This window comes from Peromyscus eremicus, chromosome 3 (assembly GCF_949786415.1).
Source record: "Peromyscus eremicus chromosome 3, PerEre_H2_v1, whole genome shotgun sequence".
In the NCBI taxonomy this organism is placed as follows: Eukaryota; Metazoa; Chordata; class Mammalia; order Rodentia; family Cricetidae; genus Peromyscus; species Peromyscus eremicus.
Genome location: NC_081418.1, coordinates 139,901,411 through 139,973,499, shown reverse-complemented (window position 1 = coordinate 139,973,499; position 72,089 = coordinate 139,901,411). Strand labels below are relative to the sequence as shown.

Genomic DNA, 72,089 nt, shown 5'->3' with positions numbered 1-72,089 from the left:
TCTGATGCTTGTACACATTATATTTCGTGCCTAACTTAAGTCATGCAAAGATAGTAATATATTTCTAGAACAGTATAATCTAGAGACATGAACACTAAATTCTCATAAATATACATTAAAGGATGATAATCCCTTTTGTCATGAATTAAATAATCATGTAAAATAATTATTCAACAGTTTTGATAATTGGCTTAAGTTCCTTACTGGTGAGCTATGATGCATCAGAAATGAATTCTGTCTTCTAGAATAGAGGTTATGTTTAGTGTTTTTGAAGAAATTTATGGGGAGAGAATTTGATTTTGGTTCACATGCTTTATGTGGACACATAAACTGTGGGTCAGAGGTTGATACTGTGCTTGAGTGGGTTTGAGCGTGCATTTTGTTTTCTATGGACTAGCATCTGGGGTGCATAGCTACATTTTATACATGGATGTTCAAAACTATGCAAACATGTAAATTAATTTTTATATTGCTTCTAGATAATAATCTTTCTTCAGCACACCCTTGTGGTCATTGTCAAAAGAGTGGATATCATATTCCCACAATTGTTATTACATTGGTGTAGAGAAAAAAACTTGGAATGACAGTTTAGTGTCCTGCACTTCCAAAAACTCTACTCTACTTTACATAGATAGTGAAGAAGAGCAGGTAAGAACTGACATGTGTCAATCATTGCTTGACATTTCTTTGTGTCAATGTGATATTTGTAGACCTCATTTATATTCTTGTTTCGATTGCTTGTTTTCTGTTTTTTTGAGACAGGGTTTCTCTGTGTAGTCTTGGCTGTCCTAGAATTCATTTATAGACCAGGCTGGCCTCAAAGTCACAGAGATTTGCCTTCCTCTGACTCCTGGGTACTAGGATTAAAGGCATGGCCACCTGCTCCTTCCTCTTCTTATATTTATAATCTTATATAAGAATATACTTACATACTTGCATTCTCATGTTTCATTTTATTATAACTGCATAATATTTTGTTGTTTTATTTTACAATAAATTGTGTATGGGTAGTAAATATTTATTTCTGGTTATTTTTGTATTTTTTGTTTTGAAAACCATTCAAATACAAGTGCTTTTAGTCTGACATAAACTTTGCCACTCAGATTTACTGTAAACAAACAAATCCATACATGTACTAATGGTTCAGATTGATCAGAAAGTGACTAGGAGGAGGTCTTTATAGTTAGATCACTAGGAAGATGTTTTCATTTCTTCCATGCCCCTCCCTGTGCACACTCTCATCAGGTCTTCCTGCCCAAATCAATTTTCCTGACTTTTGCTTTCATAAATTAATTTTGCCAATGAGCAACATATGAGTGGAGTCAGCCTGCATGCATTTTTAGGTTGCTACCTTTGCTTCTATAGTAGTGTTTGAGGCAGTTCATCCATGTTATTGCACTGATATCTGAAGCTTTCTATCACTACATTATTACGTGAATGCATTGTGAAAACTGTGTCCCTGGGTGGAAGCAGTGACAGTCATGCTCTCAGGTACAGACTTTTCCTACATAGAACATTTATATGTACTCATGAGACTCCAATGCAAAGCCCTGCCCTGGTGTCCTTTATTGAGAAAAAACTCACTCCCTGTGGCTAACCAGGCTTACCAGTTCTTCTAAGAAGTCACTGGCCTGTGATAACAGATAGCATAGTCTAGCACTTTTAGTCTTGCCCATTGTTGCTGTTGAGACTTCCTTCTACACAGAGGAGGCATGAATCTATTGTAGACTGGGTGCTCAGAGAAACCATGTAAGGTCATTTCCTTCTGTCATATGAGGGGCAAGGAATGCCCTGCCTCTCTATCATCCCTCATCTTCAGGTCCAAACTCTTTCAACTTTTTCTTTCTAGCCTTCACTATTTATTGCTGTGCCTTCCATTATTATTTTCCAAGTTTATCCTTGTTTACCACAGTAACCAAGAGAAACATTAATACTATCTCATTGTAACCCATCAGAATGCTGACAGACAACAGCAAGGACTTAGTTAAAGAATAATGCAGTACCAGAAAACAAAATGTTTATGTGCTTTGTAACATTTCTTCAATCACAACCCATTAATTTTCTTCTATAACCAAATTCTAAGGAATGGTAGAAAAATAGATTAATTTAGGCACAGCATCCAGAGATTTCTTGCATAGTAAGTATCTTTTATGTTGTTAGCATGAATGACTATTAAATTACATAAATCAATTGTCAAATTCCCCCATTAAGAGAATAATGAAACTTCTAACTGTAAACATTCAAAAGTTAACTCTAGATCAAAATTAAACACATATGTGAATGTTTTGGCAATGTAAGAAGTGTTCTCAACTTTAATACTGTGATTTGTATTAGACAACAAATGTACCATGACAAAATACACCAACACGTTTAAAAAATCTTGAGAGTCTTCATACTGATGAAAATTCTGTTTCTCTGGTAGGTTTTTCTGTAATCGCTCTCACTGGTCCCATGGACTAGAGTATTTAGGAAGAGCAGAGATCAACTCTGGGTTTGGAAAAAAGACTCAACTTTCAAACCAAAGTAAGTTTTCATGAATGACATAATAAACAAGAAAAAAACATACAAATAAGCTCTCAGAAGAGTGTTATTAGTAAATGAAGTTGAATTATGAACAGGCAGAATGATGCTGACCTTTGTGACCTGCTCATGTGATACTGAAGAAAGGGCTACTTGGCTTTCATAATAATCAGTGCTTACCACACTGTTAGTGAAAATGCCAGTGCCACTTTGCATGGGATCCTTCTTTTGCACTTACTTATGGGATTCATTCATTTAGTAGATTATTCACATAAAGTATATCTGAATTTTGTGTTTCCACCATTGCAGGATAACAGAGCCTGTTGAACATAACTGTGTCTTGCTATCAGCTTCTGGCCTCACAACAGATGACTGCGCAGCTTTACATACATACCTTTGTAAGGGTAAACTCACCAACTAAAACACCTACACTTGGAGTCTGCCAGGTAATGTAGCATTTAATAACCTGGAAATAGATTTATGGTTGTGTATATCTTAAAGTGAATTATCTGTTATGGTTATTAATTCCTTTCAGAAACAATTACCAAAGTACAGTATACACAAAATAATTGCAATTCCACCTCAGTTCCTCCCTGGGAAACTCCCATGAGTTTTTTAGGCTAACTTATAACCCAAGGGTGAGGAGTTACTGGCTAGAGTGTGAGCAACTCCCAAGCAGGCACACTGCAAAGTCTTCACCCATCGTGGGTGATGACTTCTCCACAGCTACATGGATACAGCACCCCACAACTCACTTTCCACAGCCTACATATTGTATCACCTCCTGAAACTGAAGACCATAGGTAATTAGGACATAATTGCATATAAATGACAGGAAACTCAGGTGAGAAACAATAACCTTCTCCAACCCATCCCTTTCCATGAGGAAATATTAATGTCATAAGCCCAGTTGTGCCAGGCTCTTAGACACGTGAAAGTAGACACAGCTAATCTCACAAAGGTGGCATCTGTTTTGCCTGGAGGACAATATGGAATTATGATTACTTTTTGGATCCTGTGCCACTGTAGTACAGCCACAATATATATGACAACAATGGATACTTATTCCCAGCAGTGTAACTGGTTGAGTCTCTGTCGATAACTATACAGATAATTTTCCTATCACTGTAGCCAAAGAAGTAATCTATGGTCATAAGCAAAAGCATTTAAAAACAGTTTTATAAGCAAACCACACCCATTTGACAAACCATACAAGTAGCTACCTATGGTATGATATATTGTGTCCTCCAATATAATGTGTAGCCTAATAAAACTTATCTGAGGTCCAGAACAGAGCAGCCACTAGATTAGACATAGAGACCAGACAGTGATGGCACACACCCTTAATCCTAGGATTCTGAAGGCAGAGATCCGGATCTCTGTGAGTTCAAGGCCACAATGGAAACAGAGCCAGGCATGGTGGCACATACCTTTAATCCCAGCACTTGAGATCTCATGTCTTGCTTGGGAAAGACACATGCCTTTAATCCCAGGAAGTGATGGCAGGAAGCAGAAAGGTATATAAGGCATGAGGACCAGGAACTAGAGGCTTTTAAGCTTTTAGGCTTTTTAGCAGCAGTTCAGCTGAGATCCATTCGGATGAGAACTCAGGCTTCCAGTTTGAGGAAACAGGATCAGCTGAGAAGTTGGTGAGAGGTGAGGTTAGCTCTGGCTTGTTCTACTTCTCTGATCTTTCAGTGTTCACCCCAATACCTGGCTCCTGGGTTTGTTTTTTGTTAATAAGACCTCTTAAGATTTATGTTACAGCTACCTCATTGGGATTAATTATTTCCCAGCCATTGTTTTTATACCTTCTTCCAGTACACAACATGGATTGTCTCCTGAGGAACACCTTAAAACCAATTTTAAACATAGTTTGTAACATCTATATCACCCATGCCACTATTGAACCAAAGGGCACACCTTGCCTGTCATGATGATGACATTAACGCAGAGGTTCCATAGTTAGACAGGATCACTAGTGACAGATGGCTCAGCTGTTAAAAGCTAGGCTCACAACCAAAAATATAAGAGTTCAGCTCCCAATTGTCTTCATATTGCCTTCCAGGACCACATGCTATCCAGAATGGATGAAGTTTCCAGGAACCTCATCTTGTTTTTAATTTGCCCCACCACTACAGCATGTGGGGTCTGCAGAAATATGAGATTATCATCTAGTTCTTATATGTAGCCAATATCTGTCACAATAACCTGTATAATGTATCAATCCTCACAGGGCTCCCTGGCCAATAACACTAAGGGAGGTAATGCTGCTTCACTGGAATTATCATTCCAGAACCCTATGTTTCTAAGCAGCCCTGTGCACCATCTCTCCAGTTTAAACTTATTAACTGGTGTTTTTATTTTCATAGGCATAGGTTGTTGTAGTATTTTTCTCAACTGTCTTGTCAAGCATCATTTGAATTTGACCCAACCACGAGACTCTCAAGAATTTCTACTGTCTGGGCCTTGTTCTTGTGCAGATTAATTTTCTGTCCTTGATCCTCTACATGTGTGAATAGTTTCATAAAGACATTTTTCTAAATCTTTAAAATACTCAACCACTGATCTCCATTCTAAAGCAGGACCAAATGGGCTTGGGATCCAGAATTGATGGAGAAACAAAGACAAAAAAGAACTTTCTAAAATTCGAACTTAGCACGAAAATATACTATCTCTTAGAGCAATTTTGCATTTAAAAATGGAGTAATGTTGGGTATAGCAACATGGATGGAAGTGTTATGGTATTTAGTTCTCAGTAATCCAGTGCCATTGTCCTTGAGTCATCTGGCTTCATTTTTCACACTCAGGCAAAATTTATCAAAAGTGATATGAAGGATGCTTCTTGACAACATCTTCATCCCCAACATATTTTTCTGCTTGAGAAGAAGAAATAAAGTATACTGGGGGTGCAGGAAACAACTTCCTTTCCATCTGAACCATTCTACACCATAGTTATACACTGCTGTCCATTGTCTCTAATTCTAGTGACATAAGAATCCAAGGCACACCTGGACCTGGCATCCACCCTGAAGCAATGATCTGATCATTATAGAAGACCAATAAATCCACAATTGGACCTGGGGACTCTGGTTACCTACACAATCCTTACCTGTAGGCAACCTTGGGCATGCCATTAAAGAAATAGCTAAGCTTTTTTAATAGCTTCCCAGCAAACAAAATCTTCCTTCACAGCAATAGCTGTAGTGGGGGCTATATGTACTCATTGTCCTTTAAGAAATAGTTGTTCAGGGGGCTGGAGAGATGATTCAGTGGTTAAGAGTACTGGCTGCTCTCCCAGAGGTCCTGAGTTCAGTTCCCAGCAACCACATGGTGGCTCACAACCACTTGTAATGAGACCTGGTGCCCTCTTCTGACCTGCAAGCATGCATGTAGGCAGAACACTGTATACATAATAAATAAATAAATCTTCAAAAAAAAAGAAATAGTTGTTCAGGCTTTGAAGCCCATTAGGTCCACAAGCATAACATTGGTTTTCTGTTGAGTTTATCCATAAGGACTCAAGCTCAACCAAAACCTTGTTACATCAGCTTTTAAGTGACCTGGAAATATCCTTTTCTCTCCTATCCACTGTGACCCTCATCTTTTTATCCATTTTCCTTGCCAAATCAGAAGCAAATGTAGAGGTATCTCTTGCAGATCCTTTTCCCTTTCTAATGGCCACTACAGCAAGGAAACATGTCATTCCATTCCTCAAAGGGAAAGATGACCATTTTGGAATTGTCTTCACAGATACCCTACTCTTGGATAGTTCAACCTCAGCTTTGTTTTATTATCCACACAGTGGGATATTCTACCACTCATTTAGGTTCTGTTGGGTCTCTGTTTGGGCACCAATTTGCTGCATTAATTTTCTTCCAGAGACACACATAAATGTCTATTAATTTCAGAGTTCACATGAAGAGACCAAAGAAACATCTCAAAGAGGCCAGATGAGAATGTTAGATCCCCTGGAGTTGGAGTTATAGGCTACTTATTGCCATGGCCTGACATGGATACTGGAAATGAACCCAGGTCCTTTGCAAAAAAAAAAAAAAAAAGTGTTCTTAAGCACTAAGCCATCTCTTCAGCCCCAGATACTTTCATTAATACTCAATGTTGTTAGGTCTATTTTACAATTGTGTGCTTTCCACCAGTGTATTTAGAATACTTTGAAAGTTGATTTGTTTAAATGAACTCTATGTCTCTCCCTTTCTGTTATGACAATCGTGTTTAGAAAAATAGTTTGATTGGAAAAATATTTTAAATAATAAATAAGAATTAAAATGAATGTTAAAAATGACTTGCCTGGGTGAAGCATCTTATTATTCAGAAGATGGGTATGTGTTTTAGTAATTTAATGATGATTAAGGGACTATAGTTTATTTAAAATATGGGTAATTTAAGGTTTCATATTCTTTTAAATGAAATATGTCTTATAATGTCTTTTCTTATTTTGATATCCAAATAGGAACTAAATATTCAAAATTAATTTCACAAAATATATAACTTATGTCTAAACGCAATCATTAAGTTCTATAATAAAAAGTCACAAGATTGTAGTGACCTTTAAAATATAAACATTTATTTCTCGCTTAATCTTCATGGCCTGCTTGATTTCAGATGAATCAAGCTTGATCTTGAATACATTTGGCTCCAGTCTACAAATTCAGCTGAAATCATATGTATATCTATCTTCAGAACCTGGCACACAATCTTTATCTCAGAGATAAAAGTAAAATTCCATTTTTTGAGGGGGTCACATACCATGTATTTCAAAAGCCCTACATGTTTACCAGGGTTGTTAAGCAATATATGCTTGGAGAATGTAAAGGTTAATTGAGGTAGGGAGGCCCAGGCACTGGGTGAGTGATATCTATTTCCTGTTTGAGATCTTAGACTGAGTAAGTAGAGTGAGGGAGGGGAAGACCTTCTTGCATTTATCACTCTCTGCTCCTTGATAGTGGGTGTTATATGACCAACTGCCTCACACTACTACTGCCTTGACTTCCCCAGAGAATGAACTATACCTGAAATATGTGTTAAAAATACACCTTTTCTCCATTAAGTTGATTTTGTCAGAATGTTTTATCACAGTAGCAGGAGAAGGAACTAAGACAGAAGAGTAAGCAGTGGAGTATAAAATACCTTTTCAGTGGAGCCAGGCCATTTGTTAACCCTCATAGTGTTTTATTACTTACATAACTCAGTTAAGCATGTGTTTTTAACCTGCAAAATGTGACAGGCAAGGCATCTTATTCATAGGATTATTTGAAGATTATTGAAGCACACTTGTAAAATCTCTTAAGAGACATGTATTGGCCCATACATATTCACTAAATCTTCAGTACTTAACGCATCACCATGGAACTTCTATTTGTGATCTTTGCATAAGACTCATCAAATATTCAACCAATTTAATTTCTAAGAAGACTCAAGTCCTAAAAAACAGTTTCTCCTTTTAACTTATCAGATATTTATTATTTCATAAAACTCAGACATCAATAATTCATCCTATATCAAATAAATGAAAATTCTGAAGAAGTAACTTCTAAAATTTTGTATCTTTCATATGTGGACAGTAAATGTTTTAGCTACTGAGTTCTATTTGTAAGATTAATATTAAAATTTTTATTCTTTGTAGCTTGAGTTTTCCTGCCTGGCCCATAGTCAGGACAAATCTCTCTCACCTGCCAGTCCCACAGCCCTCAGACCCAACCAAGTAAACACAGAGACTTATATTGCTTATAAACTGTATGGCCGTGGCAGGCTTCTTGCTAACTGTTCTTACAGCTTAAATTAATCCATTTCCATAAATCTATACCTTGCCACATGGCTCGTGGCTTACCAGCATCTTCACATGCTGTTTGTCATGGTGGCGGCTGGCAGTGTCTCTCTGACTCAGCCTTCCACTTCCCAGCTTTATTCTCCTCCTTGTCCCACCTATACTTCCTGCCTAGCCAATGGCCAATCAGTGTTTTATTTGTTGACTAATTAGCAACACATTTGCCATACAGAACATCCCACAGCACTTCCCCCTTTTTTTTTCAAAAGGAAGGTTTTAACCTTAACAAAGTAAAATTACATATAATTTGGGAATTTGGGCATAGCTTCTCTTACTACTTCCTGCTGGAGGGGGGCGCTGTATCTTATGGGGACACAAAGAAAATTTTAGGATCATGGAATAGTCCATGAGAGTGTATCGTCTGAGCCAGTTGCCTTCAAACCATTCTGAATGTTGGATCATCTGGGCCATGGTGTCATTGGAGACCTTTCAGGGGGTCTTGGCTGGTCAAACCTGATGTATCTTAATCTGGAACAAATCCATAGCCTTTGGCTTTCTGTGGGAACAAAAGCAGAGTATCCTTTCCAAAGTAACATATCCTTATATCCAAATTTTGAAGTCAAGGTATCTTTAAAATATACATTTTGGCATAACTCAACAGCTTTTACAATCAAATGTTTTTCTGCAGTTAAAAATCCCAAAGACAACACAATCCAAATTCTCTGTGTAACATCCATTTTTACATGGCTTATTTTTTATACTACCTTTACTGTCACTTTAAAGACTTTATTTTTAAAAACTATTTATTTTTTTATATAACTGTATATATTCCTTTTTCTTTCTCTTTCAAGCCTACGTATTTTTTACACACATTGTAAACTATTACATCTGAATCTGTTTTATTGTGAATCTATTGCTTTAAGCTGCAGCAGCTGTGGCTGCTGGCTCTGCCCACCTCAGCTTCCCATCATGGCAGTTGTACCATTTACCGCCACCTCTGGGAGCTATGGTGGGTCTATGCTTTTATCCAAGCAGCGTGTATCCCAGAAACCTTTTTGTTGTTGTTGTTGTTTTGTACTAGCAAAGTCTAAATCCACCATGCAACTTAATGTGCCACTTTACAGAGGCCTCATTCCCGCCATACTGCAAGTCAATCGCGCACACCAGGAACCCACCAGTAGCTCAAACAAGCAGCTGCTGCTCATTTGAGAGAGACAATTGGGAAGCTGTTTTTAGCTCCGTTTTAGAATCTTTTCTCTCAGTTTTTAGGTGGAAACTCTTGCCACCACGTTGGACGCCATTTGTAGCTTGAGTTTTCCTGCCTGGCCCATAGTCAGGACAAATCTCTCTCACCTGCCAGTCCCACAGCCCTCAGACCCAACCAAGTAAACACAGAGACTTATATTGCTTATAAACTGTATAGCCGTGGCAGGCTTCTTGCTAACTGTTCTTACAGCTTAAATTAATCCATTTCCATAAATCTATACCTTGCCACATGGCTCGTGGCTTACCAGCATCTTCACATGCTGTTTGTCATGGTGGCGGCTGGCAGTGTCTCTCTGACTCAGCCTTCCACTTCCCAGCTTTATTCTCCTCCTTGTCCCGCCTATACTTCCTGCCTAGCCAATGGCCAATCAGTGTTTTATTTGTTGACTAATTAGCAACACATTTGCCATACAGAACATCCCACAGCAATTCTTAGTACTCAAAACCTTCAATATCCCCCCTCATGTATTCTTTCATGCACACATACATAAAAGCAATTGTATATGGAATTAAAGAAAATTGGATTGCAAAGCCCATGTTATAGCAGTATAACTTTTAGCCCCTTCTGATTTGGGGCCACAAAAAAATGCCCACTCTTGTGGAAGATGAAAAGACTGAAAGACTTTTCTTTCCAAAGTTTCTAACTCATTCTCTCTCTCTCTCTCTCTCTCTCTCTCTCTCTCTCTCTCTCTCTCTCTCTCTCTTTCTCTCTCTCTCCTTAGACTGGGTAATCTATAAGAGAAGAGGATGGTAATCGTTCATGATTCTGTATTATGAGAGTCCAGAGACAAGGCATTGGCATCAACTTTGGATGAGAGTATCATACTGCGCTGAAGTCATGACAAAGGGAAGAGCAAAGCATGTGCTCCCCAAAGAAGCAGTGAGAACCCACTTCCATGAGAAAGGCAGCAGTGTTGTAGAATTAAAGTGTCTTCCCAGTAAGAAATCACTCTGCACTCATAGAGACTGAGAGGACTGGGGAGCCAGACCAGAGCCCTTACAGATTTCTAAAAGCCCTGCCAGGGACCAGGACTTACTTTTAGTTTAGGTTTACTGGAACTGGCCAAAGCTGAGCAAGCAGTTCTTGGGAAGACCACAACTCAGGGGCAACCAAACAGCAGGTGCTCCACAGCCTTCTGCTGGCTCAGCAGGAGCTGTTCCCACCTCCCAGCCTTCGGCTAGCTAAAGATAGCTCTCTGTACCCTGCAGCTGGAAGGTCCCTAACCACTACAGCCTCCAGCCAATCAGCCCCCTGACTAATCTTTCCTCCACCAATCAGCACCAGGTGAATCCCCCCTCCCTGGAATCCCCCTAACTCTGCTTAAAGAGAGCTTTCAACCTTCCTTCAGGGTCACTATTTGCCACCCCAACATGTTGGATATAATAAATGTTCTTGCTGATTGCGTACATGACTGATGGTCTTTCTTGGGGGCTTCTCTCAGATGCTAACATATTTTTTCATGCACAATAAGTTCATTTTGCATAAAAGAAAAAGCTTGCCATAAATGAAAAATTCAGTAGAAAACAATCCTTTTGTTTATAAATTAGGGCTCAAAAGTAGAAGTTGCTTCTTAGTGAACCCTCAGTAGAAAGAGAATTGTGTAAGAAAACATTCTTGTCATGAAATCTCTAACAGAAATTCTGTAATGAAGTATTAACCAAGAAATTTTATTGGCTGGATGGCCAGTTTCTGATGGCTTGCAATTTTTTTTTCTTTTTCAGTCCCTTATGACATTAACATAAAAGATACTTAAACATGCTTTAGAGTTACTGTCTATAAATATGGTGGCATGATGGCTAATCTTTCAGTCTCCCTATTTCATTGAGAAGTTCTAAGTAGGTAATTGGCACCTTGCCTTTCTGATTTCTCTCTCCCGCATTAGCCAGTCTGAATCCATTTCAACAACACTGAACACAGTGATTATCTCATCTGCCAGAAGTGACAGTTCAGGACTGTTTGTTGCATTATAATCAGAGAACCCTGGCCTTACTGCTGCCATTTGATTCTTTAAGGTCATTTCGACCTCCCTTTGGGGTCACTATTTGCCACCCCAACATGATGGAAATAATAAATGTTCTTGCTGATTGCATATGTGACTGATGCTTATTCTTGGGAGCTTCTCTCAGACCCTAACATATGGTGCATTGGCTGGGAAACCCCCTCCAAGATCCCTGACACCTTGAGTGTTGGAAACCTGGCCAGCCGGTAAGTGTAAATGTGAGTACTTTTTGTCTTGGTCTCTCATTGTTCTGATTGTCTGACTGTTCTGTATTTCTGTTCCTTGTTCTGTGTTTCTTTCTCTAGGAAGCTCGAGCTAACTGAATCTGGAGGCCAAGGTTTGCCTGGTGGATGCCCTAGAGGCACCTCTGCCATGTTGGCTGGGAGACATCCTGGACTCACTTGAGAGGGATGACTGGTTGCCTTTGATTGAACTGGGACTGAGGATCCCTTTGGTTAAATGGGAAAACAGGTTGCTTCTATTACAAAATGGAACTCCCCAGGGAGACATACCCTTTTCTGGTTTCTTTTTTTGTGCACTGTACCGGTAAACTGTGGTATTGTGGTCTCTGTTACCCCCTTATGTTTTTTGTCTGCTTACTATATAACACTTGAGTCACTTCCTGTATTTTCTAAGCTGCAATGGCCATGTCCTGACAGCTAGCAAGCAGCAGCATACTGGGGCAGGACTTCAGACATCGGATAAAGAAACTGGGGTTGATTGCTGCAGCTGGGGAAGCTGGCAATCGTTTTTGCAGGATACTGACTGCCAGGCAGGCACTCTGTGCCCACAGGCTGTCCATGTAGCTGCTGCAGTCCCCCCTCCCTTCCTTCCTTCCTGAGCCCAATTATTCTCTGAGGACCAAGGTCCTTGGTGTTGGTTACTTCCCCTTAACCTCTTTCTGTCCTGACATTGCCTAAGAAAAATTGTGCTTTTGTCTACACAGAAAAATATGTGGTTTTTGTTCATTCGGATCCAGTGAATTATAAATATTTGTTATCAGTTAGAAAGGTTGGTTACAAATTATCATTGGTTAGGGTAAGAAAAAAAACTATTGCTAGTCTTAGATGTTTCATGTTGTGTTGATGTGAAGTTAGAGTTATTTTTGTTATGGTATATGTATGTCTTTATTCTTTTTTAAAATAGTATAGCCATACAATATTCTAGACTACTGAAGAAAACCATAAGAAGGACTTTGATAAAAGTTTTCATGTTGTCTGGGAAATAGGAGAGAAGGCAGGAAACTGGAATAATGAAGAAAAGAAAAAGGAAAGCAGAATTTGTCTAAAGTAAGAATGTCTGGCTGAGCCAGATGAGCAGAGATAGGAACCTGAGGGTGTATAGTAAGTTGTAGAAGGTCAGAGGGGGTATAAGATTTGACCATGCTATGTTAATTCTGGTTAGTTTTCTTCATTTAAAAAAAAAAGCTGATGATTCTTCACTTAAAAAAATAAAAAATGTGTGTATTGGGAATGGGGTTGTACTCTTGGGAAAACTAAAGGAGGAGAGCAGGCCACAGCCTTTGGCACCCTGTGCCCTGTTCTTCCTTCTCCAGGTGATTTGGAGGATGAGTTCTTTTCTGCCCCATCACCTTACCCCCAGGCACCCCAGAATGAAAGAGCTGGGAGGGTACTGGGGCAGGGATGGAGGAGACCACCCACTCCACACACACACACACACACACACACACACACACACACACACATATGCACACTTGTTCTCGGAGGGAGGAGCCACCAGCTGGGGCTGACACCATGGTCCTTCAATTGCATGCTGTGGGCCCACCTGATGCTGAGATAAGGAAGCATCTAGTCCATTAGCCCTTTGCCACTAGCAACCTTTATAATTGGCAATTACAAAATCCTAAGTTTTCTGAGAAGCCTGCAAGACTCATTGACCTGTTGGATTCTGTCCTTTTCACGTGATTGTTTCTAGCTGCTCTAGGTCCTTTTTACTATTGAGGAGAGGGAGCAGATCATAGTGGAGGCCCAAAAATTGGTTCTGGGCCCAGATGGAAGATAAATCACCAATGCAGACCTCATAAATGTTGGTTTTCCTATGCCATAACCCAACTGAGATTTCAACAAGGAGGAAGGTAAGGAAAAGCTGAAAATCTACCACCAGACTCTAAGCAGGGGGGGGGGCTCTGGGCTGCTGTGAGGTGGCCCACAAATTTGTCCAAAGTTAGTCAAGTATATCAGGGGCCTGAAGAGACACCAGGAGCATTTCTAGGGAGGTTGATAGAAGCTTATAAGACCTATATACCCTTAGATCCAGAAGCACTGGAGAATTGGTCTGAAATCAGTCTGGCTTTTGTCAACCAGTCAGGGCTAGATATCCACCATAAGTTGCAAGACTAGAAGGTTTTGAAAGTAAGAGCTTGGCTGAATTCATTGCAATTGCTGAGAAAGTATTCAATAATAGAGAGACCTCAAAAGATAGACAGACTAAGGGGCTCATGAAGGCTTTAGAAAGACAGATGCAGGGGCTCACCAAAGTCCTTCTATCTGCATCAAGAACCCCAGAGGTTAGAAGACAGGTATTGGCTACTGGATGCTCACTATGCAGAAAGAAAGGCCTGAAGCAGTGAATGTGCAATAGGCCTCATTTTCAGAAAGACCAATGTGACTACTGTAAGTAGTTGGGTCAATGGAAGAATGAATGCCCTGGATGACAGGGCTCAAAAGTGAAGGTATTGGAACTGGAAGAAATTAATGATTGAAGGGTATAGGGATTGGAACCCCTCCCTGAGCCTTGTGTAAGCCTTGGGTGGAGGGGAAACCCATAGATTTTCTAGAGGATACAGGAGCACAACATTCCATTCTAAAACAACCCTTAGGCAAAAATGTCTCAAAAACCACCCTGGGTACAAGGGGCTACAGGAATGAACTGGTACTCATGGACTACTCGAAGATCAGTAGACAAGTAGACATAGGAAAGATCCAGGTAACCCACTCTTTTATGGTCATCCCTGAATGCCTATACCCACTATTGGGAATAGACTTATTAACTAAGATTAAGGCCCACATCTATATTGACCAGACTGAGATACCAATGACTGATCAGGAGGGAGGGGCATTATACATGTTTATCATGTTGCTCATGAACAAATATAAATTGTTTGTGCCCCCCAAGCAAGAAGACAATAGAGACCAACTTCAAAATTGGCTCCAAGAAATTCCCTAGGCCTGGGCAGAAACTGGGGAATCTGGGCTAGCAGCACACTAGTCCCCCATACCAATACAGCTGAAACCAGGGCAACACTGATGCCTATCAGACAGTACCTAATGCACCATATGTTAAGGTCCAAGACAAGCCCCTAAGAAAGACCATCAGTCACGTATGCAATCAACAAGAGCATTTATTACTTCCAACATGTTGGGGTGGCAAATAGCGACCCTAGAAGGAGGTCAAAAGCTCCCATTAAGTGGAGTTAGGGTAATTCCAGGGAGGAGGGATTAATCTGTGCTGCAAGCCACAAAAATATATGATGTAGGATTTCAGCTGATTATGACAAGATAATACCTGGAAGAAGCCAAGGGACTTCCAGAGGTCAAGCTGAGACTCAAGGAGTCTTGGTGATATTGGCTTTTGATTATTAGCTATTTCCTACTATGCATTTCTCATGTGCTACTGTAGCTTTTCTATCATTCATTTGGGCACAGTTTCCCCTCTACTAAATGAATATTTAGATAACCTTCTGTGCAGTAACACAGCCAGGACCCTTAATTTCAGGCCTTTCTGTAATTATTGTCATTAGCAGCATCTGGCCAGGACCATCCCTGGATGGACAAAAGTATCTTATCAGAGATACATCTGTACTCTCTAAGAACAGACTTAAACATCCAGACTGTTTGAGAATGCCTGGATGTGCTAATTAAGCTTTAACTTTCTCCTGTAGTGGGTAGCTGTTCCAGTCTTGACTTTGAAACACTACTCCTAGTGTGGCAGCAAGTAACTGCCATACCTGCCTATGACCTACCCCTGGGGCATGGCCAAGAGGAGACCCCTTAAGACCTGAGGTGCATGTGTGCTTGTCTCTCTCTTGATCCCTCATGGTCCTGGAGGTTGGACTGCACCTCATCTCTCCTAGGTCCTGTAACAGACCCTTTATTGGCTGTAAGTTACCCCAGAAATAAACCTCTCTTGATTACCAGATAAATTATGTGGAATTGCCTCGTTTAATAATAGCGATATTCTCCTTTCCAAAGTCTTCTCTCTAGTTTTAGATCCACCCTTAATAATTAACTTAAGGGTTCCAACTTACAGGTACATCTAGCTGTGGCAGAAGTTGCCTAGTCAAGTTGCCTAGCAACCAAGCACACTTGCCAGAAATGGCAAAAGAAGAGATAGCTTTGAGAGATAAGGGTCAAAGGAATAAAAAGACAGTTTTATTTTCAAAGAAGGACTACTAGACAGAGAAGAGAAGAGAAAAGAGAATGGAAGAACTCGATGGGTAAGAACTGGAGCGGAACAAACTAAGATGGAAAAGAACTTGATTGAAGGGCTAGAAGAGAGAGCTAGAGGAACGAGATGGAAGATGAGGAAGAGCCAGATGAGGAAGAAGATGGGAGAGGAACTGATATGGGGAAGAACTGATGGGGCAGAATTAAGATGAAGGAACTAAGATAGCAGATAGAAGGGTCAGCAGATGAATGTAGAGAGAAACTGGGCAAGAAAGGAGCTGGGCATGAGAGCAGAATAGAAGCTGTGTAGAGAGAGAACTGGCTCAAAAGAATAAAGTGTATGGACTGAAGAGTTCTGTGTACAAATTCATTTCTTATTGTCAAAGATTAAATTATCAGATTGTTGTAGATTCATCCTGGACCCTGGGAGGGGATTATAGAGGAGCTAGACCCCCACATAGTCCTTGTTAAATCTGGTGCTGATTGGTGGAGGAAAGATTAGTAGGGGGGGCTGACTGGTGGGAGGCTCTAGTGGTTAGGGACCTTCCAGCTGCAGGGTAGGGAGAGCTATCTTCAGCTAACAGTAGGCTGAGGGGCTCCTGCTGAGCCAGCAGAAGGCTGTGGAGCACCTGCTGATTGGTTGCCCCTGAGTTGTGGTCTTCCCAAGAACTGCTTGCTCAGCTTTGGCCAGTTCCAGTAAACCTAAACCAAAAGTAAGTCCTGGTCCCTGGCAGAGCTTTTAGAAACCTGTCATGGCTCTGGTCTGGCTCCCCAAACCTCTCAGAGATCATAAAAGGAAAAGTTATTTAATAGCAGGGCAGGACTGGTTCTGGCTAATGCACAAAAGGAAACCTGCCTTGAATAAAAAAAATTTACCTGCCTTTATAGAACTTAGGTTGACAGTCTCAAATATCTTTAGGTCCCGGACCCAGGTTACACTTTGAACAACTTAAATAGAGAGACAGAAGACTGCTAGTCTGGCACATTGGGTGTCATTTGTAAGTGAAGGATTTTTCTCTGTCCCACCCAGTCCCAAAGCCACTTGTAAAGTCATTATTAGGTTTAATATTTATTTTTTTTTGGGGGGGGTGGTTTCGAGACAGGGTTTCTCCATGTAGTTTTGGTGCCTGTCCTGGATCTCACTCTGTAGACCAGGCTGGTCTTGAACTCACAGAGATCTGCCTGCCTCTGCCTTCCTGCCTCTGCCTCTGTGCTAGGATTAAAGGTGTGTGCCACCACCACCTGGCTAGGATTAATATTAATTACAAGCCATTTGGCCTGTTGCTCAGGCTCATTATTAACTAGCTCTTAAAACTTAAATTAACCCATTTCTATTAAACTATGTATTGCCATGTGATGTGGCATTACTGGTCTGCTAGCATCTTGCTCCTTGGGTGGGTGGCTGGCTGGCTTCTGCCCCTGACTCCACCCGTCTCCCTGTATCTCTGCTTGGACTTGCCACCTGGCTCTATCCTGCCTTGCCATAGGCCAAAGTAGCTTTATTTACCAGTGGGAGCAACACATATTCATAGCATACAGAAAGACATCCCACATCAACTTGGGCGGGTAGGAAATGTACACAGAAAAGATACTGCTAGGATTGTTTTCAAGTACACCAGTGTGGTCTGTTCTCATTCTTCTCCTTCTTCAGAATATTTTTATTGAAAATAATTTTTTTCACACATTCTAATCATTGTTCCTCCTCCCGATTCCTCCAAGATCCTCCCTACATCTCACCTACCAAAATAATTATAAGAAACACATGTATATGTACACACACACACACACACACACACACACACACACACACACAGGCCCACAGAAATCACCTAAAAACACAAAATCAGAAACCATAATATATAAGCAAAAGCCCTGTAGGGCAGTGCTACTGTTCTGCCTGATGGTTGTTATCCAGATTCATGTTGCCTACATAGTAGAATTATACTTTCTTCAATAAGAGCGCAGGACAATTAGTTGCAGACCAGGACTTAATGATGGCTGTGACCCTGTGCTGCCCTTTTTAGCTGCCATTTAGAGACAGGTTCCTTGATATGGGAATGGACCTAATGGCTAGTTCTTAGTCAGAGTTGTCTCCTTTTGTGTGATGAATGGAGCCTAATTGGGGGTCAGTTTAGGGGAACAAACATTAGAAGTGTTTTTCTCAGTAATCTCAAACTTTTATTACAGTCCAAACTTTTCTTTCCTACTGTTCTAACAAGCCTGTTCATGTTGGAGGCACTGCTTAGTCAGTTAGCTAGATTCTGCTTTATGTGACTTAATACTTGTGTATTAGTACCTCCTTTAGAATGTCCGTTTTATAACTTCAAGCTTCTCTTATATCAGTAGTTCCCTAGTGACGCAAAGACTCACTAAAAGACTCCTCTCTTCTTCTTACTGCTACATTGGAAATAACATTTCAATATTAGTTTTGAAAAAAGAACATATTAAATTCATAGCATTCCATTCCTGCCCTGCAATCCAAATCCCCCCCCCATAAAGCAAGACATTGAATTCCACAAAACAGGCTAAAGCAGTCCAATTTCTTTCCAATATTAACTCAAAACTCTAAAGTCTGAAATTTTGTCTGTGAACCTGTGAAATCAATAAGCTATCCACTTTCTGTTATGCAATGGTGACAAGGAGAAAGTCTAGACATTCCTATCCTCCAGGGGAGAACTATATCAAGAGTGTGCATCATTGCCAGACAGGGTCCTGAATAAGTCATGTATTATCATCCCTATGCTTATATTGAATTAAGTTACTTAGGTATAGTAAAAGCTGAATCCAGTAGTTTCCCCAGGTAGGCATTGCAAGCTACCAGTGGTTCAGCTCTGCTAGGACCATGAATGCAGCCTTGTTTACATTGTTCACAATAGCAACTTAAATAGTAAATACCACTTTGAAGTCAGTTTCTACCAGGGTTCCAGGCCCTCTGATGAAAGGTTTGAACTTTAAGGAGGAGGGAAGCCATTCTCTAACTGCTGTAGAATTTTGCACACCTGAGAATTACAATTGTGTGGAGGCCATAACTGTGAGCCATACCTGGAACATCTTGAACCATGGAACCAAAGAACCATAGATTTGGACTTTGAGTGTTTTGGAATTGTTAGACTGTGGAAACTTTAAAGTTAGACCCAATGCATTTTATGTTATGACATGGTTGTGAATCTCTGTAGACAATGAGTGGAAAGTTGTGGCTTAAAGTGTTTGGGTGTCAAGTTGCAAAGTGGTAGATGGGGTTGTTATGGTGAGTGCTAATTGTTAACTTTACAGAATCTAGAATAACCCAAGAGGTCGGCCTCTGGGCGTACTTCTTACTTTGATTGCATTAATTGAGATTGAATGACTGTGGGTGACCCCATACTGGTATCCTGGACTGTATGTATGGAGAAAGGGAACTGAATAGCAATATACATTCATTGATGTCTGCTTCCTGACTATGGATGCAGTGTGACCATCTGCTTCAAGTTCCTGCTGTCTTGACTTCCCTCTGAACTGTGAGCCAGAATAACCTCTTACCCCTAACTTTCTTTTGTCAGGTTATATTAGTACAATAACATGAAAAGAAATTAAGATAATAACATGTTAGTGTCTTATAGATTGCATAAACTATAGGACCAGAACATCCGTTGTGAGATAGTGTCATCTGTATATAACTTAGAGTTACACCTATGAATTCTCAACAATATTGTTCCCAAAGTACATGTGAGAAATCTTAGAAGGCCACACTTTTAGATGAAGAGCTACAGGCAACCAACAGTTGTTAAAGGAGAGAGAATCAGTCTTACAGGATGAGTCCCCTAATCTAATCTAATCAAAAGTGATCTGCCATAAACACATATACATGTGGGCAACACTAAGTGGATTCACTAGGATATATTTGTATAAATATATGTATATGTGCATTTATATAGGTGTGTGACAATAATAGTCAGTGGTCATGAATTATGAGAGAGTTGGGGAGCAGGGAGAAGAAGGAATAGGGAGAATGTAAGGTGGAAATGGTGTAAATAGAGTACTCTTATACAAAACTCTCAAAAAATTAAAAGAAATACTAAAAATAAGAAAAAAAACCACTAAAATTAAACTTACCAAAAATTTCATGAATGAAACCAGAACTCTGATACCAAAACCAGATAAGGACATCCACAAAGAAAAATAAATAAATACATAAATACATAAATAAATAAATAAATAAATAAATAAATAAATAAATAAAACTATACACCAAGTTTTCTAATAAACATAATGAAAAATCTCAACAAAATATTTGCAAACTGAATTCAATGACACATTAAAAGGACTATACAACATGATCATGTTCTTTCATTTCAGTGATGTAAGGATGATTAAGTATGTACAAACCAATAAATGTGACTGAGTATGAAAAGGGGCTTAAATACAGAAATCTCATGACTGTCTCAATAGATGCACAATAGTTCAACATTCCTTAATGATAATAGCCCTGAAGAGAGAGATACAGAAATAGAGTCAGTGACAGAGAGATCACAGAAAAAAAAAACATGTTCAGCAAAGCCAACATTATGATAAATGATGAAAAACCAAAAGCATTACATCAAAAATTTGGAGTGAGACAAGATTGTTCTTTCAATTGTTATTCAACATAGTGCTTAGAGTCTTAGCCAGAGAGAGACAAATTACTACATACTTTTTGAAATCTTTCTCTTTTAACTGTCATGTGTTATTTTACTTCTAGTGCAATATGCCACACATATCCAAAGATTTGGCTCTGATTTTCCTGTTCATTTTTATGTACTTCATTTGCTCAAGTATATTTCAGAGTCTATCCATTTTTCTTGTCTTTCATCAATTCAAACATATTTCTGGAAAGGTTGAGAATTTCCACTTAGCCGTAACCATGTATCTGTTAGTTTCATTTCTAAGCAAGTGTCCAGTGACTACATCTGATAAGCCATTTTTAGATTCACAGTTTGAGGTGAGCATCCTGCCTGCCTCTCTCTTTCTCACCCTAAAGGGCACATTAGCTTCAGTGGTGTTCACAGGAAAAACTTGGTTGCCAGGAGGTTAGTGACCAAGGAAACCATTATTTACATCTTGGTAGTCAATCTCAACTAATAGGAGGGAGCTTTATAGTTTGTTGTGTTGGTCCCAGGCTTTCACAAAGCACAGCATGTTGATCAGATAATTATGTCCATGCAATGCCCCTTCATGAACTTGGACAGTCAAGTTACTACTTATGCATGAATTCTTTTTGGTTTTTCAATTCATATGAAAGGATATCCCCAGAAGGCTATGCTATATACTTTTGCAATTCCACAAACCAAGAATAATGTTCAGTGATGGTTCCCACATGATGATTATAGAGTGACCTGGTAGTCAGTACTGAAAATCAAATGGGAATTTCCTTTAACATAATGAATCTTTAATTAATATTTTTAACCTACCACCATACTCATCTCCTTGTGATCCTCTTTAAGATTCCTTTCCAGGGCTGAAGAGCTGGCTCAGTAGTTAACCACTCCCTGCATATTGGATCTGAGGATTGGAGTTCAAATACTAGTATCTAAATTTACAATTTCAGTGTCCTGGAAAATACACTCCAACTTTAAGGAATCTGATGCCCTCTTTTACCCTCTGCACACATTTGTAAACATGTGTATATACTCAATCCTTACACATGTAAATAAAATCTCTAAAAAAAAAAAAAAGTTGAAAAAATTCTTTTCCATAGTTGTGTTTAGGATGTGTATAATATAACACCATCAGCTCTATGCTCAGCTTCACCAAGGTATTCATTTTGAAGAATTTCTCTTTATAAGTAAGTGTATTTTACTGACTTCTCAGGCTGTACATTACTGTTTGAAGTAAATACATGGCTCTCAAAAAGACGTGCCCTGGAACTACCCTCAGGCCTGAAGATGAAAGCCAGCTGACACTCCTCAGAGTGATACTCTAAACCGAGAGCCACATTAACAAAAGCAGCACAGCCATCAGAATCACTAGGGGAAGCCATAGGACACATCTAGTTTTACCTAAGCATAGACACAAAAACACTTTAGTTAGGAGCATCAGATGATATGCGATGCATCTACATTTGATTGTGTCACATGGAGTGAGCTCTTCTGAACAGGTGCTTGATGAGACAGCAAGATTCAGAACTGCCAGAGTTCTGTTTAGAATCCCACGATGTGGCCCTGTATTTGGAGCCTGTACACAGCATTTTCTGTCTAGTCAAACTCATAAAACTCAGGCTGTTACTATCTACAGCTCAGCAATAATCACTGCTGTAGATAAATCCTGTTCTTGTCTGAAGTCTTAGAGAAACAAGGGATTAGAATCACCTGATGAATGGTCTAAAGAAACAGAATACTAAAGGAAAGGTATTTTAAATTAGCTGACATGGTTTCAGGACTTGTCTCCTGTGGGAGTTTCTGCCAGTTCCAAGCAATGAGAATGAGGACTTGGCACCCAATAACACTGAACACAGACATCCACCAAATTGGCAGATCTGATCCAACTGCCCTTGCTGAAGTAACTTTCTCTCATTTCTCACTTTGTGTGCAAAATTACCTCCTATTTTTCATCTACTCTTGTAGATGAACAACATTCAATGTTGTAGAACAACATTCATGATGTTCCAAAACATAGATCAACTTCCTCTTGACTTTATACTTTCCTGCCAGGAGCTATCCCAGGCGGTGGATGGGTCCTGCAGAGGATATAAGGAGTCGGCCGGGAAAGAAGTGAGCCAGGCCATAGTGATTGGGAGAATCTTGCAGCCTGACTGACTAGCAGCCAGAGTGTTTCTTTATTTATACAGAATTTAGTTAGCAGTGATACAGTCATGATGTTCCAAAACATAGATCATATCATTTTTGTTTTTGGACCTGTGTTTCACTTCCTTTTGCTCATCTTTTAGTCATCATTAATAAACTATGACAGAATAGAGTTATCATTTCCAATCATTTTCCCTCAAGTTTTGACATCATTAGTAAACAAAGCTATCATTCTTACTCATTAACCCCATAAACCAATTTTTAAGAATCTTTTTTTTTGTCAGTCATATGAATAAATAATATATTTAAAAATAAAAGTCTGCCTCTTATATGATGTAATCATCTCCAAGACCCTCAATTTACATATTAGTGATACAGAAAATAAAATGACTAAAATGAACAGCAGTACTACATGACATATGGCTATTATAGTTTTTGATGCACAGCCATCCTACATTGCCTAGGCTGGTCTTGAACTCTTGAGCTCAAGGATTCATATTGATCAGGTCTTGAAATCCAGGGCTCAAGGGTTCATAGAGCCCATTCTCCAGAGAACTGAGGCTGTAGTTGCTTGCCACCATATTCAGCCAGAATCTTTGAAAGTAGAAATTGGTAAACTGACATAAGCTTTCTTGTGAAAATTAACTTTTTATTGGAATCTGATAACACAATGATGCAAACTCTTAAATTGTGTGCTTTTTTTATATGCCACTTGAAGATTATTAAGAGAAGGTTGGGATGGCTGGATCCATCACAGAGATGTGTTTACCAACTTTCTCCTCCCCTGCATTTTTCGAATTCTACAAAAGTTGTTTGAAATCAGTAAATCTGATCAGACTAGGTCTTACACGAATTTCAGCTATATCAATTTTTCCTATTCTGCCACACTGCCTCACCTGAACAACACATCTGAAAACCACTGTATATGGGGTCACTCTTTGGGGAATTATTTGATGTCAACTTCATCCTAAGCACTTTATATGGGTGAGCTGGCTCACTAAACCGCTTCATAACATTAGATTCTTTTTTTTTTTTTTTTTTTACAAGGATGACTGGACTGCTACTCACATCACCAGGCAGGCTACCTGGAAAACAGGACCCCAAGAAAGACACAGGGATCGCCCAATGACAGGAAAATGGAATGAGATCTACATGAACAGCCTGGACATGAGTGGGGGTAGTGAAGGGCGAGGGTCGAGGGAAAGAGAGCTTGGGTGAGTGGGAGATCCCAGCTGGATCAACAACAGAGAGGGAGAACAAGGAATAGGAGACCATGGTAAATGAAGACCACATGAGAATAGGAAGAAACAAAGTGCTAGAGAGGCCCACAGAAATCCACAAAGATACCCCCACAACAGACTGCTGGCAATGGTCGAGAGACAGTCCGAACTGACCTACTCTGGTGATGGGATGGCCAAACACCCTAATTGTCATGCTAGAAACCTCATCCAACTACTGAGGGATCTGGATGCAGAGATCCATGACTAGGCCCCAGGTGGATCTCTGGGAGTCCAATTAATGAGAATGAGGAGGGTTTATATGAGCGAGAATTGTTGAGACCAAGGTCGGATAAAGCACAGAGACAAATAGCCAAACAAACGGAAACACATGAAATATGAACCAATGGCTGAGGGGTCACCAACTGGATCAGGCCCTCTGAGTGGGTGAGACAGTTGATTGGCCTGATCTGTTTGGGAGGCATCCAGGCAGTGGCACCGGGTCCTGTGCTCACTGCATGAGTTGGCTGTTTGAAACCTGGGGCCTATGCAGGGTCCCTTGGCTCGGCCTGGGAGGAGGGGACTGGACCTACCTGGACTGAGTCCACCAGGTTGATCTCAGTCTGTGGGGAAGGCTTTGCCCTGGAGGAGATTGGAATGGGGGGCGGGCTGGGGGGAAGGTGAGGGGGGGAGGGGGGAGAACAAGGGAATCTGTGGCTGATATGTAGAACTGAATTGTATTGCAAAATAAAAATTAAAAAAAAATTTTTTTTGAGAATCTTGAGGCATATGACAGCCTGTGCTCAGGCTGGTTGCTTTGGTTGCTTCAAGGACACTATACCAAAACAAAATCTTCAACCACCCTAGGCATTTTGCCATGTCTCAAGCAGTGTATTATTAACTCTTAGTGGTCAGAGTGGCCAGGAAAAATCCTCAGGTTAAAGCTGCTGCAGTTATGATTTAAATTCTGGCATAATACAATCAATGTTCACATTTATATCTTCATAGAATTTGTCTATATGTCTAATCCTTGCATTCTGTTGTTCCTTAGTTATATGACATTATAGTGGCTCTACATGAGCTAACTTCTAAGAAAGGGAGGTCCTAACACCTCATACTTTTATCATCATTCCACACCATACTTTGCTCGTCAATATGTCTCTGTGTAGGGCAGAGTTGTATGCCACGTAATTATCTGAGTGTACAGTGGGAAGAGCCTTGTAATCTGAACTGTGGCCAACTACTCTAGCCCACCAGATCTTGTTGACCTTTTTGAATTTACTTTGTTTTGAATATTTTGTTCCAGTATAAGTACAGGGATAGATGTTTCAAGAATGTCTCATAGCCTCATGAAGGGATCTCTGGCTTCTTTGTGTGTCACAACCTCCAAGGCACAAGGAAGACCTTCAAGTAGATAAGGATATCTCCCTAAAAGCAGTGGGGAGGGGAATAGTATGTTCAGGACTTTCCTGGGTAAGCTTAGAAGCAGCATTCCTGGGAGAAAGCATAAATGATTCATAAGGAATTTTACATCAACCCAATATCCTCGAATTGTACAAATATTAAAAATGCCCAAAGTATGTAACAGGTAGAGATGAAAACCAAAGGTGGTATGGCAGCCATCATGTAGCTCAGCTTTGCTGGATCTTTGTCAAGCAGCTATGCTGGCTCTATGTCTTCTGCCATTCCATTCAGATATGGCTGTGTCACTTTCCCTTTTTATCGTGCTAATCTCTGCTCTCATATGCATTTCTCTTTTATAAAATAGCTTTATTGTTAGAAAGAGAAGGTTCTTTGATGAGAGGTGAGAGCTCCACTCACCTGTGGGTGTAAGGATAGGTGTTTATAATGAAGTGAGGAATTATGCTGGTATAGGAAGTAGCAACAGTAGGATCACCTCTAAGAACCATGAACTCATGAGCCTTGGGTAGCTGACTAGGTTTCCAGTACCAGGCATGACTTACCTCCTCTTGAGTAGTCTTTATGCTCAATGATACAGCTGTTATTTACTGTCAAGATGAGTGCCATTGTTGCACCCTGAGGGGTATCTGCCATCCTGGTCATTCATAGGTTCAAGGAACATTGAGTAAGAGGGGGCAGGAAGATTGTTAGGGCCAAAGACCCAGCAAAGCTGCTATGATATTGTATCTCCTGGAAATGACAGATTTAATCATGGCATCTCAGCAATATGGCTGCCTACACAGGACCTGAACAAGTACAGCATTTACAAACAATGCTGACATGGAAGAGCAAAACTTCATGGTGTGCCACCACAGACTGCTGGTTTTTTTTGGGGGGGGGAAGGAAGGGAGTTACTCTTTACTATTTGAGGACCTGCCATCCAGCTCCCAAATAAACACATAGAGGCTTATTATGACTTAGGGAATGTCCGGTCTTAGCTTGAATTATTCCTAGCCAGATTTTCTTAAATTATCAAATCTACCTTTTGCCTCTGGGCCTTTATCTTTCTCTATTACTCTGTGGCTTGCTGGGTAGCTGGGTGGCTGACCACTTGCATCCTCATCTCCTCCTTTTCTTGCCCCTCCTTTGCTCTCTTGCCTCTTCCATTTATTCTCTCTACCTGGCAGCCCTTCCTATCCCTCTTCTGTGACGATATTGGCAATTCAGCTCTTTATTAGACTAATCAGGTGTTTTATGCGGCAAAGTAACACAGCTTCACAGAGTTAAACAAATAAAACATAAAAGAATTCAACAAATCTTTGCATCATTAAACAAATATTCCACAGCATACAAGAATCCACATCTTTAACTAATATTCCACAACATTTTTTCCTTTTTGTCTGAATAAAAAAGAAAGGTTTTAACTTTAACAGTAAAACTACATACAACAAAAACAGTTATTGTGGTGATATTTTATTTGTATGTTAATAAATAAAGTTTGCCTGGAGATCAGAGGAAATAGCAAACCATTAACACAAAAGTCAGGCAGTGATAGCACACGTCCTTAATCTGATCACTTGGCAGGCAGAGTCTCTGTGTGTTCAAGATCACACTAGGTAACAGAGCCAACGATGATGACACAGGTCTTTAATCCCAGTACCAACCATAGAGACCTGGAGGTCTGTACAGACAGGCAGTGACAAGGAAGTGAGGTAGCTGGGCTAAGAGCCAATTAAAGGCAGTAAAACAAGGCAAGAAAGGCACAGGTTAAACAGGAAGTAGCTTGCATTTGGAAGGTACAGAGCTGGTGAATTAAGGTTGGCTGGTGTCTATTCTTGTTTCCCTGTTCTCTAAGGCTTTCACTCATATATTTGGCTCTGTGTTTTTTTATTTAATAAGACCACTTAGAAATTCATCTACAAGTTATCAAATAAGAATGACATTTACAATATTCAGTCCGTTTGTGACTGGTAAATTTAGAGAAAATAATCCATTATCTATTTATCTTAGTGAGTAGAGTTTTATACCTAATTTGCTTTCCATCATAGCTAAGAAAAACTGCAATTCTAATTATTTAGTCTTTAATTCCATCAAAGACCCCAGAAGGATGTAATATTACCTAACAAAGATATTTGACTGCCTGGACAGTCACATAAAGTTCCTCTGTAATGTTGGGCCATCCATCTTCAGCCTACAGGCCTAAAATATCTGGCAGACTTCTCAGTGAGGCAGAAAATTTAAAGGACTGTCCCACCTTGTATTGTCTAAGTTCATCAAACACTTTCCTGTGTGTCCTGCAGAATATCTGGCAGACTTTTCTGTGAAGCAGGAATTTTGAAGTTCTGTTCTGCCTTGTTTTGGTAAAGTTCAGCAGTCACTTTCCTATTGGTCCTGTATGTCCAGTTTGCACAGCATACTGTAGACAACCAAGACAAAACAGTTTCTAGCCCAAATGACTAGCCTTGCCACATTAAAAGCAAACTCCATATGGAGTTTCTTTGATGCCAATCAGATGTGTCTCAATGTCATGACAAACCTTAGTTTGTTAAACAGCTTAAATGCCATATTCTATAGGTCTTTGAAGTGTTTGAAAACTATCTACCTGTCTAAAATACACATATTTAATCTTGAAAACATATGTAATGTGAGTACAAGTTTGATTATTACAGATTAACTAACAACCTCATTTCTTAATTATACATGGCATTTTTAAATGAGCTGCATTAGCACAATACCCCAAAGAAATATATATATATTATAACAAAAAATAACTTTTTCTTTCACTATACCAAAATACATGGCAATGAAAAATATCTGATATTAATAGTTGTCGTTTTAGTCTATATTCCTATATTCCCCTAAATTATAACAAATATTCATGACCCACCAAATAACCAAAAGCCTCTCACACCCAAACTCTTGGAAATGTGGGCATTATTTTCTCTAGACTGCTTCCTGTTGTCTGTAAGTGAAGGCATCTTTAAGGGGCCCTGAAAAGATTGAGATAATTGCTAAGTCCTGGGAAAATCAGAAGTAACCTATGTTGATATATATATATATATATATATATATATATATATATATATATATATATATATATATATATATATATATATATCTCACCTATATCACCTGTCAAGATTCAGGAGGTCATCCCTAATCAAACCTTATCCACATTAATCTGGAACAAATCTATATCCTCTTGTTACTCATGGAAACAAAATCAAAACCTCTTCTCCAAAGCATTTTTGATTTCCATTTGACAAATACATTTTTTGACTTCTTTTTTAAAGTTAAGATAGCCTGAAAGTATCTAGGTTGGTTCAATTTTGCAGTCTTGTTCATAATCCCATGTCTCCCAGCAGATGTTGTTTGCTTATCAGCAATCAAAAAAATAAAATCAACACAATACTGTACTCTCTGTGTATTTTCCATGGTTATGTGGCTTTTTCTTTTATATTACCTTTACACTTTTTTAAAGATTTTATTTCTATTTATTTATTTCTATAACTATCCACATTTTTTTTCTTTCTTTAAACTACACACATTGTTAAACACACTGGAACCTGTTTAGAGGATTTTTTTTTCCATCTGGACCTCTTTTACTGTGCTTTTGACTGTGAGCAAACTTTAAACTGCTAGGCTACAGCTGGGTCCTCCATGTGGCTCTGGAAGTTGGCTCTGCAGCTTTAGTGGCTGGCTCTGCCCATTTCTTGGATCATGAGAGCCAAGCCTAAAGCTCACAGTCTGGCTGAAAGTTTGTTTGACCAGGAACTTCATTCAAACCCCAGAAATCTAGAATGCTGATACTTGTACTGTCGGAGGCTTTTGTTTTTTACTGATTTTGTTTCTATTTATCATGAAAAGGGCTGTTTAAGTACTGTGCTATATGGCAGTGTTTATTAAAGGAGCCATTATCTTTTTTTTTCAGCTTTCTCGGGCCCTAGGAATATTCAAGAGCCTCACATTGGTATGTCAAAATGCAGTTGGTTGTTCTTACTCTTTTGTGGGAGCCCACCATCCAGGTCCCAAATAAACACATGGTGTCTTATTATTACTTATAAATGACTGGCCTTAGCTTGACTTGTTTCTAGCCAGCTTTTCTTAACTTAAATTGTCCCATCTACCTTTTATCTCTGGGCTTTTATCTTTCTCTATTCTATATAACTTTCTGTACTTCTTACTCCATGGCTTGCTGTGTAGTTGGGTGGCTGGCCCCTGATGTCCTCTTCTCCTTCTCTTGTCCCTTGATTCTTTCTTCCCAGATTTCTCCTACTATTTATTCCCTCTGCCTGCCAGCCCTGTCTATCTTTTCTCATGCCTGGCTATTGGACGTTCAGTTCTTTATTAGACCAATGAACTATTTTAGGCAGGTAAAGTAACACAGCTTCACAGAGTTAAACAAATGCAACATAAAAGAATTTAACACATCTTTACATCATCAAACAAATATTCCACAGCATACAAGAATGTAACACATCTTTAACTAGTATTCCACAACAATAGACATGAACTACAGGAAACTAAGGAATGCTGAGAGTGAGAAGAAATAGTCTTCCTTAGGGATGAGGTCCCTAATTCATTATCCAATACCAAGTGGTCAGCCCTGAATCAAATACATACAAGTAGCACTAAACAGACTCAGCAGGTTGTATTTATATATTTATTGTGTATGTGTCTGTGAGTGTGTAGATAGACTGAGAGACAGACAGGCAGACAGACAGATAACACAAAGAAAAAGCATGAATTTCAGATGAAACTGTGGGGTTACGGGGACATGGGAGAGTTTGGAGAAATAAGGGGGAGTAAGAAATTATGTCATTATATTTTAATTTAAATTAAAGAATAAAATGGCTTTTTAAACACAATTTTTAAAATTTTCATGTGTGTGAGTATTTTGCCACAAGTATGTGTATACGTGTACCATATACCTGCCTGATGTGGGTAGAGTCCAGAAGAGGGTGACAGTTCCTTCAGAACTGAAGTTATGGACTCCACCACATAGGTTCTGGGAATCCAACTGAAGTCCTCTGCAAGAACAGCAAGTGCTTTCAATTGCTGAGCCCTCCCTCCATCATAACAAAATAATAAATAAGAAAAATGATGTCACCAACTTTTGTTTCTTCAGTTGTAGCTTCCTGGATGTTGGCTATGTACTTAATACATACTGAAGATTTTCCTACAAAACCCAGACTACTAATTAAAATTAAACCAAATATCTAGGGCATGGTAGAAATACTTGATAGCTTTATGAATATTCAGAAGCACTGTAAATTTTTATTTTGTTATTTTTAATGTTTCCTATACAGTTACTTGGTAAGTTCCACATAAATGTGCTGTGTATTTCCTCACAAATGTTTCACAATGCTTCTACTCTTAGTTTAACTGTATGTTTATTAAAATGGTTGTTTCTACTAATCATTTGTCATTAGCAATATGCTAATATTTGTAAATTAATGCTACACTGTTATGCTAATACTAGTCCTCATAAGTGAAAATTAAATTATCTTTATTTTCTATGGACATAGGCATATCATCAACCTTTATGGGGTTATTACTACGTATGCATTTTCTATTTTCATATGTTGGCAGAGTTTTCTTATTGGGACAGTCAGTCAACCCCGTCCTGCCAGTCCACTCCCAAATAACTGCACAGGGATTTATTATTAATTACAAATGCTTAGCTGATAGCTTAGGCTTGTTACTAACTAGTTCTCACAACTTAACCTATATTTCTTATCTATGGTCTACCATGTGGTGGTACCTTTTTACAGCATGACATATTCATCTCCTGCTTCTTCTGAATCTTCTGGTGATGTCTCATCACTCTGCCCTTCTTCCCTGCACTCTCCACTTGTCCACAAGTTCTTAACCTCTACCTGCCTAGCTATTGGCCATTTAGCCCATTATTAAACCAATGAGAACAACAAATATCATAGTGTACAAAAAGATTGCTCCACAGCATTTCCCCATTTTTGTCTAATTTAAAAATGAAGATTTTAACTTTAACATAGTAAAATATATGTATCAAAACAGTTATCCCATAAGAATTACAGTTACAATATCCAATCTACTTATATTTGGCAAATTTAGAGAAAATATTCTATTATCTATTTTATCTTTGTGAGTCTAAAGTTTTATACCTAATTTACTTTTTATCATAACTAAGGAAAACTATAAGTTTAACTATTTAGTCTTTAACTTCATCAAAGACCCCAGAAGGATGTGATATTACCTAATGACAGGGACATCTGGCTGCCTGGACAGTCACCCAAAGTTCTTCTGTAATATGGGGGCATCTGTATTTCACCTAAAGGCCTAGTATATCTGACAGACATTTTTGAGAAACAAGGAGTTTTGAAGGACTGTCTACCTTGACTTGACAAAGTTTGGTAGTCACTTTCCTTTGCATACTGCTGGTCCAGTTTGGAAAGTATACTGTAAGCAATTGAGACAAAGACAGTTTCTTTGCCCAGTGTCTAGCTTTAGCCACAAAGAAAGAAAACTCCATATGGAATTTCTTTGATGACCATCATATTTTCTGAAGTCAACTGGTACTGCTAGAGGCAGATGTGTCTCATTTTCAAAAAAAGCCTTATGTTTTTAAAACATTATAAATGCCATATTCTGTAGGTCTTTGAAGTGTTTGAAGACCATCTATCTATCTAAATGTATCTGTTTAACATTGAAAACATACCTACTATTACTAAAAGTTTGATTATTATAGAGGACAAACTATTATCCTGTATTTCTTAATTATATATTATATTTTAAAGTCATCTGTATTAGCACAACACCCAAAACAAGAGTAGAAATATACATACAGAATAACAAAAATAACTTTAAATTTATATCAATAAACCAAAATCCATACCAATGTAAAATATTTTGAGATTAATAGTTGCTTTTTTATTAAAGTAGATTCAATAATCTATCCGTTTATCTCTTAATTTCTATATCATATCCCCCTTTTTTAATTTAGAAAGAGATCTTTGAATTTAACTCCTGTGTTTAGCTTTTTTTCTGACTACAACCAATAATCACCACCACTACCCACTTTAAATGATGACAAACATCTATAACTCATCTTTTGGGAATATGAGCATTGCTTTTACTAGACTGCTTCCTATTATCTGTGAGTGTTGTGTTGGGATCATTGGGGTAACCTTGAGAAAATTAGGATAATGGTTGTCTTGGCTGGAGTAGTCTGTGAGGCTGGATCATCTCAAGCAGCATTCTTGAAGATGTTCTGGATATAGAACATTTAGAAAACTGCAAAAAAAGTTGCTCTGAAATGTTGGATCATGTGGGCTATCATTTTTATAGATGCCTGGTCCCCTTGCTCTGAAAATACAATAGCTTTTAAAGGTAACATACATATCTGTATTAATACATATATACACTGTCTGTTGTACACAAGTCAAGAAAGATGATATTTTGTTTTATTTTTGAGCAGGTAAAATATACGTCACGTGTCTCGTAGATTTTCTAGGTTTATGTCTTTATGTCTGTAACAAGGATTTTTAGGGGACCTTTCTCGATCAAACCCAATCATCTTCAACCTTGAATGAATCCATAGTCTTTCATACTCTGTGGGAACAAAAGCATAACCTCTTTTCCAAAGCAGCACAAATTTTGTCATTTATTTTGAAGTTAAAACATTTTTTAAATATTTAGGTTGGTTTAATTCAGCAACCTCCACAATCCAGTGTATTTTAGCAGCTATTGCTTGTTCATAAATAATAAAAAATATATATTAAAGACAACATAATAACATACAGGATCCATACTCTCCATGTATTTTCCATTGTTATTTGGCTTTTTTTACTTTATTCATTTTTAAGGAATTATTAAACTATTATTTCTATATGACTGTCTATACCCTTTCTCCTTTTCTTTATAAGTCTATGTACATTTTTTAAAACACTGTACCTGCTTAGAGGTTTCTTCTGTCTGGATCTGTCTTTATTGATCATTTGGAGTGTTCTCTGATTGTACAAGACAGATCTTAAGCTGCTATGTAAGCACTAGGTTCAGCTTAGCTTAGTGCATGGCATTAGACCACGATGGCTAGCTGCTGACTCCATTTCACAGGCAGCTGCCAGGAGACAGGTCTCTGTGCTGTGACTGGCATGAGACTGTGAGACTAGGAAGCCATATTTACCTCCATTTTGGGTGTTTGGAACTTCTTTTTTAAACTTTTTCAGGTTTTATGTGGAAATTTGTGTCTCACATTAAAATGTCATTTGTAGTGAGAGTTTTCTTCTCAGGGCTGCCAGTCAGCTCTTTCCTGCCACCTCACTTCCAAATAACTACACAGAGACTTATTATAGATTATAAATGCTCAGCTGATAGCATAGGCCTGTTACTAACTAGCTCTTACAACTTAAACTAGCCCATATTTCTTATCTACGCTCTACCATGTGGCAGTACTTTTTTTCAGCATGACAAGTTCATCTCTTTGCTTCCATTGTGTCTGCTGGTGACTCCTCATAACCCTGCTCTTTTTTTTCCCTGTTATCTCTTTTTGTCCACAAGTCCCACCTAACCTCTACCTGCCTAGCTATTGACCATTTAGCCCTTCATTAAGCCAATGAGAACAACAAATATTCAGTGTACAAAAAGATTGTTCCATAGCATACCTATAACATATATGTGTGCATGTTTCTATGTGTGATCAGGAAACAGAGTTTCATGGTTCCAACTTACACAGTGCAGCAGACTTGATCCCAATCAAATGAACCAAAGCTTGTGCACAGGGCGAGTAATGAATATATTTATTTTTCCTCTGTTTAATTTCAAACAGAGATTGAAAATCACGTTTTACATTGTTTTTACTTTTGATTCTCATCTTATATAACTCCATACTACTTCTTACCATTAAAATCACAACTTTCAAGCCCTAAAATGGTGTTAGGGCATGACATTTATCCAAAAACTGTGATCAAACCTCATTCACCAAATAAGTCAAACTATGTGTGCACAGGAAATACAAAAGTGTTGTGGTTTTATGATTTTTCATTACAGGAAGAAGAGACTAACCTCTACATTATCAGTCTCAGAGATAGAAATTACCCAGACATCTCTACTTTCAGTTCTAATTCATTTCTGGGGACAAGGCTACATTTTCTAGTTGAGTAGAAGGCTTTGACTCACAAGAAACAGGACCTCCCTTCTCTGCCCAGGTCTGTGAGTGTACATGCTTATGCATGTGTTTCTAACAACTGTTTTCCAGAAAATAAAAGTTTTATGTCAAGTTAGGAAAGTTCTATAATTATTTATACTATAAAGTAATTCTAGCTTAAGGGTTTGAGTAGAATTGCTGAATGAAAAGAGTGTTTTTCTTGTCTGAATTATTGATATATTCTTTATCACAATATCCAGTGTTCATAATCAGGACATATCTACTGAAGCGTAAGAAGTTGTATTGCTGAGATAATAAGCCCTACTTCTTAAGAAAAATATCTTTTGGGGATTAGAAGGCTGATGTTTGAATGAGAATTCTCACATGTTATGGAAGATGCTTTTGCTTCTGAGATAACACATGAGATAACACACTCATGAAAAGACAGAAGTTTTAATTTACTAAAAGATAACAAGAAAATGTATCACAGAAATTCATGTATCTGACATGAATTTATCTTACAAAAATATTTATCACAAAATAAAACATAAACAGAAAATTGTATGTGCTGATGTTCAACATTAGGAAGCCAAATATTTTTTCAACTAAGTATCTCAATGTAAGTGAATTAAAAATATTTATTATGTTTTTATGGTATTTAGAAACAACAAGTCTTTATTTTACAATAAAATGTTAATTAATTTCCCCTTATATTATATCATGTTTAGGGGATTTTTTTTCTGTATTTTACTTATTCCACAAAAAATATTTCATCTCAGTACAAAGATATCAGAAAAAAATTCTGTATACTCTACCTTATTTTTTCAAGAGTCCTTTGTGCATTATAGAAATTAGATCAGAGCCAAGAGTGGTGACACATGTCTTTAATTACAACACTCAAAAGGCAGAGACAGGCTATCTTTAGTAAATATGGCCAGCCTGGTTTATGTTGTGAATTCTAGGATAGCCAAGGCTGCATAGAGACACACTGTCTCAAAGCAAAAAGTTAACTAAATAACAAAAACCAGAACCTGGATCTGTTTGTGAAGTAAATGTGTCATAATCATCACACGATGACATTAATTCATGATCGAAAATCTCAGCTCAGCCCAGGTACATAATGTGCATGTAAGCATATAAGTTTACTGCTTTGTAGTACAAAACAATGGAAGGCCTTGGAAGCTACTTACTGCTATTCTCATTATATTTATTTCATGTTATGTTTATATTTTATTTAAAATTTAGTTTTTGTGAATGTGAAAAGAGTTTTCCTATTTACTTCATCATTTATCTACTATGAAGTCATTTTTAACAGGAGAGCTTGAAATAATGAAAGGACATGAGAACTTGAAGTCAAAGAGCTGAGTTTTAATCAGTCTTTCCCAGCTTTCCATTTTAAAATTGGGACAGTCCAAGGGCTCTGTGGATTTTTATTTCCTTTTCTACCAATCAAAAAGTAAAGATTCCTGCATTTACCTGAGTGGAATTCTAGACTATGCAACACATAGGGTATAGAATTTGAAAGTGCTTATTATTCTAAAAGTGTTATGAATTATTCATAATTTCTAACATCATGAAAATAAACAATATTATGCTGAGTATCTCTGGTATTCAAATTTTTCACCCAATATAATAACTGGTACTATTTTCTTCAGGTTAATAATGGAATTATGTGCAAGCAATGTTTAGGGCTAATATTTAAGCCTAAAAGAATATGGATACTGTCTTTTCTTTTACAAAATGATTCAATTAATAATGGAAATTTCAAGAAAACAGCTAAATGGCTTTGTTTAACTTGCTTTCTTCAAAGTCAAGACTGTCGTATTTATTCATATTTATTCTGAGACTTTGGAGTCTACTATTTAGGCCTTTGTGTGTCCCTGACTCTCAAGAAATTTGGCACTTTAAATTTACTGTTTGTATGCAGTTATCATTATTGATACCAAGTTCATCATATTTCACTTCATTGTTATGATGTCCCTAAGATATTGTGCTGATACCTTTTATCTTCTGTGATGTAGGAAACTTAATACAGATTTTGAATTACTTCTGCTTATCGTTATTACATCTGGGTGTATGGTATAATTAGGTCTGTCTTCCTATATTATTTCCTCTCATTATATAAAGCTTGTTTTGATGTCAGATTTCATTTTACATTGTGAATTGGTTTACTTCAAAAGTACATATTATTTTGCTGACACTAATTCTCCAAGGAATGAAGATTGTTATATCTATATTATGAAATATAAGCATCTTAATAATGAGATAACAGAAAGCAAAAGAAAACTCATGCTGTCTCTTAAAAGGATGCTCATGGGAAGTATATCCATAGAAACACAAACTGAAAGGTAGACACTTATTCTTCAAATGGCAGAAAGTCCATGGAGTTGTGTCAGCTTGAAATATTTTCTCCAGAGATGAACAAATGTCATAACTACAAACTCAGACCAACAAAGAGGGGTGCTTCTCAAGGGTGGCTGAAACAAAGATCCGTACTACCTACCAGGCAACCCAGAGAGAGTGGTAAGTCTCGGTTCCATTCGTCTCCTCCTGGGGACTGATGTGAATGTAGAAACCATGCTGCTGTCAGTGACAGCACTCATTCTTACCTCCCCAGGGAAGTAAGTTGTATTTGCTCTAAAATAATATTAGGAATTAAAATCAAGTTACAGATGATGAGATAATTTGTCATAAGGACAAATGAAAGGAGAACTTGAGGGGTGGTTTATCTTTAAGTAAGAATATCCAGAAATAAACCATAGAAAAGAAAACTTAAAAAACATCCAACTGTCTTCTTAAGCATGATAGAAGCAATAAATTGTAGCAATTTTCAGAGATCTTTCTGAATGTAGTAGAGACAATCTGTACTCAAACTATTTTCAAGCCAGACTAAAATTTGTGATGATTTTTACAAAGGGGAAAACCTGAGCCTGGTGTGGTCACAGGACCCAGGACTTTGTAAGTAGGTGCAAGGGAATTGGAAAGTCAGGTTGTCCTCAGTGATAAAGAGTTCAAGGTCAGCTTGGTTACATGAGACACTGTTTCAAAAATGTGATGGAATAAGTCATTTAAAGAGAAAGATTAAAAACTAAAAATGAAATTAGTAACAAAAGTTATTTTAAAGGGGTAATTTGGGAATTCAGTCATGTGACATGTAATAACCAAAGTGAATGCTTATGTAGTTGTGTACATGATGTTGAACAGACATTGAATAAAATTTGATACAAATTCTCATTTTATGAGACTTTGATCTTCAAATTTCGATAAACATAAATGTTGTTTTTAGTATGTATATGAGTGTATAGACACATAGACTATATAAAAACATCCCTTATACTATTAAATGTCAGGAGGACATTTCAATATAATTATTAAAATGCAAAAATACTGTTATTGCCATTGTTGAGCATTGTTTCAACATTGTTAAATTACTATTCAAGACAGGTAAAAATGTGATATTTATCACATCAGAATTTAAAGCAAAAATATTATATTTGTAAAAGATATTAATCAAAATATTTGAAAACTTGTAAATGGATACTTCGTAAATGTTAAAATTAGTAGTGCCGGGCGGTGGTGGTGCACGCCTTTAATCCCAGCACTTGGGAGGCAGAGGCAGGCGGATGTCTGTGAGTTCGAGGCCAGCCTGGGCTACCAAGTGAGTCCCAGGAAAGGCGCAAAGCTACACAGAGAAACCCTGTCTTGAAAAAAAAATTAGTAGTAATAGAATTTGAATGTAGGCTTGACAAAAATTAAAACACAAATGAAAATCAAATTCTTTTCTAAATAAAATATAAACAAAGTATAATGCAAATAATTTTCTGAACAAAGATTAAAGATAAAAGTAAAAAAAGTTTTATATTAAAAGTAATCTAGAAATGACTCTATAACTTACTTCAAATTGCTCATGAACATAGAATAAAACACACAGAATGGAAATAGAAACTATTCAAAGTTAAAGACAACACCTTACAAGTAAAATCTTTATATGTATACACAGTTAAAATGAAATAGAAACTATTCAAAGATAAAGACAGCACCTTACAAGTAAAATCTTTATATGTATACACAGTTAAAATGATTCTATTTAGATGTCAATACACCATAGTTTAAAGGTGCCACAGTCTTGAAAAGCTCATTTTAAAGATTTTGTTTAAAATGATTGTTTTATTTTTATTTCTTCGTGTGTGTGTGTGTGTGTTTGTGTGTGTGTGTGTGTTTGTGTGTGTGTGTGTGTGTGTGTGTGTGTGTGTGTGTGTGTGTACAGATGAGTACAGGTGCTCATGGAATCCAGAAGAGGGTGTCAAGTCCCCAGGAGCTGGAACCACAGGTTATTATGAGCTGGGAACAGAACTCAGGGCCTGTAGAAGAGTAGTAAAGCACTCTTAATTGGTGAAACAACTTTCCAGCCTTTCATTTAAAGTCTTAAGGCATAAATAAAGTGCTATAATACTCATACTAATATGAAAAGGAAAGGAAATATGCTGTTATAGGATAGGCACTATTAAATATTCAAGCATTTTATGAAGGTAGAAAAATTGCACATGCATGGAACAGGCAGGCTGATTAGCAGATGTATGAATAATACATATATAGTAGAGGCATAATATGCTAATGAAAGCACTTCATGTAAGTGACAAGACACAGATTTATTCTATAAGCACTGCTAGAAAAATTCTGTGTGCATTCTACAAAGAATGCCTCCTGTAAATTTTATTTCTGCCAAATATCACACATACAAAATTAAATGGCCCAAATAACAGTAAATATGTGACATTATTATAAATGCATTTTATTCATATCTAAAAAACATGAGCCATTAAGGGAAGTTTGATCAAATTAACCTGGGAAAAATAAGTAGTTCCATCCCTGTGAAGTTATCATAAACGGAAATGATATCTGTAACATATGTGTGCAAAATATATGACAAGGTATGGTGTCATATTCACCAACTGAGAAGTATAGAACAAGCCAGTAACACGATAAAAACAAGAAAGGCCTCAGAGAAATAAAAAGTATTATTTAAACATAAGTAAAAATTCCTCAACTTATTCATAATAGGAAATAAAAAGTCAAAACAGAAAAATTTGTATACTAAGTTTATACATAAAACAGGTAAATAATGTTCACTACTGAGGTAGATGCAACTGAGCAGAGAATTTCATTTGTCTGTTCTACTGTAAAAATTAGTGTAAGCTTTGTGTATTTGAAATTTTCAGTCACTAGAAAATGTAACAAGGGTGTGTACTTTCATACACTAGCTATCATAAGAAGAAACTCCCCTATAGAAGAATTCAAAAGTGAGTATGAAACATATTATCATTTCTAACACTTAGACTTAAAATACAACTGAAATGTCCACTGAGAAAACTAAAAATCTATTAAAAGACTTGGTGCAAATATCAGTGAAAGTAAATACAAGTATTTATGCAATTTCATCTCTATATATCAAAATATGGCACGATCCTAGAATGTTGTCCTAACAAAAAACATATAGAATATTTTCTTAATATCTGAAATGTATGTTTTTAAAACCATGATTATAAGAGTATTCATATCTAATAACTTTTGTATCTACATAGAAAATAAAATTGAGAGATGTGATTTATTCTAAGAGAGGAAAATAGTGGTATGATCCGTAATCCCACAACTCAGGATCTGTGGTTGGAAGATTGCAAATTTGTATACAGTCTGAGGCTACAGAGAAAAACAAAGAAAAAAAAAAGGCTTAGAAAACTTGCAAAGAATCTTGGAAGTGGTTACCACATTTTGTACTCTTATATTTAAGTCATTTATAGAGTATTTATTCTGCTTGGTCTAAGAAAAAGCATTTCCTCTACCTTTTCATAAAGATGCATACCAGCATTTATACTAAACCGGAAACAGGGTTGTCCGTTACCCTGCCTTTTGCTTTGACCTTGCCTGTTTTCCTTCGACAGTATCTCCATTGTTCGTTCGCCGAGTCATTGCTGTAGCCATGGCAATACGCTTCGTCATTATCACACTGATATGGTTTGCCATTTTCATAACCTGTAAGTTAATCAGTGGGGTGTAATGTGTTACCTTGATTAGACTGCAGAAGCACACTGGGGACCAGAGAGATGGGTCAGCCAGGTAAAGGTACTTTCTGCATAAGCCTGACAACCCGAGTTTGATCCCCAGAAATCTCAGAAAAGTGGAAGGAGGAACTCATTCCACAGAGTTGTTCTCTGACCTCTATACTCATTCCATGGCACATAGGTGCCCTCACACACATGCCTACAGGCACGTGCGGATGGGCACAGACACGCAGTTTAAGAAGTAAAAGCTGAAACAGAAGTACGAAAACACACGGTAGCAATAGTGAAAGTGGTTTTTTGACCATAGTGCTGCTGTTCTACAAACATAAAAGTCACTTTTGCTTGCAGTAGAAGTTACTAACTTTTAAAAATTATAATTATTTTGATAGTGTTATGCAACAATGAGGTTCCAATTTCTTCAAGAGGTGAGTGAATCTTTTTAACATTAAACACAAATTGCAAACAGCTATGTGTACTAGGCATTCAAAAGACAGAAATGAAATAGTTGGGTTTTGTCTACAACTCACTATAAAATTTATTGCTTTTAACTGTGGAGGCCAAGTAGTGGGTAGAAGATCCAGTCATGGTATTACATTTCTTTAATTCCAGCACTTCACAGGTTGAGTCAGGAGGATCAAGAGTTCACAGCCAACCTTGGCTGTGTAGAGCTCAAAGCCAGAATGGGTTACATGAGGCCCTATCTGGAAACAACAATGAATAAATTATAGATTTTGCTTCATCTATTACATTTTATTTTGTCATATTTGGTTGTTATCTCTTAGACGCCTATTATTTTCTAATGAGAGATGGAAAGGGAATGGATCTGGATGGGAGGGGAGGTTGGAGGAGCTAGGAGGAGTAGGGGAGGGGAAACTATAATCAGTATATGTTGTATGAGAAAAAATCTATTTTCAGTAAAAGAAAAACAATAAATAAATAAAAAGAATCTATTTTCAGTAAAAGAAGAGATAATAAATAAATAGTAGAAAACCCTTAGTTTGGGGACATTCCTTCGTTTATATTATAATGATTTAATTATTTAGAATTTCAGAGTTGGAACAGGAGAGGTGTTTAACTTACCCAGATAAAATGTGCTTCAATAGTCAGGTATTCATAGAGTTAATCTATTCTCTTTCTAGAAGGTTACTGTGGCCAATGCCCTAACAACTGGATATATTATAGAAACAACTGTTACCATTTTTTTAATGAGAGAAAAAACTGGAACCAGAGTCAAGCTTCCTGTTTGTCTCAAAATTCCAGCCTTCTGAAGATATACAGTCAAGAGGACCAGGTCGGGTATTTAATTCCACTTAATTCTAATACATGAGGTGGGTAACTCACTGGAGATTGAGCCTGGAACATACAAGAAGCACGAAGATGTTCTAGCATGCACTCCAGACAATACTGATAAAAATTAAGGAAGTAGGAGCTGGGGAGGGGGCTTGGTGAGCTAAAGTATTTATTCTGAAAACTTGAGAATGCAAACACAAACCCCACAGCACCCATCAGGCATTGCTGCACATGTCTGTAACCCTAGCACTGGAGTCAGAGACAGGTAGATCCCAAATGCTCCTAGCCAGACAGCTTAGCTGAAAAGGTTTTTGCTTCAGTGAGGGGTCATGTTTCAAGGCAATAAGGTAGGGAGCAAATGGAGGAAGATACCCGATGTCTTGTCCTACCTTCTATGTGAGGAATGATCTGCTGCAGAGTCGTAAGCATACACACCACACAACTGTTGACCACCTCCAAAGAGAGAAAAATTAAGAGAGCAAAGATACTTTGTGATTACCTATGGTTAAATGAGAATTATGCTGGCCCCGGGACAATGCATCCTTCCCCAAGTGGGAAGTGAGTGATATGGGTTTGTGTTTCTGATGCTCTGAGCACAGGTTTCATCTTACTTTTCTTGTGGTTTCTAATAGGATTTCTTTAAGCTGGTGAAGTCATATCACTGGATGGGACTAGTCCAGACTGAAGCAACTGGCTCTTGGGAGTGGGAAGATGGCTCCACTCTCTCATCCGACCAGTGAGTCTCAGACCAGCAGGTTTTGAGCTGGGTGTCTGTTCAATTGTCAGTTTTATTCTCACAGTCTGATGCATTATCATATTCTAGTAGAGTTAGAAAAAATACTTAGACCCTAAACCTAAAGTGCAGGGAGAGTGGCAGAGTAGCCAACATGAACATTAACGAGTAGCATCAATTGGTTACTTTGGGCTAAGTGCTGAGAAAGATTGATCTTATATTATGTTCATTTTATAGATAGGAGGGTGAAGCACCACATATTTTTATTTTGAATATTTGTGACTAGAATTATGGAGATAAAACTGATGTACAATAAGCTGTACCCTTCTGTAGCATGATTCTTAACAGGTCTTAATAAAAACAAACCCGGAGCCAGGTATTGGGGTGAATGCTGAAAGATCAGAGAGACAGAACAGGCCACAGCTAACCTCACCTCGCCAACTTCTCAGCGGATCCTATTTCCTCAAACTGGAAGCCTCTGAGTCCTCGTCCAAACAGATCTCAGCTGAACTGCTGCTCAAAAGCCTAAAAGCTTAACCAGCTCTAGTTCTTGGTCCTCATGCCTTAAATACCTTTCTGCTTCCTGCCATCACTTCCTGGGATTAAAGGCATGTGTCACTATGCCTGGCTATTTCCAGTGTGGCTTTGAACTCACAGATATCCGGATGGATTTCTGCCTTCGGAATGTTAGGGTTAAAGGTGTGTGTGCCACCATTTTCTGGCCTCTATGTCTATCTAGCGGCTGTTCTGTTTTCTGACCCCAAATAAGTTTATTAGCGTGCACAATATATTGGGGAACACAATATCACCACACTCTTCCATCCCTAGTAGGCCCCTTTCTGTTTTTATGTTTACAGATATTTTAAAAATGATGTACCTTATCACTAGCTGTAGGCACTATGTTATATAATAGCACCATAGAAACAACAAATGCATGAGGCCCCAGAGATGCTAAATATCTTCATATGATCAGTACATGACATTTACGTGTATCACATCATGAGGTTATATTCCACATATACATACAATTATAATGACAATTAAAAATTAATAATGGATGCTTCAATGTGCTTGGATTGAAACCCACAAAGAAAATTCCTAATAGAAATTCATCCCGTTAAATGCGGATAACATCAGATCACTGTCTTTTTATTTTTCACTCTGAAGTGACATTAGTGATTTCTTGAGTCTTCTACTTCCAACTTTTTCTTAGAAGAAGAAAAAGTTCACTTATTAAATTAATCCATGGAATTCCAAATATCAAGGCAAAAGTAAAACACACACATTAGCATACATACACACATGTGTCAGCACACATACACCACACTACATCACCATACACACACACACACCACATTCATCACACATATATGAATGAATGCATATACATACACAGTTATTTATATGTATATATGTGGATGTGTGTTGAGGAAATTACAAATAATTTTGATTTTTTTATCAAGTAATATTGTGTATGCAGTCACCCCATGGTAGCCATGGGTTAACGATTCCAAAGTCTCACTCTCTCTATAGACACCGAATTCCATGAATGATCATCATCTTTATTCAGAATGGCATAGAATCTGCATGTAGACTATGGACAACTATGTACAATTTAAATCATTTTTATATTGTATTAATTCTATATATTATATAATACAATATTGTATAATTGTATATATTTATATATTATATATACATTGTATATATTATATAATACCAAGTAGAATATAAATATTATATAAATTATTCTCACACTGATTATTTAGGAAACCAGGACAAAATACAAAGTACATGTTCAGTACAGATGTGGGATTTGTTTAGAGTATTAGTTAGTTGTATCTGACAATGCTAATCTGTTTACTTGTAGAAAATTGCTTATTTTTGCACAAAACACTACAGCAATAAATTCTAAGTTTAGTTCTACATCCATTTATAATGTAAATATTTACCGTTAAAGAAACATTTTGAAGCTTTTTTACTCAGGGACATATATAGACAATTTAGAATTCTGAGGTGATTAATTTCTGGTATGACCAAAAGAGCCAGGCGGTGGTGGCACAAACCTTTAATCCCAACACTCAGAAGGCAGAGGCATGTGGATCTCTGTGAGTTTAAGGCCAGCCTGGTCTACCTAGAGAGTTCTAGGACAGCCAAGACTAAGCAGAGAAACCGTGTTTCAAAAAACAAAAGCAGAACAACAAAAAAAAATTTAAAGACATTTTTTATTTTTATTTTTATTATCTGAATTGGCTCTGTTTTGGATGTGTGTAAGTTAGAAGGGCTAAACATGGTGCTAAAATGATGTGACATATATTTGAAATCTCCACATTCAAATCCTACAAATAAGATTCCATGTTTGTATCCTTCATTAAACAAGTCTGAATACCATAAACAAGTCACATACCACTCTCTCTGTTGCAGGTTAACACTGGTGGAAATGCAGAGCGGATCCTGTGCTGTCTATGGCTCAAGCTTTAAGGCCTACACAGAAAACTGTTCAGCTCAAAACACATACATCTGCATGAAGAAGGCAGTGTAAGAACTTCATTAATCATCTTAGCAACAGCCAGGACAAGAGAAGGAATTAACCCAGGAGAAACTGGGACTAAAAATAAAAGAGACAGAACATAAGTCCAACACAAAACAGCAGGCCTATGCCTTGCAGAAACAAGCCACAGAATGATTAGCTGAACATTCTGTGTCCCTTAAAACAAGGGAAGCTAAAGGTCATCAAGGCTACCATTCACACCATTCTCCAATCTGCCTAGCATTAGGAGAAGGAGGCAAGGAGGAGCCTCGATTTCAAAATTGGACCAACACATAGGGGAGCTGTGAGAGTGAGAGAGAGCAGCCCCATAGGAGCACGGCAGTGTAAGCTCCAGCACTATACAAAACTGCATGCTGAGTGGGACCGCAGCAGAGAACCACAGGGTAGTCAACACTGTGCCCAGCATTGTTGCCATCCCAGTGGTTCATGAAAGGAGGCTTCTGTCTGGTAGGGCACAGTTTGAGTAAGGGCAAGCAGGATTGCTTTTGGAACTTGAAGATCTCATAGAGCTTGCCTTGTTGATTTTTGTGCTTTCTTGGGACTTCTCCACTCCTTTTTTCTCGTGTTTTCCTGTTGAGATGGCAATGTCTACTGAAGACCAGTCTCACCACTGTATTTTGAAATAAATGGCTTGTTTCACTTTACAAGTCACAACTAGAAAAGAATTTTGACTGTCTGATTCACATTTGACTTGGGTCAAATTTAGATGAGTCCTTGGACTTGAAGTTTGGAAGGTGACAAGGTGACGCTGGTGGGAATTGAAAGCTCTGCAGTTGCTAAGGTGAAATGAGTAAGAAAATGAATTTCTGGGACCATGGGTATAATGTTGTACACTGAATATCTATGTATGTCCAAAATTCATATTTGAAATCCCAACTCCCGGTATTCTTTTAATACTAGGACATAAACATTGGAACATTACGTTTTAAGTCATGAGAGTGAAGCCTTGTGAGCGAGATTATCTCTTTTTTTTTTTTTTTTTTTTTTTGGTTTTTTGAGACAGGGTTTCTCTGTGTAGCTTTGCGCCTTTCCTGGGACTCACTTGGTAGCCCAGGCTGGCCTCGAACTCACAGAGATCCGCCTGGCTCAGCCTCCCGAGTGCTGGGATTAAAGGCGTGCGCCACCACCGCCCGGCGCGAGATTATCTCTTAAGAAAATGTCCAAAGAGATTTCTCTCCTTTTTGGCTACAAGAGAATACAGGAAACTTCTGATGTACAACCTACAAGATGCCCTCACCAAACTCAACAGATGCTTTTACCCTGGTATAAGATTCCCAGGATTCATAATTGTGAAAAATGGATTTCTGTTATTTACAACTTGTCTGGGTGTTTTATAATAGTACCCCAAATAAGCTGAGACCAGAGGGGAAGACAGCCAGATATTAGGTCTTACTGAAACTTAAAAAGAAGGGCTGGAGAGGAGGCTCAGAGGTGAAGAGCACTGGGTTCAGTTCTAAGCACCTACATGACAACTCATACCACCTGTGACTCCAGTTCCAAAGGATCCAACACTTGCTTCTGGCTTCTCCATACACCTGCATACACATGGTGCACATACAAGCATGAAGATGAGCACTCACACATAAAATAAAGATAAATCTAAAAATAGAAAGTTTTATGACATGGTTGTATAATATTTTGCAACATAGAAAAAATATAAACCAATAGGCAGGTAAAAACACATCTGTAGAATACCATAAGTAAATAAAACAGAGAATCATAACAGAAAAGCAACCATAGAACCTGGCTTTCATCTGAAAGGTTATAGTAAATCTGAGGAGCCTTAGATTTCTCTTTTGAAAGTTTTTGCGACTCCTTGGAAATATGAGGTTTAGCTTAGAGATCACCTGAATGAGGGATTTCCCCAAAAGCTAGAAGCTTATTCAAGGAATAACAAATAAGACCCACACTTTAGAAAGCAGCATCAAGGATCCTTGCAATCCTTACCTCTAAGAAGGTGGGGGGCAGGATGCAAACCTCCATGAAGCATCTGTATCCATGAAAGAGCCTTCATTTAAGCTTACAGCCCCATGTCTCATTAACAGTATTTGCAGTCAAACGACTCTGAAGTCAAAAGCAAATAACACCCTACCAGAAACACTTCATTTTACAAGTCTAGTGTGCATCCACTGTGCAAAGAGCCGCCCAGCAACACCTTGTTTAAGGAAAATAACTTCAACTCATCCCTTAAAGATTTTTCACACATAGCTTGAAAAGTAAAACAGAAATTGCAAAACAGTGATAAAGAGACTAGGGGCAGTTATTAGCTAACAGCATGTCCAAGGGACCCGGGTGAGGGGTAGTATTCTGATTCATTGAATAATTAAAGAAAGTTAGTCTTAAACTCAAGAAACAAAAATGGGGCATTCCTATGTTCCAGACACTGTATTCAATCTGAAGATCCAAAAAGTGATTAATAAAATCCCACTTGCTTCCAAGAACTCAATTTAGACAGCCATAAAATATAAAAGCCAAACTAGAATGTTAGGCAGGTTGATACAATAGGCCACAGAGGAGGGAAATTTGGTTCTGATAGCAGTGTCAGTAACTTTACCAGAACTAGGTGTTTTAAAAAGACATTTTAATAAGGAAAACATGAGAATATGTATAATATATTTAGATACATTTCATGATGTGTTTAGAAAATTACTTGATATTTCTATAATAATCATCTCCAGGGTCTGGCAGAGAGTGTTATACTTGGTCAGGAAATTGAGTTAATTTTGAAATGTAAACAGATTCCACTATGGCTAGGGGAAAGCCGACTTGACACGTTGTGGTTTTATTTAAATAGATAAGCTCTCCAGACAAGTGACTCACAGGCATGAAGGCATTTGTCACTATATATAGTCAGTCTTTTTCATCGGGATCGTTGACTCCCCAGTAATGACCTAGAGACTTATTACTAATTATAAAAGATTGACCTTAGCTTAGGCTTGTTCCTAACTAGTTCTTATAACTTAAATTAACCCATATTTTTAATCTATGCTCTTTTATGTGGTTGCCTTTACTCTGTACAACTCATTCTGCTTACTCTCAGTCTTGCTGGTGACTCCTCCTTTCTCTTTCCTAAGACTTCTCTGTCCCCAGAAGTCCTGCCTAATCTTTTATTGCCTACCTAATATCCATTAAACTCTTTATTAAACCAGTCACAGTGACACATCTTCACACAGTGTAAAGAATATTCCTCAACAATTAGAGCAGTTTAAAACTTTACCCAATTTCCAATACTATGTGATGAATACCCTGAGATGTTAGAGACTCTTGTAGCCCCTGATATAGAGAGAAAACATTCACTTGACAGTCACTTTCTCCTGAGTTCCTACTAGCTGTTCCATGGAAAGATTGGAAAAGAGGAGTAGACCCTGATCATACATGTTCTCTGTCTATCACAGAGGTGCATGGCCTGCTAATGTCTGGGGATGCTGGAGAACTCTAGAGTGGACCCTCTGATTCTAGAGTGAAGGCAAAAGCCTTAGATCCAGGAGTCCTGATAGACAGAGTTCAGCACTGGTTCTAGAAAGGCACTCAGACCAGCAGTGGTGATAGGAAGGGGCTTTATTGAAGTATTAGCACACCCACAAGAACAGAAGTCTAATGACTTAACATCTTTCTTCAACGTGTTTATGACAGCAGGAAAAAGAAACAAAGCGAGGGTCAGTGGGGTTCTATGGTATCTATCTTGGTTGTCTTGATCTGGCTGTATTGATATTACTTTGGGTCTTTATCTCAGAATCCTCCATGTGGTGCTATAAGAGCAAAGACGATGTCTGTAATGTAGCTTCACTTCTTCATCTTAAAATGTTCGACAATCAGGCTTGTTGTTCTTAAGATGCAAAGTAATTGCAAGGAATAGAACTCCAGGAGATTCTAGTAGTGGTGGTGCATGCCTTTAATCCCAGCACTCAGGAGGCAGGAACAAGAAGGTTTCTATGAGTTTGAGGCCAGACTGGCTGATGGAGTGAGTTCGAGATCAGGCAAGGATTCATAGTGAGACCCTATTTCATAAAAATAGCAACCCAAGAGAGCTCAGAGCCAAGAAAGAGAAACAATATGGCATCAGAAAGAAAATATATTTAGCCAGTTAGTGCCTGAGAGCTCTAGTGTATTCTTCCCTGATTTTTTGCTGAGTAAAGGATGGTGATTTGTTTCTCTTTGGGAACAAACACAAACCCATGTAGTGTCCTTATTCTAGGACCAAGGTAAAGACAAGCAGCCAGGGGCAAAGCATTCAAACACACTGACTGCTCTCTGCCGCTTTGGGGCCTTGCACCCCAAGCTACCCCACTTGTTCTAGGCATGAGAGAAGAAGTTCAGCTGCTCGCCAAGCTGTCTATACTCCACTCTGGTAATAGTTAAAGACTTTTGCTTCTAGACATGAAGCAGGAAACCACCTTGTAACATAGACTCAGTGGTAGAAAATCAAAGACCTCAGCTAGCAAACAGGAAATTGCTTCACATGCGAGATCTCACTGATGCCAGGCAGATGCCACAGAGATGGGGGCAGGGAGCCCATCCACCCAAGGAACAGGCAGCACCCACGAAGACAGATCCCAAAAGGAAAGCCTTTAAAATCAGATGGAGATGAACCAGACACATTCTAGACAGGGAATTGAAAAGCAAAGACCAATACTTTAAAGGCTGAAGCAGAAAGGATGGCAATCAGCATGACCATCGAAGACAATTCAATAGATATGTGAAATGTGTAAGAAGCATGAAATGGAAATGTACATGGGAAAAGCAAGTTATTAGATGAATGACTTGCTTCATGAACTCTCTTCTAAAATTCAGCATTGCAGATTAAAGAATAGCATTGATAATACTAACAATTTATCCTGAGACCATGCAAGCATTTGCTCCAAAACCTGGCATTACATACCTCTCCTATTGCAGTTTCTTCTTATTATTGTTCCTGTTGTTGTGGTTTTCCTTCTTCTCCTTCTTCTTCTCCTCCTTCTCCTTCCTCTCCTTCTCCTTCTTCTCCCTCTTCTCTGTCTCTCTATCCTTCTCCCTCTCCTCCTCCTTGTCCTTCTCCTTCTTCTTCCTCTTCTTCTCATTTGTTTACATTTTATTTTTATTTTATTCATTGTGTTGGCAGGGGCACACATGCCAAAGTCAGCATGTGGACACCAGAGACAACCTACGGAAGTCAATTCTTTCCTTCCAGGCTGTGAGTTCCAGAGACTGAATTCTAGTCATCAGGTTTCATAGCAAGGGTTATGAACTGAGCCATCTTGATGGTTCCTGAACTTGAATTTCCTGAACTTGTATTCTTCAGTCTCTAATAACAAATGAACCTGCTTGTCAGAAAGAGATTAGTTAGAAACAGTGCCTGAACTCACCTTGTATTCATTTCAATGACATCCATGTCTTTTACGTCAAATCTTAGTTTTGTTTAAATTATTTATGAAATTATGATGGGAAACACAGTTGTAAATTGGTTACTATTTTAGATTTGTTATCCAATGTAACCAAAGTTTCCATCATACACAAACAGAGCTCTGTTGGGCTGTGTGGACAGAAGCAGAGACATGAGTGGTTCAGTGATGGGCTGGTGCTCAAGGATGTGGCACAGGCTAAGTAAGACTTTTAAAAATACCTATTCAGAGTTGGACAATGTGGCTTATGCCTGTAATGTCAGCAGTTGAGAAGAAGATTAAGACTGGAGGAGCTCCATAATTCTGAGGCTATCTGAGCACTGTGCTGAGTTAATGAGTATTGTGAAGCACCAATTAGACTTTTTCTGAAGAATCTAAGAAAGAGCAAAGCCAGTAAGCAAGCAGTTTCTATGGAAAAGATAAGATTACATGACAGAACTAAGAAGATGAACATTTTTTAAGGTATAGTGATTGATGGTAACTACTGTCTTAGTTAGGGTTTCTATTGCTGTGGAGAGACACCATGACCACAGCAACACTTACAAAGGAAAATATTTAATCAGGGTAGCTCACTTACAGTTTCAGAGGTCCAGTCCACTATCATCATGGCAGGGAACATGGAAGCATGCAGGCAGACATGGTGCTGGCTACATCCTGATCAGAAGGCAACAGGAAGTGGACTGTCTCACTAGAAGTGGCTTGAGCATATATGAGACCTCAAAGCCCACCTCTGCATTGACATGGTTCCTTCAACAAGGCCATACCTATTACAACAAAGCCACACGTCCTGATAGTGTCATACCCTCCCTGAGCTTATGGGGGCCAATTACATTCAAACTACCACAACTATAATGTAGACAGTCATTTGTTACAAATGATTAAGGCACACACACACACACACACACACACACACACACACACACACACACAAATGTTGGTTTTATTCTATTTTAGGTTCACATTATTAAATTTTTTCATCTTGTTAAATAAAAACTTCAAATTAATATCAAATGGCACTAGCAATCTCAATTTTCAAGATTAGAAATATCCTTTAACTTCATGTTGGCAAATCTTTTGGAAATAAAAATATATGACGTCTATTTCCCATTATCTCAAAAACTGTCAAATGCGTAAGAAAGGGCCTAATAAAAGTGAATCATTTCTGCCAAAGCTAGAAGTGTTCGATGGGAAATGAACAATCTAAAAAAGGGTTGAAAACACTTGTTCGTGGATTGGAAAAGCCAGCACTATTAAAGTTTCTTTATTTAGTCATATATACAGTCTATGCAATTTTGTTGTATATAAAGTTGAGACTATTTGAGGCCTTTTAGCTTCTTCCTGTGGTCTGTCTGTTTTAATATACGCAAATGCATCCCACACTTAGTAGATGCTGTTCTTTGTCATGGATGTACCTTTTCAGTGTGTTTTATCTCTGTGGTCATTTTTTTAACTTTCTTTTTATTTATTCTTTGTGTGCTTCACATCATGCATCTCCATCCCATTCATTTCCCTGTCCCTTTGTATCTACCTACCCTCTGCCCTTTGCAACCTCCCCTCCCAAATATAAAATAAAATAATATTTAAGAGAAAAAAAGCAAAAGAAAAAACAAAAACAAAAAGGAAAAAATCAATCTCATCATGGAAGCTGTAGTGTAACAGTGAGTCAAGTAATAAACCCTTTTATCTACATATCTTTACTTTCAACTGTTCACTGCAAAGAGTCATTGGTCTGGTTCGAAGCCTCCGGTTTCTGCTACACTATTGATGCTGGACCACTGGAACTCGTCTTGATTATCCTGTTGTTGCCTTGTGTTGTGGAGACCCTGCAGCTTTGAGTCTTCAGGATTGATCCCTTCACGTGATTCAACAGATCACAGGTGGGGCAGATGTTGGGGTAGGGTCCACTCATAACCCTGGTTCTGAGCCTGGTTAGTTGCAGAGTTGGTCAGCCCACCGACTCTCCCTTGTCCTCACCACCAGGGTGAACTCTCCTGCACTGCCCTGGCTGGATCACTCCTTGCAAGGGGCAAGGCCAGTTCTCCCACTTTCCCGTCTTCAGGGTCAGTTCTCCATCAGCTACACCTACAGGGCCAGCTTTGCTGTGTTGCGCAGGTGAGGTGTAGGGCCACTCTCCTGAGTGCTGCAGCTGATGAGGGGCAGGGACAGCTCTCCTGCTGGCTCTTATGATCTCAGGGCCAGCTCTCTCACCTGCCTCAGTATTGGGTAGGATATGGGGTGGAAGGCTGTGGGAATAGGGGAGGACATGTCTTCCCTGCCCAGGCCACCCTTCCCATGCTCATAACTTCAGGGCTGGCCCACGAACACCTCCTCCAACATGAATGGCTCTATTGTGCTGTCCAGGGAAGGAGCTGCTCTCCATAGTATTGCAGCTGGTGGGAGACAGGGTCAGCTCTCCCACTATTATGACCTTAGGGTCAGCTCTCCCACCTGCCTCAGGTGTTTATGGGCAGGTGGGCATCTCTCCCTTACCCATGCTGCCACACAACAGATGAATAATGGTACAGCTCTCCCATGCTCACAACTTCAGAGCTTGCTCACCCACACCTCCGCCAATGACATTGGCTCTATTATGCTGCCCAGGTGAGGTACAGGGCCTGCTTTTCCCAGTGTTGCACCTGGGGGAGGGGGGGCAGCTTTCTTGGTCATATGGCCTCAGGGCCAAGTCTCCCACCTGCCTGAGGCATTGATGGGGAGTGGGCATCTCCCTCCCCCCACCCACCCACCCCATGCTACTCTGTGGCTAATTTTACGTATTATCTCTGTCAAACTGCTCAGCTACATCAAATATGTCACTAGGTTTCTAATGGGAACAATTCATTTCTTTTTTTAAAAATGTTAATAAAAAGGTTCAAAAAATAAATGCCTTTATATTCTTGTCTACTTTTCCATCTTTCAGTAAAGATTTTTGCATATGTTTCTAATAGCTTTTTTTAATATACTTCTAAATATTTTGTCTTACTCGTTGCTTTAAGTGTGGCTTTTCATCTATTATGTCTCCTTAACTGGTTACTATTTGTGTAAGTCAATGCTATTGGGCTTGTGCATATTAATTTCATTAAGTTAATCTGCTAACTTGCTGAAGTATGATTGTTGAGGTTAGGTTTATCACTGACTTGGTTGTTTAGATGTGATTGGTGGTGTACAGATATTTCCATTTTTCTATTTTTATCTTTATAGCTACTTATTCTAGCCAAGTTATATTTGGCTGACACCACCAAAAACATGCTAATGAAGTGCAAAGGGAATTAATATCTGTGCCATTTCCTTGGCCTTACTAGAAGTGCCCAAGGTGTGAGATTGTTACCAAGAGCCTGACTGGGCTAGGGTCATTTGAAAGTTTGACTTCAGTACAGAGTCCTTGCAAAGAAGGCTTGTTCATTATGTAGATGATGAAAACAGATGTCAGTCCTTCCAGACTGCCTTTCAGTCTTTCTTTCTTATAGTCTGCTCAGCAGAGGTGTTAATGGTACTATGCCTAGGTTCTCCCAGATTAACTGAGGAGACAGAAAGAAAGAGTCTAACAGTGTCTAATGGTCTGTCCTCAGAAGTGATGAACTCCTTGCTGCTCAGTTGCTTTGGCCATAATTATTAGCCTGGATGTAATGTAGAAGGAACTCACTCATTGCAGCATCAGTGCAGACACTGCAAGCTGTCACAATATGTACTCAGATTTCAGAGCAAGCACATACTAAAATCAAATTGTCTATAAATTTTTACATGTTATTTTTGGACTGCTCTCAATAGCATAGGTGTAGAAAAGCCCTTTGACAAAATTCAACTTCCCATTGTAGTGCAAACCCTTTGTAAATCAGAAATATCGGTAGCACACTTCGGTATAATACATGTCTTAATACATGACAAACCTACAGCCAAAATAACAGTAATTGGAGATAAACTGACATTGTTTCAGGGAGAGGACAAGGGTCTCTGATATTTAATGTAGTGCCTAAAGACTTAGAGATAGTTCAGGAAAAATAAATAAAAGGTATGCACTTAGAAAATGAATAAATCAAATAATGTCTATTTGTAGATGATATTCTTTTGTTCTTAAAAGACCATAAGATATCCTCAGAAAATTCTTGAATATGAGAAACATATTCAGCATACAATAGGATACAAAATCAACAAAAGATTCAGTAGCATTTCTAAATACTCATAAAGAACTTGTGGAAAGGGAAATCAGGAAAACAAATCTATTCACAATAGTTTAAAAAATAGGAATAATCCTGGCCAAGTGTATGTAATACTTCTATAATGAAAACCTTAAAATGCTGAAGAAAATATGAAGAAAATGCTAGGTGAAGAAAGACCCACTGCCAGGCAATGGTTGACTAGGATTACTGTTGTGAAGCAATTGTATCTGTCAAAGTCTTCTTCAGGTTCAATTCAGTTCTGATACAAACACTGGAACCACGTGGATACACTGTTACTCTTCTGACCTGCCCCTTGGAAACCAATGTTAATATTCTGACCTGTCCCTTGGCGCCACTCTGCCCCCTGACATAAAAGCCTTATTATAAGGAAAATCCCCTCCCCTTGCTCTCTCTTTTCTGCCTCTCCTCCCACAAGGTGTGCACCCTCGACCCCCCTCTCTCTTCCTTTCTCTTTCTCTCTCTTCTCTCCCTCTTTCCTATCTTTCTCTTCATCTCTCTATTATTAGAAACTTATTTCCATGCAGATGCAGTGTCTGGGTTGTGAATGTCCATCCACCACCCTGCTACTATGCCTGCATGGCATGGATCATCCGCCAGCCAACCATTGCATCTGCCTAGCACGCCAGCATGTTTCCCTGCACACTTAGGATACCCTCGCGGTCCTCCATGCAATATATAATTCATAACATTGGTGCCTGTGACATCAGCAGGCAGTCTCACTGCTTTCTCCTGCCTATTGGCAGTCTGACAAACTCTGGGACCCTGTACCACCCACTATTTTTCTGACAGGAGCACTGTCGGGGAATCTTCACCCTAACGGTAAGACTTCTTCCCTTCCCTTTTGGCCCTTTTCCCACAATTGAAGATTCGCTTGTCTCTCAATAGTGGTGCAGGCACCAATTGTCTTTCAGACTTTAAGCCCTTCAGCCCCTGTCCCTATGTGACAGCATATAAAGACGACCAGTGCCCACTCAACTCCATGGCCCATAGCCTTTGTTACAACGGTCCATTGGCTACCTTGTGCTATTCATTGGCCCTGGCTGACCCTCTGAGATGGGACATTGGAGGTCAGTGGGCTGGGCCTTATGCCTCACCATGGGAAATGTCCCTGTAGCTCCGCACCCTCACCACTGACACCGACCCATGGCTTGGGTTTATTCCTCTGCTGCAGCCTGAGGGATCCCTGGCTGCACTGCTACTCTGTTTCCCAGTCCCCTCCACAGCACCACCTCTGAGTTCCAACGCATTAACTGTGAAAGTTTCTCAGGAAAACTTTTCTCTGCCTTCTTTCACAAAGTCTATTTCCTGTGTGCAAAGGGAAACGTATGATTGATATGGCCATCTATATTTCTTTCTGATTGACGTTTAAATGCTTTGATTTACCTGTTCCTTATCTGCTCAGTTTATTTTGGAACAAAAAAATCCCCACATGAATATGTGGTCAGGCACCATATTTGATAGAGGTGATCATGTGGTCAAAGCCATCTTAAATAAGGTAAAAACAGACAGGTCAAATGGCCTCACCACCATCCTTACTAAGGGCAGCAAAATGTCACTCTCTGTCTGTGGCTTGAGCATGGGCAAGGCACCTGGCACTCAGGCTATCTGCACCGGGAAGAGGCCAGGAAAGTTGCCTCACACAGAACATTGTTTTACAGGCCAAGGGAAGTCCTCCAGTCTTGGCTTTGTGTTCCCCAGTGGCCATTCTCAGGCTTGAGCAGGTGGGGCCTGGAGACCCATCCTGCCCACATGCTGGCAATATAGGCAACTTGTCAGCCCACTTCATTGCCTGACTCAGTTGTGGGCTGGGGCAGCATGCTCCTATGCCAGGATAATGTAGCAATAGTAATGCTTAAGAGATTTTAAATCTTTTTAAAATGCCATGTACTTTATTTTTGATATTGCAAAAAGACATTTGAGAGATCTTGAACCTTTCTTTGGGAACAGTTTTTAGGAAATGATTCAGAATATAGTATTTATATATACATACTTTTTAATGCAAAACTGTAATTCTGCTAAAACTCAAGGATATGAGTCTACTTCTGCTATTTTGCAGATACTTTTGTCTGCTCTATTATGATATGGATTTCAGTACTGATTGATAATGCTAATTTATCTGAAACTTTTATTATTTTTTATAAAATGAAAATTCATATAAGCCTCAGAGGATCAAAAGAAACCATTGGATCCACTTTACAGTGGTCAAATGAGCTCCAGATAAATGAATTTTCTCACACATCTATTCCTGAGGATGGTATTTCTCTCCCTCCTGGTCTCCCTTTCCCAATCACTAAGACCATGGGCCAAAAGGTTCCAAATAAGTTTATAAATTTTAACTCTCATCTCAAGTTTATATTTCAACAGGCTGGCAGAAACATCAAAGCAGCAGTTGTGGACCACAACCTACAGTGCGTTCCCTGCTATGGATGCCAGCAGAGACTCGTGTCTATGTGGCATGGACCAGTCCAGCCAAGTATAATCACTCCTTGTCTCTATAGCTATATCAAATGACCACATACTTCTGATAAATACCCCATTTCCTGGGTTCCTTCTTTACCTTTAACTAGCCAGAGTCCTGACCCCTTGCGCCTCATTTCATCTTGAAGTAGCTATGGAGAATAGATTGTCCTGTGTTCCCTGCTCCTAGGACAGGCTAGGGGCCAGGTTAAGGATAGAAATCCTGGCATAGGGGACCTAATAAGCCATCTAATGTGCATTGACATACCAGGAAACTAGACTCAATATTGTCAATTGATATTTATTGGCTAGAATGGGCTTGCAATAGGTTGGGACACTTGACCTTCTTTATGCAGAACCAGGGAGGTATTGTATGACCTTAAGAAATTATTATTTCGGCCGGGCGGTGGTGGCGCACGCCTTTAATCCCAGCACTCGGGAGGCAGAGGCAGGTGGATCTCTGTGAGTTCGAGGCCAGCTTGGTCTCCAAAGCGAGTTCCAGGAAAGGCGCAAAGCTACACAGAGAAACCCTGTCTCGAAAAACCCAAAAAAAAAAAAAAAAAATTATTATTTCAATATAAATCATTCAAGATTATAATCTGGCTGTACTCAAAGATCAGAACCACAGCTACAGGGCCTTAAAAATATGTAATAGATTCTGATATCACTGCCAAGGGCTTAAAAAATGTCTCTCCTTGCTCAGGATCTATTCAGGCTGAAGAATGTAGGCCTCCTTGTCCTTGCTGACTTCATTGGGTTGTCACCAACTGGTAAACCTGTATATTCAGATTTAATTTTTATATATGCTCTCAAAGTTATATATATGCTCTCAAAGTTTTATATATATACACACACACACACACACACACACACACACACACACACACACACATTTAACAGATTTTTTTTTTTTTTTTGGTTTTTCGAGACAGGGTTTCTCTGTGTAGCTTTGCTCCTTTCCTGGGACTCACTTGGTAGCCCAGGCTGGCCTCGAACTCACAGAGATCCTCCTGACTCTGCCTCCCGAGTGCTGGGATTAAAGGCGTGTGCCACCACCGCCCGGCTTAACAGATTTTGTTTCCCCAGTTCTTAAACACCTGTTGCGATCTGAGAATATGGCATTTAGTATAAAAGCTTTTGATGATAGAGAGACATGTCAGCTCCTGGTAGCATCCTGTATCTCCTCCAAGAAGACAGATGGCCACAGCAGAACTTCCACCCAGAAGCTCATGGCAAGGTTGACCACATAGCACACAGCAAAAAGCTGAGATCCTGTCCAGACTGTGAATAAGAGGAGCAATAGTGATCAATTGTCCTCTCTGCCAAGATAGGCAGAATGACCTCCCCAAATTTCTACTTCACGGAAAAAATCTGTCAGATCTTTTGGGCCTATCAGATGAACAAGTGCTACCTTTGGGGCTCCTGCCCCCAATGAACACAGAGAGACTTGGGATTGCTGCCTAGGTAGCTGGAAAGCTGTCTCACTTCTTAAATTTATCCTTCTCAGATCTGGTGATGTTTGATGACCAGGGTATCAGTTTAACAGCCCCAATCCCAATATATACATATATATATATATATATATATATATATATATATATATATATATATATATATATATATATATGTATGTATGTATATATATGCTCTTCAATTACAGACAAGTATGCCTCATTCACAGACTTCATGGTACAGGATAACCTGGTTTCAGATATAACCCGAGGTTCAAAGTTTTAGTATTGATAAATGAAGCTTTGATAAACTGATAAAACATTGATTACAAAGAGTTCTAAGAGTCCTTAAATTGATTTTTAACCCTTTTGCTATGATAACAATCTATTCCAGCTATCTTACAGAAATCTACAGGCTCCTTGGAAAAGTTCCGCTACTGTATCAAGAAATCTGGTCTGATGAAAACTAGCATTCTCCAAAACCCATTTTTTTACCTCACCCATTTCAAGCATATTTTGTAATTTCCCTCCTCTTGCCTGGGCCAAAGGGCTTCCCAGATATGCCAGCCCCTGCACCAGCTGGCACCAGCTCCAAGGACACCAACTGGGGTGGATGCACCCCCACCTCCAGAGAAATGGCAGATGTGATGGCTTCTGTACTCCTAAAGAACACATCATCCCTCAATTCACTGCCAGTACCACCTCAGGTAGGCACCTGCCCAGCAACTGGAACCTAGTTTTCCATGATGTCCCAATAAAGAGCATATTTGCTCTCATGTCTTACTCATTACCCTTGCCTCTTCTGTACAATCAGGGCACTTCTCTGTTCCATTCTTTCTGGCAGTTATCACTTTTTTCATGGCTAGCCCCGCTCATAAGGCCAATGATAACAATCTATTTTTTCTCCTAGCGACCTCACAGAACAGACACCTGAGATCTCCACAGTGACAGCCAACTGCGCTTCTTCACTCACACCTCCCACCATGCGTGACTCCCGGCTTCCCCCTCCCCACCTTGCCCCTTGTCAGCTTGAAGCAGTCTCAGGAATTCAGCGTCCTTGTTCCCCCACTTGCTATCCATAACTCACCTTTTTTATAATAATCAAAATGAGGAATGTTAATATTCTGACCCACCCATTGGAAACCAATGTCAGTATTCTGACTCACCCTTCGGTGCCACCCTGGGTCCTGATGTAAAAGCCTCATTTTAAGGAAAAACCCTTCCTCTTCCTCCCTCTCTTCTGACTTTCCTCCCATGAGGTGTGCACCCTGGACCCCTCTCTCTCTTCCTCTCTCTTTCTCTTCCTCTTTCTATTATAGTAAACTTATTTCCATGTGGACGCAGTGTCTGGATTGTGAAAGTCCACTCGCCACCCCTCTGTCATGCTGGCATGGGTCACCCACTGGCCCACTGCTGCATCTGCCCAGCATGCCAGCATGTTTCCCTGCACTTGCGGAATACCCTCAGGGTCCCCCATGCAATATATATCATAGCATACATATGACTTGGTTTAGAATAAATTTTATTTAATGTTTCCAAAAAACTTTACAAGAATATATGAATAAAATTATATTTTGTATCTGTACCTGAAGTTTTCTACAGTCCTACCTGGCCCATGTAAGGACAAATCTCTCTTACCCGCCAGTCCCAAAGCCACTCAGACCCAACTGAGCAAACACACAGAGACTTACATTGCTTACAAACTGTATGGCCATGGCAGGCTTCTTGTTATCTAGTTCTTCTATCTTAAATTAACCCCTTTCTATAAATCTATACCTTGCCACATGGCTCATGGCTTACCAGTATCTTACATGTTGGTACTCATGGCAGCGGCTGGCAGCATCTCCTGACTCAGCCTTCCTGTTCCCAGAATTCTCTTCTCTGCTTGTCCTGCCTGTACTTCCTGCCTGGCTACTGGCCAATCAGCATTTTATTTATACAGAGCAATATCCACAGCATATATTAAATATGCATTAAATCAAAATATTGATCAAAACTCTCTACCTTGTTATCCTATTTTTACACATAAGTGTGAAAAATCCATCAAGCATAAAATAATTGGGTTCAAATGTATAAAAATGATAGCACATAGAAGCATTCTACCAACTCAAGATGGAAAGATAGTAGTACTGTCAGAGGTAAGTACTTTTTAAATAATCCTGGATCTTTCTTGTCTATACTCTTTGCCTTAAATATTTAAATAAGCGATTGCTTACAGATAAAACCATTTTTACTTTCACAGGAGTCAATGGATACAGCTTTGCTTGGACTAAAAACAGGACATCCCCTTGGCTTGGTATTTGAGAACACTGGCAATCTGTAATGAAGAAGAAATTGTTAACATTTGAAAAACAGTAAGGATGTTTAAGGTTGTTTTTATTAACTCAGAATGTGAGATAACATTTGAGTGAAATACTAACAGAGTAATTTGGGGATTTGTTTATTTGGTCTTGTTTTGTTGCCTTTCACCAACAACTTTCACGGTTCTAAAGTATAATACTGCACAAAACTCAGTTACTTCCTTACTGGCCACTAACACTAAGACCAGAGAATGGATTCTAGGTGTGGTTCTGTTATTTCTTTGTTGGTTTTTTACCTCTATCACACACAAATGGCTAGGTGGCCTGTTTTGTTTTTTGAAATAAGGTCTCATATGCAACTTTGGCTGACCTGGAACTCACAGACTAGGCCAGCCTTAAACTCAAACACATATGCCTGTCTCTGTCTAGTGCTAGGGTTAAAGATGTGTGCCACTATGCCTGGCCAGAGATGTTTTTGATTATATGTTGGTCTTCTATTTGGTTAAGAAGTATGTGTTGGGCAAAACCAAACAAACAGAAAGAAAAGAAACAAAGAAAAAGCACAAGAAACATATACATATGATGAGGTATATGGATTAGCACACACAGAAAACACATAAAAACAAAGTTGGAAAGCATAATATATAAACAAAAGATCTGAAAGGTTAGAAAAAACGTGTCTCAATAAAGCATTATGGAACAAACAACAACAACAAAAAAAAAAAACCTCACTACCACTAAGCTCATTTTGTGTTGTTTTGTGTTGGCCAGCAACTGCTAGGCATGGGACTTGCCCTGAAGTGTGGTTTGTACAGGATATTTTTTGGGGTGGTGAGCAGATCTGGGAGGAGTTAAGATAAGGAAAACTGCAATCGGATTATACTGTCTGAAAGAAAATCTGAGTTGACCTAATCTAGAGGGAAAGAACATAAACTTTGTCACTGTGTGAGTCTCTAGATTTCATGCTTGTGAATGAAAATGAGATCCAAGGATAATATTTATACAGAAAATAATTGCTGAATATTTGAAGATGATAAAAAAATTAGTGGAATCCTCTAGAACAATAAAAATAAACCTGCTTTGTTCTCTGGGCATGCCTGTGTCTGAGACCACCTGGGAATGCAAAGACACAGCTGATGTTTTCTATTATGTGACAGTAAGGAAAAGACTAAAATTCTCTTACGGTCTCTGTTACACAACTCTCATGTTACTTGAGCATGAACATGAATGTTATGGATGGAACAATGACTACCATCCTGATCACCCTCTGGGATTTTATATATTCTCATGCTCCACACAGGATATTGAACTTCTGAGTCCCTGAAAATGAGTTTTTAGAAGTCACAGCTAGGACAAATTCACAAAAAATACTCCCCCCCCCAAAAAAAAAAAAAAAGAAACATCCTCAGTAGCCAGAAACTTACAGATCTTTTAAGGGGAATGAGCCATCCTCCCATAGCCAGGCATTCAATTCTTCACTATAACGCATTCCAATCCAGAAAAAGTTTTGACTGGCATTCATAAAACTCTGCTTAGAGGCAAGCAAAGTTTTAAAGAACGGATTAACCAAATCTGAATGTACTTTGAGAACAACATACATTTTAAAAGGCATCCAGCATAAGATTCAGATTGTGGGTGTGCAAATTGAAATCTTCTTGAACTTCTAATTTGGGAGGCATAGTAATCACATGTCTTGAATTTCTCATTTACCAGGCCCATTGACTCATGTGGAAAAACACTACAAAATCTTGCTTCTTGAGAGATGAAAATTGTCATAAAGAGAATGAGACTCTGTGATGCATTGAGCTCCTTCATGGGATCAGTGCTCAAATGCAAAACCCCAAAGACAACATCATGAGGGATAACTCTCATACTTAGAACCCCTTCAATCTGAGCAGAACAGCTTGAGAATTTCTTCATAAGAACTGAATTATTTCCAGGAGAAACCTGGTGGTTCAGGCCTGTAAACCTTGCTCAGGAGACTGAAGCAGAGTTTCACTTTGTTGTTTACAGAGTGAGTTTAAATGTAAGCCAGGGATAGCTCCCTCTGTCTCAAAACACAGTCATTGTTTTTAAGATACTTGGGTATACAGCACAGTGGTAGAATGCTTGCTTGGCATGTGTCAGTTCCTAGGTTCATTCCCCTATGAAATGCTAAATAACAACAATCATAATCTGATTGATTTTATGTTCATATGATTCTCTGCTGGTTCTACACTACATTCCAGAAAGATGGCAAAAAGGCATATAACACTTGCAATAGGTTATGTATTCTGCTCCAATAAATAAGAATTAAAAGTCCCTCTGTTGGTTCTTTTGTCACAGTTAAAAGTAACAGCCTACTAATTCTGGAAAAGTTGGGTTTCTTTTATACATTAGCGCCTAACCTATTTAAAAATTTACTCCTATACTACAAATCTTTGAAGGTTTTTTTTTTTTTTTTTGTAGGCTTCTTGTGAAAATTTCAAGGTACATCAAACTCAGGGTCTCAAGAGCCACCATGTCTACCTGGTGATAAAGACTTACATGAGAGTGCTCAGCTTAGTTGGGTAGCACATGTTAGTAGGTGAGAAAGAATGTAAGAAACAAGAATGAAGTACATGCCATTTCATTTCTGGTTTTGAGCTGAAGAAGACTGGAATTCTGAGAGGCACAGAAATCTCTGCTTTCTTCCCAAGATTTTTCTTCTTTGGAAATGAAGTAACAGTTGCATTGATATCCAATCCACTTTTCTAGGCAAGCACAGCATTCAGAAACTAAAAGACAAAACATGTCATTACAGATTTCAACTTCTTTGATGTTACTTGACATTCAAAAAATACTTGCTAACTATACATTTTTTTCGATAAATACTACTTCAGAATATGTTATATACATCACATTTTGGGACTAATTATCCAAACACTTTGCCTCATGGAGAGGATATGCTAAAGACAGATTCAAAATGAAATCATTTTCTGTCCTTTGTTACATCTAGTGATAATTAGATGAGAAAGAAAAAGAAATCCAGCATGTAGCAGAGAACAGGATGGAGTAGAACTCAGAAGAATGACTTTGAGGATGAACCCACAGCTGAGAATTTTGGTGAACATAGGGCTAACTAGATGAAAGAGACTTACAGGGAAGGCCCCTACCAATTCTCTAAATCAGAGAAGGATAAAGTACTTTAAAAGAATTGTTACATGTTCTAAAAATGAGGATAAGTAAACCAATTAGCTTCAAGACTGATAGACAGTTTATGAGTGACAGTGTGTCCTCAGCATCTTTCTTTCTCAGTAATAAACATCACGACACATCATAGGCACTCAAATCTTTGTCATATAAATGACAGTAAGTTAAAATAAGGGAAAATTAACTGTATGATCAGAAGGTTATAAATTTCAGAAGCATTTGAAAAAGAATATTAAAATAGAGTTTGGGGCTATCTCTTGAGGGTAAGCAAGGTTTACTATAGAGATGTCTACACGGTATTCTGAATCACAGAAGTTGAATAAAGGAAAGAATATGAAAACATAGGTTATTGGCAAACACAAAATAAGATTTGTCTATAATGTTTATTGTCATTTAATTTTGTTCATTAATTATTCATGAGCACCCTTCAGAAACATGTACCTGCCATTTCAGGCTGGTATCTTCTCTTTTTGTGAAATGCATTATGATGTTTTGCTAGACTCTGTACCTGGAATCTTCCCCAAAGCCCATACATGAGAAAATTGGCACCCAATTTGGTGCAATGAGGCAGTCACACAGCCCTTCAGATGTAGAATATAATAGTTCTTTTTCAGGATACTGGCATAAACTTTTGAATAGAGAGTGGAAACCCTCCTATTCATCTTCTTCTTACTCTCCTTGGTTTCTAGCCATGACATGAGAGGCTCTGCACCCACACATGCTTCCACCATGATGCTTTGTCTCAGCATAGTTATAAGACTAACAAGCCCAGCTGATCACAGACCAAAACTTCTAAAACTGTGAGGAAAAAGTGAATATCTTCTCTATTCAGTGTTTAAAATACTTCTTAAGTGATCTAAGTGCACATAGTTCAGTTTTATTTTTATTTTTCTTATACTACAGCACAATGCCATGAGATCGTTTCACTGAGTGCAACCATGCTACTGTACATGAAAATGAACCACTCTGTCTTGTCCTGTCTCAGTCATAGAGCTTGTGGGAAAAAAATGAAACCTACCTTCCTGGAATTCTACAGTGGAAGTTGGAGAAAGTGTTGGTTGAATACTCTGCATAGTAAATGCTATAAAACATGATATAGATTTGCTTAGTTTGACATTCGTTTATGAAATAAAATATTATACATTAGAAAAATTAAATATTCAATTAGTCCATTGCCATGTTGATTTTTTTCTATAGATTTGCCTAGAAACACTTACAGTTTTTCATTAAAATCCCCAAAGTAACCGTCAGCAAAAGACATTTTATTCCAAAGATCGCAGACATCAACCTCCACATAGTGATCCTAGAAACTATAGAAAAACACCAGACACATAGATCAGTAACTAACACATTAAAGGACGAACATTGAAGATGGATTTCTTAAGAACAGAAAGAACCCAAATCCTTCCTATGGTGGCACAGATGTTGCTCCAGAGAAACACTGGAGAGTGAAAACATGGCTTCAGAACTCCACCCAATAGCTATCTTTTGATGTGGTGTACCTTACTCTTTGATGAGGTTATTCATACATATTTCTGCCTCATTAGAATCACTGACTCTTTAAATCAGTAGTGAAATTTATCTCTACAGTAAGAATAGTTCAACAAGTAGTCATGGTGTTTAGTGGGCTTACTAAATAGACATTTTTTTTTTCTTTCGGCAATATCATGCATAAAAATATTCTGCATTAGAGAGATGAGAAAACTAAAGGATTAATCACAATGTTATTTTCTTATGGTATAAAACTAGTAAGTATCTGACAGAAATCTAACAGAATAGTGTCAAGATACACTTTGTCATTAATCATATTCCATCCTTGTCAAGAGGATAACATCGTGGAATGTATTCTCTCCAAGTCTGAATGCCGACCACGATCAGACTAGCGACTTGTAGAGGTCTGCAGAAAAACAGAGAGAAAGCTTCTAGACCTGTTGTGTTGGGAGGTCCCACACTGATGTATGAATTGAGGATCTGAGTTCAGTCCACAGCACCTTGAATTATGATACAAAACTATTCTTTGACTTCATGTTTTCTCAGCATTATGATAGCTCATATCTAAAGTCACTTCCTTATTGGCTGAAACACTTCAATATTACATGATTCTCTCTTAATATTAGACTGTTGTCAGAAATAGTGCTGCCATTAACAACAGTACAAGGTATCAGTGAAGAGGCCACAACACAGAAAGGAAGTTTATAAATTTGTACGTGTTGTGTCCCTAGTATTTGCCATTCTCTATTCCCATGCTAGAAGCATGGTGCTGACGAGTTAATCAATTTAGTTTCAGTTTCATTCTGAATTTAACAAAAACCACTCCCTAACTCAGTTAGAAAAGGTTTAAACAAGATTTAGCTTCATAAAGCCATGTTCAAGTTTCAAAATGTGGAATCAAGAAAACAGTGAATGCAGAAAACATTAAAGCAGGGAAGGTCTAAAAATATCCAATGCTAATTATATACTTTCTGTTTTACTTTTATGAAAATATGCCCTGAAATTACTTAATCCATGAGACATCATTTCTGGTTATTAATTTAATCATTGCTATGACAGGGGCACACGTACCTGCCATGAGAAGTGATGCTCCAAGGATGATTCAGAGGAGACGTGTTTATGCTTAAGAATGATGTGGATCACAGAGCTGAGCAGGAAGCTAAGGAGGAGACATTAAGCATTAGAAGAGGAAGGAACATTGTGTGTTGCAGTGATGCTCTTGAATCATCTGTTGGTGATACACAGATGCACAGTAGGAATGAGCAGAAGTAAGGCCACAAGCTTCTAACATGACCTAGGAACCACAGCACAGGAAACTCCCTCTGTAATTTTGTCACAAAACACTAGAACAGAAGGAGATGGGAGGGAGCTTGTTTTAGTGAGTGAACATCAAAGCTGTCTCTAAAAATCTGTTTAGAAAATAAGGACAAGATGTACAAACCAATTGATAAATTCACTTAGTATTATAAAATCCCATACAGAATTTCCACCTTTATAATAACAAATACTTATTTACTTTGTGTTAAACAAATTTTAAAGCTCATATCATGTTTCAAAATACTTGCTTTTGATGGCTTAATCAAGAAGATGCCAAATTCAATAGTGAGAAAACTAGGGCAAATAGCGTTAAGTTGCCTAAGGCTATGTAAGCTTGATGCCCACTCTTTCTCCAAAGCACACGGGAATTTATTTCAAACCAGACCCCTACCTGTATTTGCATTCCCTAGGTTGACATTTCCCTTCTTTACTGCAGACTGGTTGGAATATCTGTGTCTTGTTCTGTGTTTGTGCTCCCTGAAGTATTAACCCAACCACAGCAGACAAAACTCAGAAAAAAATGAAAGCAGCATCACTACTATTGTGCTCTCCCCACGCCCACCTCTCCTCTGCCTCCCTCCTTCCCTCCATCTCTCCACAGACACACATTTTTAAACTTGCCTGTAATTCTTCTAAACTACAAACTCCATTTGAATCTGTTCCCATTTTTGTACACAGATAACTAAATTGTTTTCACACCATGACATCCCTCCTACTCATCTTCACTCAAAACCAAGTTTATCTGCCACAATCATCTTGCTTGAATATCTGATAAACTCTGGCCAAATACTGTCTGAACCCCTGTATATATGGTCTCTATTGTTTTTCTTTTAGAACTGCTGGAAATCTTGATGCTCTCACACGTGGCAGTCCACAGTGCCGACTAATTATCATCAGGCTGACCTTTTTGAACGTATATCAGAATTTGATACAGGTCAGCAACATTGGCCTCCAGGCAAGAAAGTGTGGACACTCTTATTTGTCCCAGTTCTGAGAATCAGCTAACCATTGCAGGGTCCTACTCCAAGTAACTGGTTAAGAGAAAGAATAATCACAATTGTGTTTGCCTTCTTCTCCCTGTGTTAATAGTCCCCTTATCACCCCAATTTTTTATATATTCCAAATAAATTTTCTACCCAAAACTTTTCTCAGAACTTACAGAAACACCCACACCAATGCTAAGCAGGATATTGAGCTTTACTGTATCTATTTCAGATAGCTATGTGTTCTTCCAAATGTTCCTTTTCTCTCCCTCTGCCTCCCCTACTCTTTTGTCCACTGCCCTTTCTCTGTAATTCCCATAGAATATTTCAAAATAAATGTTGATTTTAATATCTACATCTTTAAAACTTGATGAAAGACCTGGGAAAAGGTATCTAATGCCCATTGAAGATATGAGTAGTGGAGTATTTTCTATACCTAGGCATGTACAGCTAACACTGTAGAATGTCTTGGCAAGAAGCATTCCAAAGGAGAGATTTATTTTCATTTCACTGCTTCTGAAAAGATATATTTTCCCATGATGCACCAGGTTGCAAAGCAGTCTTTTTTCATGAAGGCTTCCTGAAAATGAAAACGTCTGGCCTGCCGTAAAGTCTCTTGTAAACACTATAATGAAAAATCTAACAAACTCTAGTGGGTTTTGCTTGATAAAATCTTTATATACTGGATATTTTCTTGAGGCTATGTTAGTTTTCGAATTAGAATTTCTAACTTGATGAAGTATGATTTCTTGCCAAGTATGATGGCACATACCTGTTCTCCCAGCACATGGGAAGGGGAGATGGGAGAATCAAGAGTTCAAGGCCAGTCTCAACTAATGTATTTAGTTATATCTTTATTGAAATAGAAAACAATAAGAAAGTTGAGTAAATATGTTTTATTCATGACTAAGTCCATTTCATTTTCACAGAAATACAGGTATCTTTTCAAATATGTTACTATCCACTTTTATTAATCATAAATTTTATTGAATCATATGACCTTTTTGTCTAAAATTTTTGCCTACAAACCAAGAAACAAACATTTTCAGAATTCACTATCCTTTTAGCCTTCTAGTCACTTCTCTTCCTCTTTCTGTGTTTTAGGACTCTCTCTTGACTTTTGATATGATAGTTTAGCTTACCTGTTTTTAAAAGACATGTACCTGGAACAAAACAATGCAAGCTTACTCCTATGTACAAGTCATCCAGAAACCCCTCCTTTCTGCTTTGTACCTGAATGGACTAAACAGAAACTTCCTGTCGTCACTGGATAAGAAACTCTGGGTGGCTTGAACGTCATGAGTGAGAGTCCCATTTTCAGCCCTGGAGCTTCACTTAGATAAGAATGGATAGCAGCAATCATCTCAAGGAGATGCTGATGTACAAGGACACAGTACGGCAAACAGATTGACCCCATTGATATTTCCTTGAGTTTCCTTGTTTAGTTTCTTGTGTTAGGATTGAAGTTTCTGCATGAGGCTCTCACTAATCTACCTGTGAAAGTTTACTCTGAAGTATAATCATTGGGGAAAGATAACAAAAGGGGATATACATCTGAGTGTGATGTGTGTAATGTCTGTAAAAAATGAAACTTAAATTAAGAATGACTCCCTTGAACTTTTATTTGGAAGCAGTACATCCACCATCTCTGATGTGGGCTAAGTCTTTTATTAAACAATATAATAAATAGAATTGTGCTTCAGAAAGAGAGCCAACAGAGGGTCTGAAAGAGGAAGGATGGGAAAATGGTGTTAGCCCATGTTTATATCAAGACAATAAAAATACTGTTAGCTTCTTTTTTTAATATAGACTAGCAACAGTAGCATAGAGAAATCATTTATACTATGGACTTCATTTTCCCCAGTGTTGATATCCTACATAGCTAGAATGCAAGTGAAAACCAAGAAACTAACATTAGTGAAATACATAGGAATTTACTCAGATTTTGCCAATTACATAAACATTCGTTACTTTGTGTGCATTTGTGTGCATATATGTACAAAACCATATGTAGTTCAAATAGTGTACACATTTTTAATCATGACCATATAATGTCTTTTTTACCAAATGTTTACCAATTTTTGTGAAAATAGTTTGGTTCAATGGGGAAAAAATTAATACATTATATGCCAATTTTAGGGTTTGACTTATATGCCTCATTTGAATATACATGCACATATATGTGGATATGTCTATATATGTATATATGCATTTGTATATGAGTGTATGTATTTTTTAATAAAGTATTTTGATATTCCACTCTTTCATTGATGGAAAAATTGTTATTCTCAATAGTATCTGTATGTAAAGAGAATCACAGAAATGTACCCAGCAAAAAGCAATTCCTCCTATCTTTAAACTTTTTTCCTGGAGCTTAAGATTCTGATATCATTTTAATTAAGCAGCCAAGTTTCTTTTTGTCATTGATCTCTGCCATAGAACACTGGTAAAAATTTACTAAGACTGTTCTTTCATCAGTTTTCTGTGCATTTCTTTAAGGTCCTTTAGAAACAGCCACCCAGTACCTCCCATCCAGATGAGGAAGTATTTGACAGAGTATAAATGCTTACCATTCTAATTTAACACCCTGTTTTACTTGACCTCTGATATGCTGTCTAATAAGTTTGAAGTTATACTTTTGGTACTCAATCCTGTCTTTTTCCTAACAAATGCAAAAATATCATTTTACAGTTTCAAGCTAGGTTGCAGATTTAATCATGGTTATTCACTAGAGACATTGCAAAGTACACTACCACGTTTCTGTATTCACACTGAGTTAACAGTACCGAGAGACACACTTCTCACAAAGAACTAAGAAGAATGTCCAAGCAGCAATCTTCACCTTGTTCAGGCAGTTTACTCACCCTGGATGAGAAGTGACAGCATGCGATTACGGGATACTGAAGTTTCTTCTGAGCAACCAACCCTGTCTAGGTGACTGTTTACACAGGAGTGATATCTTCATGGAAGTGTCCAGATGAATATGACACAATGATAACATATTTTAAACAAAAATTTCCACATTCTTCCTGGTTGTTTAGGGTAAAAGGATGTTTATAAAGCCAGAGTAGAAAAGCATATACAACTTGATTTGTAATTTTAGTCCCTAATGTATACTTTTTCTAAGTATTATATGAGTGCACTAGAGAGGACGTCTAAGCAAATGTAAGAACTTCTTCAGAGAGTTGCAGCTATGGCTCCTCACCTCCTGGGTAGCTGAAAATAGTTTAACTGTGGTGAGTTTGGGTGGGTCTTTAGGTCATCATTCTGAAATATCACAGCAAGGCTGACTGGTCAGTTCTTGACATCCAAAGCTTAAGTACTTCCACGGATTATCAGTGAGATATCACTGATTCTCTTTCTTGTTTTTTTTTTTTTTTTTAGCAAAATGTCTACCTTGTTAATCTCTAGGTAACTGTCTGCCAAGGAAACTTAGACAAAAAGAAGAGGGACTGTGACAAATATAAGGATTCCCTAGGAACAAAAGGCACACGAGTCCCCAGACAGAAGACTAGGAATCAGTAAGGCCATCTAAGGGCTCAGCGTACAGCCTTTGGACACTAAGCTTTCACTTGGGAAGTGAGTGTCAAACAATTTACGGGTTATTTTTCTTCTTTCACTGTTCATCAGGCTTTCCTGAAGCTTACTATGAAGTCCAGAGGAGCATGAAATTGAGGTAATTCTCCCGTCTCAACCTCCCAAGTGCTGAAATTTCAGGCATACACTGGCATGCCTGAGTTCAAGACAATGGCCATTTATCATTGACTACAAAAAGTCTGGAGACTAACTCTTTGAAAGGATTTAATTTTATTATTTTTAAAAACTTGGGTGTGTTTGTGTCTGTGGCTGTGTGTGTGTCTGTGTCTGTGTGGGTATGTCCACCTGAAAACAGTTGTTTGTGAACAGAGGTGTGTATTCCCCTGGGGCTGGGATTATCGTCATTGTGATCCACCAGACTTGAGTACTAGGCACTGAGCTCAGGTCCTCTAGAAGAGCATCAAGCATTCTTAACCCCTGAACCATCTCTCCAGGCCTGGAGATAAGCTTTTAAAGGACCTCTCTGAATTGTGATATGAGTCTGGCCACTGTTTGGATCGGACTTGGGTCAATAGCTCAGTATACTCCATGAGCATAAAAGGCAAGCCTGACACATTTCACTGCACACTGCTGAATATTTCCAATCATAAAGGTACCACCACCTAAAATAACAGTTCTTGCTTACCTGAGCCTTGATGTGACCATGTGGTATAGGAGAG

At 38.5% G+C, this 72,089-nt stretch overlaps 2 protein-coding genes and 1 pseudogene across 2 annotated transcripts; 2 read left to right on the top strand and 1 right to left on the bottom strand.

The window, feature by feature from the left end:
- LOC131906150 (NKG2-A/NKG2-B type II integral membrane protein-like) overlaps window positions 1-2,960 on the top strand; it is a 4,093-nt pseudogene extending 1,133 nt beyond the window's left edge.
- Window positions 2,961-36,798: 33,838 nt separating this feature from the next.
- Klrk1 (killer cell lectin like receptor K1) lies at window positions 36,799-45,686 on the top strand. The gene is made up of 8 exons (XM_059256944.1): window positions 36,799-37,000; window positions 39,739-39,777; window positions 40,417-40,513; window positions 40,575-40,591; window positions 40,926-40,961; window positions 41,676-41,827; window positions 42,459-42,562; window positions 44,984-45,686. The coding sequence occupies exons 1-8, from the start codon at window positions 36,859-36,861 to the stop codon at window positions 45,099-45,101; spliced, it is 705 nt and encodes a 234-aa protein (XP_059112927.1). The 5' UTR covers window positions 36,799-36,858; the 3' UTR covers window positions 45,102-45,686.
- Window positions 45,687-60,736: 15,050 nt separating this feature from the next.
- On the bottom strand, window positions 60,737-66,611 carry LOC131906517 (natural killer cells antigen CD94-like). The gene is made up of 6 exons (XM_059257132.1): window positions 66,605-66,611; window positions 65,260-65,352; window positions 65,061-65,123; window positions 63,476-63,627; window positions 62,296-62,399; window positions 60,737-60,888 (listed from the first exon to the last, which is right to left on the bottom strand). The coding sequence occupies exons 1-6, from the start codon at window positions 66,609-66,611 to the stop codon at window positions 60,768-60,770; spliced, it is 540 nt and encodes a 179-aa protein (XP_059113115.1). The 3' UTR covers window positions 60,737-60,767.
- Window positions 66,612-72,089: the final 5,478 nt, after the last annotated feature.

Bases quoted from the DNA above. Each gene is read 5' to 3' on its own strand.
- Klrk1 (XM_059256944.1), top strand. From the start codon at position 36,859: ATGGAGTTGTGTCAGCTTGAAATATTTTCTCCAGAGATGAACAAATGT. The intron at 40,962-41,675 runs GTGAGTGAATCT...TTCTCTTTCTAG, and splicing joins GGTTCCAATTTCTTCAAGAG to AAGGTTACTGTGGCCAATGC. The intron at 41,828-42,458 runs GTCGGGTATTTA...GGTTTCTAATAG, and splicing joins TATACAGTCAAGAGGACCAG to GATTTCTTTAAGCTGGTGAA.
- LOC131906517 (XM_059257132.1), bottom strand. The intron at 63,628-65,060 runs GTAGGTTTCATT...TTTGTCTTTTAG, and splicing joins CACTGTAGAATTCCAGGAAG to TTTCTGAATGCTGTGCTTGC. The intron at 62,400-63,475 runs GCATGTACTTCA...GCCTCTAAGCAG, and splicing joins TCAAAACCAGAAATGAAATG to AGTTTTATGAATGCCAGTCA.